The sequence below is a fragment of the Chionomys nivalis genome, chromosome 20 (assembly GCF_950005125.1).
Source record: "Chionomys nivalis chromosome 20, mChiNiv1.1, whole genome shotgun sequence".
Classification (NCBI taxonomy): Eukaryota; Metazoa; Chordata; class Mammalia; order Rodentia; family Cricetidae; genus Chionomys; species Chionomys nivalis.
In genome coordinates this window covers 6,610,192-6,670,454 of record NC_080105.1, presented here as the reverse complement: position 1 = coordinate 6,670,454, position 60,263 = coordinate 6,610,192, and the positions used below count along the sequence as shown (strand labels likewise).

The window sequence follows — 60,263 nt, the reverse complement described above, 5'->3', positions numbered from 1 at the left end:
AAGGCTCCAAGTACAGTTAAGTACTCCTGGAACAAAAATGGGCTCTGAGGAGCCACCGGTCACAGGGCTGCAAAGGAGCTGTGCGACAAAGCCAGTAATCTCTCCTCGGCAGTGTCAGCTTCTGTTGCCAAACCTGAGGACCTGAGTTCAAGTCTTGGGACCTACAGGGTGGAGGGAGAGAAGTGACTCCTGCGACTTGTCTTCCGACCTCCACCCACACGAGATAAGTAGATGTTAAATCATCGCTGGGGCTGGGAACTGCAGTACTGCTCTAGCAGCCCAGCCATGTCCACACCATTTGCTCCATCCCTCACCCACCCTCACCCACCCCTCATCCATCCCTCACCCACCCCTCACCCACCCCTCATCCTCCCCTCACCCACCCACCCCTCACCCACCCCTCACCCATCCCTCGCTCACCCATCCCCCACCCATTTCTCACACTCACTGCTCACTCACTCACTTGCACGTGCACACCAGGGCCATGTGTTTAGGACAGTCTTACTTTGGGCAGGAGTATATGTGCAGCCTGACTGGAACCCTTGATTTTAGGGGCTGGGGATATGGCTCAGTGGGTAGGTAGGATTCCTGCTTAGCATCTCATAAAGCAGCATGGTATGGTGTTGCACCCCTGTAATTCCAGCACTTAGGCAGAGGAGGCAGGAGGATCAGTTCAAGGTCATCCCCAGCTTCATAACAGATTGGAGATCGCTTTGGCTGCCTGAGACCCTAGCCTCAAAAATGAGTTGGGGCTTGGGGGAGGAGGAAGCTCCGGAGAGCTCAGTGGTGAAGTGGCTGCTTCAGCAGCGTGAGAGCCTGAGCCCAGGCCCCATGTGGAAGCCATGACAGTGGCATTCCTATACCCAGACACCGTGTCTGTCTGTCTGTCTGTCTTTGTTCCTTTCTTTTCTTTCTTTTTTCTTTTTTGTTTTTTGTTTTTTTTGGTTTTTTGGGGGGAGGCATTATTTGTTTGTTTGTTTGTTTGTTTGTTTGTTTGTTTGAGACAGGGTTTTTCTATGTGGCCCTGGTTGTCCTGAAACTTTCTCTGTAGGCCAGGCTGGGTTACAATGTTACCACCACATCAGTCTTGTTATTGTTTTGTCCTTGTTCATAAGATTTACTTCTGTCTGCGTGTGGGGTGTGTGTCTCTGTGTATGAATGCCCACAGAGGTCAGGAGTCAGAGCACCTGCAGCTGGCAGGATGGGCCATTTTGAATGGCTGTACAAGGACACTGGGAACCAGACTTGAGTCCTCTTTAAGAGCAGCAAGTGCTCTTAACTATCTTTATCTCAGAGCCTCCCACCTCCTTTAAAAAACAAAGCAGGGTCTCCTGCCTGGAACTTGCTATGTTCTGAGGCTGGCTTTTCACTTCTCTATATATTCAGGAATGACTTTGAACTCCTGGCCCTCCTGCTTTACCTTCCAAATGCTGGGGTTGCAGGTGCGCTCTCCACCATGCCTGGTATAGCTAGCTGGTGCTGGGGCTGGAACCTGGGGCTTTGTGTATGCTAGGCAAGCACTCTGTCCACAGAGCCGTGGTCTCAGCCCTCCAGCCTTGGTTTGGTTTGCTCTTGAGACAGGGTTGAGCAAACCCAACCCCCCTCCACCCTGACACACACACACATACACACACACAAAAGGTTTTCCCCAGCAAAAAGTTCTCTTACAATAATGACATAAAATTAAAAACATAGTGGTAAATTTTAGGCTAAGATGGTGACCCAGAAGGTAAAGGCGGCAAGCCTGATGACCTGAGTGTTACAGGTTGCCCTCTGACCTCCACATTCACTCACGACACGCATGCATCCCTCCAATAAATAGCAAAATTGCTTAACCAATGAGCATGGCCCTGGGTGCAGCGTGTGGTTTGCATGTACTGTGATGTGGTCAATCTCCACCCGACACTCCCACACACTGCACTAACTACTTTGTCTGATGGTTCTGATACAACACCTGACCAAACCTATGTAAAGACATCCAGAACGGATCTTCCCAGCCAATTAACTAATTTAGGTATTCCTGCATGTCCAGAAGTTTGTTTCCTTAGAGAAACATTTTCTTTCTTTTTTTTTAAATTTATTTATTAAAGATTTCTGCCTCCTCCCCGCCACCGCCTCCCATTTCCCTCCCCCTCCCCCAATCAAGTCCCCCTCCCTCATTAGCCCTAAGAGCAATCAGGGTTCCCTGCCCTGTGGGAAGTCCAAGGACCACTCACCTCCATCCAGGTCTAGTAAGGTGAGCATCCAAACTGCCTAGGGTCCCACAAAGCCAGTACGTGCAGTAGGATCAAAAACCCAGTGCCATTGTTCTTGAGTTCTCAGTAGTCCTCATTGTTCACTATGTTCAGTGAGTCCGGTTTTATCCCATGCTTTTTCAGACCCAGGCCAGCTGGCCTTGGTGAGTTCCTGATAGAACATCCCCATTGTCTCAGTGTGTGGGTGCCCCCCTCGCGGTCCTGAGTTCCTTGCTCGTGCTCTCTCCTCCTGCTCCTGATTTGGACCTTGAGATTTCAGTCCAGTGCTCCAATGTGGGTCTCTGTCTCTGTCTTCTTTCATCGCCTGATGAAGGTTAATATTCAGGAGGAGGGAAACATTTTCTTAGTGAGTCTAGATCCTATTAAGTTGACAATCAAATCAAGGCGAACCATCCCCTCTCTCCCCGTATCCCCCAACCTGCGCAATGCCACCCCCATCAGAGCAAATTACATATCTTCTGAATTTGTCACCATAGAGACTGGACATGATGGCTTGCAACTATCATACTTGAGCTGTAAAGGCTTCGGAAGGAGAATTGTCATTAGTTTTAGGATAGCCTGGGCTACACAGTAATTTCCAAGCTAGACTCAGTTAAAGTAAGATCCAGTCTTAAACAAACAAGAGCAAGAAGAAAGAGTTATGTCGGGTGGTAGTGGGGTCACACAACCCAGCACTCAGGAGAGACAGGTGGATCTCTGAGTTAGATGCCAGCCTGGTCTACAGAGAGAGTTCTAGGACAGCCATGGCTATACTGAGAAACCCTGTCTTGAAAATAAATTTTGAAAGGCTGGAGAGACCACTCAGCAATTGAGAGCACTGACTGCTCTTCCAGAGGAACCAAGTTCAATTCCCAGCACCCACATGACTGCTCACAACTGTCTGTAACTCCAGTTCCAAGGATCTGCATTCTCACACAGGCGTACATGCAGGTAAAACATCAATGCACAGCCGGGCGGTGGTGGCGCACGCCTTTAATCCCAGCACTTGGGAGGCAGAGGCAGGCGGATCTCTGTGAGTTCGAGACCAGCCTGGTCTACAAGAGTTAGTTCCAGGACAGGCTCCAAAACCACAGAGAAACCCTGTCTCGAAAAACCAAAAAAAAAAAAAAAAAAAAAAAAAAAAAAAAATCAATGCACATTAAAATAAATAAATATTTAAAAAATGGAAGAAAAAGGCAAAAGGTGAAGGTGTAGCTCAATCGGTGCTCTTAACTGGTGAACCATCTCTCCGGCCCCAAAGAACAAGTTCTTAAAAAAGATGTACTAGCTTCAACACAATGCCCATCAAAATCCCAGCAAAATTCTTCAAATACCTCAAAAGAACGGTACTCAACTTCTTGGAAAAGCAAAAAACCCAAGATAGCCAAAACAATCCTGGACAATAAAAGAACTTCTGGAGGCATCACAATCCCTGACTTCAAACTCTACTACAGAGCTACAGTACTGAAAACAGCCTGGTATTGGCATAAGAACAGACAGGAGGATCAATGAAACCGAATAGAAGACTCGAATATCAATCCACACATCTTCGAATACCTGATCTTTGATAAAGAAGCAAAAAATATCAAAAGAAAAAAAAAGAAAGCATATTTTTTTATTTTTTACTGATATTTATTGAGCTCTACATTTTTCTCTGCTTCCCTACCTGCCTCTCCCTTCGCCCCTTCAATCCTCCCCCCAAAGTCCCCATGTTCCCAATTTACTCAGGAGATCTTGTCTTTTTCTACTTTCTACTTCCCATGTAGATTAGATCTATGTATGTCTCTCTTAGTGTTCGCATTGTTGTCTAAGTTCTCTGGGATTGTGGTTTGTAGGCTGGTTTTCTTTGCTTTATGTTTAAAAACCACCTATGAGTGAGTACATGTGATAATTGTCTTTCTGTGTTTGGGTTACCTCACTCAAAATAATGTTTTCTAGCTCCATCCATTTTCCTGCAAAATTCAAGCTGTCGTTATTTTTTTCTGCTGTGTAGTACTCATTGTGTAAATGTACCACATTTTCCTTATCCATTCTTTGATTGAGGGGCATTTAGGTTGTTTCCAGGTTCTGGCTATGACAAACAATGCTGCTATGAACATAGTTGAGCACATGTCCTTATGGCACGATTGAGCATCCTTTGGATATATACCCAAAAGTGGTATTATTGGGTCTTGAGGAAGGTTGTTTCCTAATTTTCTGAGAAATCGCCACACTGATATCCAAAGGAGCTGTACCAGCTTGCATTCCCACCAGCAATGCAGAAGTGTTCCCTTTTCCCCACAACCTCTCCAGCATAAGTTGTCATCAGTGTTTTTGATCTTGGCCAAAGATGTGTAAGATGGAATCTCAGAATTGTTTTGATTTGCATTTCTCTGATGACTAAGGATGTTGAACATTTTCTTAAGTGTCTTTCGGGCATGTTAGATTCCACTGTTGAGAGTTCTCTGTTTAAGTCTGTATTCTATTTTTTTTTTATTGAATTATGTGATCTTTTGGTGTCCAATTTCTTGAGTTCTTTGTATATTTTGGAGGTCAGACCTCTATCTGATGTGGGCTTAGTGAAGATCTTTTCCCATTCTGTAGGCTGTCATTTTGTCTTGTTGACTGTGTCCTTTGCTTTACAGAAGCTTTTCAGTTTCAGGAGGTCCCATTTATTATTAATTGTTTCTCTCAGTGTCTGTGCTGGGCTTATATTTAGGAAGTGGTTCCCTGTGCCAATGTGTTCAAGTGTACTTCCCACTTTCTCTTCTATAAGGTTCAGTGTGGCTGGCTTTATGTTGAGGTCTTTGATCCATTTGGACTTGAGTTTTGTGCATGGAGATAGATATGGGTCTATTTTCATTTTTCTACATGTTGATATCCAGTTATGCCAGCACCACTTGTTAAATATGCTTTCTTTTTGATCCAGAGTCAACGATCTCCACCAGAACAGGTACAAGGGAGTAACTGCTGAGCGAGTGAGCTAGAGCCAGCATAAACAAATGTAATACATCTTTACCTAGTAAAAACAATATCCACAACAGATTCCTGCAAGTTATTCTGTGACCTCCACACATAGTATTTGAGTGAAAACCCCTGCCATGAAACCACAAATAAATATAGGCAATAAAAAGATATACTAAATGCACAACTCTGAAATGCTAGATTAGATTACAGTCTGGGGACAGGAATGGAAAGTAGGAATACATTCTTGACACAAAGTAACAGCTTTCTCAGTCCCTTTAGCTTATAACATTAGTAACAACAATGGGATGGTTGCACCAGAAGATGCTACTCACTGATTAAAAAAAAAAGATGTACTGGTTTGGTGTGGTGACACACTCCTTTAATACCAGCACTTGGGAGGCAGAGACAAGTGAATCTCTGAGTTTGAGGCCAGCCTGGTCTGCAGCATGAGTTCCAAGACAGCCAGGGCTACACAGAGAAACCCTGTTTCAGAAAACAAAGCAAACAAATGAGCAAACAGACAAAAACAGATGACGTACAGAATGAATGATTGGCGGGAAAGGATCTGCTGTCTTTACCACTTCTAACGCTGCAACTCTGAAGCGGCCATCTCAGCCCTCCTTCCCCTCAGTCCACTCATCTCAGAGGAGAGCACAAGTCCTCTCCGCGTATTGCTATGGGAATGAAATAGGAAGTGTACGTGCGTGTGCGCGCGCGTGTACGTGTATACTGTGTGTATGTGTTACTGTTTTGTATTTTTGCAGTCGTCAGCACAGGCTGACCTGCAGCTCATTACGCAGCTGAGGATGACTTTGGTCCCCTGCTTCTCCTGCCTCCAGCACCTGAGTGCCGGGATGAGGCATACTTCACCACACCCAGCAGGGCTGCCATCTTGTTGTTGCTCATTTTGGAGTTTGCTGGGGGAAACTGAGGCTCAGGGAGTTGGGATGCCCCGCCTGAAGTTACATGGATCTGGACTGTAGCCCCAGAGCCAAGCTGACCCTTTGGCTCCTCACCAACTCCATCCCTGGGTTGGTGCCAGGGCTGAAAAGAGAGGGACTGGCCCCGGGCCCAGACCTGCTGTTGCCGGGGCTTTGAGTGAAGGAGCCTAGCCTGGGAATCTGAAAGGCTCAAAGAGCTATTTATAGGCCCACTCTGGGGTCCAGAAAGTCCCCACCTCCAGCCTGGAAGGCTTTTTCTGTCTCAGGCACTCTGGGGCTGCCATCAGGGGATGAGGTGAAGGGCAGATAAGTGGCCCAGAGGCCACATGGGTGGCAAGAAGCTCCTGGACAGTCAGATCTTGGGGCAACATTCCGCTAATTGTCCAGGAATACAGCCAAGGTCCTATGTGCACAGTCACACACAATGCCACCAACACCTGAGACGGACTAGGAATTTAAGGCTATTCTTGATTGCATAATGAATTTGAGCCCAGCAACCAACCCTGACTTACACACACACACACACACACACACACACACACACACGAGGAAACCCAGGCATACTGGCGCATGTCATTAATCCAAACACTTGGGAGGCAGAGGCAAGCAGATCTCTGAGAGTTCTAAGCCAGCCTGGTCTACAGAGTAAGTTACAGGACAGGCAGAGTTACATAGTGAGACCCTGTCTCGAAACAAACAAACAGAAAAAAAAAATGGTGAGAGAGAGAATGCCTAGACAGATCCAGTCCTTATGGCACCCGCCCTGCCTCAGAGCCTGGAGAGCGGTGGGAAGGAGGCAGTGCTCAGGCTCCCTGACTTAGGTGGATGAATGGAGCTTGTTGGCTGCCTCGCTGGGAACTCAGAACTACTAATTCCCTGGTGAAACAGGAGGCTCTTTCATGCCCAGGCGCCAGTGGGGTGAGGAGGCAGGAAGAGGGTGGGGAGCTGGCCAAGTCCCAGGGGCCCAGGCAGCTTCATGCCAGGGCCAGGAGTGATCAAGGAAGGCTGGTGGCTGGGGCTGTATGTAGTCCCTTCAGGCACTGGGGACACGTTTTTGTATTCAGTGCCATAGAAGTGACACCAGGACTATGGAGGGTAATGATGAGTCTGTGCCTGAAGACAGACCTTGTCTGTGAGCTCCAGCGTCTCATGTTATTGTTGCTAGGCGTCAACCCAAACAGCCTGCTTTTCACAGACAGGAAGCTGAGCTCAGAGGTCAAATGTTTGTCTGAGATCACACAGCCAAGCTTCTAACTACACATGCTTCCTCCATAGGCCTTGGAGGGCTAAACTGAGTCTGAATAGCCAGGACCCATAACTGAAGTCCTGGCAAGGAAGTTCTGGCAGTTACAAGCTAGCATGGCAGCCCTCCTGACGGTGACCCAGTTCCTCTGCCAGCCTCGCTTCCTGGGGTGGACTTGGGAGACACTAGTGGATGCCCAGGAACCCTTCTGGCCCTAGCAGAAGGAGGAAAGATTAGAGACCATTCAACCCCAGGGACGGATCTGACTTGGGAGCACTCATTCAGAGAGGTGGGGGTTCCACTCTCTCCCCAGAGCTGCTCTACCCAGTGGGAAGTGACTCCACAGGTCTGTCAGCTGCTTCTATGCTTTTACTTTTCTAATCCTGGCCTGAAACTCTTTCCCACCCCCTGGTCCCTCCCAGAAAGCCCTTCGGTCAGGAAGGGTCCCTGCTTCCTCAGACTGTTTGTCCCTGTGGCTCATCCCTCAACCCATGAGGTTTGGGGTGTCTGTGTTTGGTTTGGTTCCCATTGAGACAAGCTCCTGTTCATCCTATAAAACCCACCTCATGCCGGACAGTGGTGGCGCATGCCTTTAATCCCAGCACTTGGGAGGCAGAGACAGGTGGATTTCTGTGAGTTTGAGGCCAGCCTGGTCTACAGAGCTAGTTCCCAGGACAGGCTTCAAAGATACAGAAAAACCCTGTGTCAAAAAACAAAACAAAAACAACAAACAAACAAACAAACAAAAAACCAAAACCCTACCTCATGCTGGCTCTTTGAACAAGCCTTCCATAAGGTGTTAGGACAGCATTTGCTAAGAGACTTAATTCCTTTGGCAAAGGGGCTGGCAAAGGGGCTCAGCTCCTTGCACTTCCTGGCCCTTCTGTCATTGAACTATCCCCTTAGTTGAGGGGATGACCGAGCCCAGCTACTCAAGCTTAGTCCCCAGGGCCCACATGGGTAAGGAGAAAGCAATTCCTAACATGTGGTGCTCTGTAAGAAAAAGTATAGGGGCTAGAGAGTGGTTGAGAGCACATACTGCTCCTGCTGAGGACCCACGTTCAGTTCCCAGAAGATCTGATCCTCTTCTGGATCTATGGTATACAAACATTCAAGAAAAAACTTAATATACATTAAATAAAATTTCTTTTTGTTTCTTGTTTTGTTTTTGGAGACAGTTTCTCTGTGTAGCCCTGGCTGTCCTGGAACTCACTCTGTAGACCAGGCTGATCTCAAACTCTCAAACTCTTAAGATCCACCTGCCTCTGCCTCCCAAGTGCTGGGAAGAAAGGTGTGCACTATCACCACCCAGTAATAGCAATAAAATGGTTTTGTTTTTTGTTTTTCTGTTTTGTTTTGTTTTTCGAGACAGGGTTTCTCTGTAGCTTTGGAGCCTTTCCTGGAACTAGCTCTTGTAGACCAGGCTGGTCTCGAACTCACAGAGATCCTCCTGCCTCTGCCTCCCAAGTGCTGGGATTAAAGGCGTGTGCCACCACCGCCCGGCCTAATAAAATGTTTTTAATTAAGAAATAAGTTTAAGCCGGGCAGTGGTGGCACACACATTTTATCCCAGCACTCGGCAGGCAGAGGCAGGTGGATCTGTGTGAGTTCGAGGCCAGCCTGGTCTACAAGAGCTAGTTCCAGGACACAGGTTCCAAAGCTACAGAGAAACCCAGTCTTGAAAAACAAAAACAAAACAACTAAATTTAAATCCCAGAGAGGGGGTGTGATGGTACACACCTTTAATCCCAGGGCTCAAGAGGCAGAGGCAGAAAGATTTCTGGGAGGGAGTTTTAGGAGACCATTATCTGAATAGCAAGTTCCAAGCAGGCAACTTTACACAAGAAGACCCTGTCTCAAAAAGCATATTTAAGGGCTTAGAAATTGATTCAGTTGTCTTCGAGTCTCAGCACTCACACGGAATCTCACTCAACCACCAGGCATACCTGTGGTACAGGGACATCCATGCAGACAGAACACCCATACACACAAAATAAAGGATATGCATTATATATATATTATCTTTCTCTCACACACACAGATGTGTGTTTGTTAAAAAATTTTTTTGAGACAGATCTTGCTAAAATTTCTGTGCTGGCGTGAAACATGCAATTCTGCCAAGCAGCCTCCGGAGGGACTGCACCTGCCCACTATGCCCTGTGCGGGAAGCTGAATTATTGCCTCTACGGCGAGAGAGGCCCTCCGCAGAAGACACAACAGGAAGGCTGTGAGAACGTTTGTTAACGCGAAGGACACGGTATCCATTTCCCTCCAGCTCCAAGGAATCAGAAACTTCAGGGTGCGGCTTCTTTAAGAGGCAAACCAAAAGCACTACAAATCCCGGCGGCCCCGAGGATGAGGCGGAGTCTGTACTGCACTGCGCACGCGCCGTTTGCACGCGGTTCCGGGTCTTGGTGTTCGGTTCGCAAAATCGCAGACCGTCTTGAGCGAGGCTGTAAAATTTAGGAAGCTGCTTCTGTCTCTCTCCGGTTCGCGGATCGCCCGCCGTGTCGCGTAGAGGTGATCGGGGAGGGCCGGCGGCTGAGTTCAAACTCGCGCTGAGCCGCGATGACCCAGTCTTTGGTTTGCCCCGAGACCGTGAGCCGGTGAGACTCGGGACTGTGGAACCGGGGAGGGGGCGGATGAACTGGGGGCTGAGTCGTGGTGGCAAGGCCAGGCGGAGATCGCTGGGGTCCCGACCTGGTGTAGGTTAGGGGCAGGCTGGGGGTGGAGCCAGGCGGCCGCGGCCCTGGCTGGCCTGGAGGGTGGCTCCGGTGAAAGCCTTGCTCCTGCCCTGCAGGGTGAGTTCTGTGCTTAATCGCAACAGCCGGCAATTTGGGAAGAAATATCTTTTTGACGAGGATGAGGAAACATGCTGGAATTCCGACCAGGTGAGACGCTTCCACGTCCTTCCATCACAACTGTGAAGCAGATTCAGCGGGCAAGGTGCCTTGAGAATTTTGGGGAGACCTAGGAAGGACTGCGTGCGCACACCCTCCTGGCCCGGCTGTAGCCGTGGAACTTGACCCTGCAGTTACCAAGTCCCTTAGTTGACCCATCTGCTTCCAGGGCCCCTCCCAGTGGGTGACACTCGAGTTTCCCCATCGTGTTCACGTCACACAGCTGCAGGTGCAGTTCCAGGGCGGCTTCTCCAGTCGCCACAGCTGCCTGGAAGGTACTGGAAGGTCGCAAGAGGTGGGGGTCAAGGGGTTCCCTGGATTCTCAGCCTCTTTCTGCACTGCAGGTTCACAAGGTGGGGACACCCTCAGTAAGATTGTGGACTTCTACCCTGAGGACACCAACGCTCTTCAAATATCCTGCTTGGGCAGGGGTATGAGGGACCTGGTCTTCTGAAGGCGTTGGTGTAGCATGTATGTGTGGTGTGGTGGTGCAAGCACTGGGGCCAGCCTGGCACATAACCACACTGTGCCTCCTACACGTGAGCAGGAGCCATCGCAAGGAACTTTAGTGCTCTGCAGGTAGAAGCAGGAGGGTCAGGAGTCAGTCATTCTCTGCTACAGTGAGTTTGAGGCCAGCCCAGGCTACCTAGGAACCAGTGTCCCACCCCCCAAAAAAAGAGGGTGCTAGGCAGTGGTGGCACACGCCTTTAATCCCAGCACTTGGAGGCAGAGACAGTGAGTTCAAGGCCAGTCTAGTCTACAGAGCTAGTTCCAGGACAGCTAGGGCTGTTAACAGAGAAACCCTGTGTGGTGGAGGCAGGGGGTAGTGCTGTTGAGAAGCACCTGGCCCATGAGGTGGTGTCTGAACTGGGAAGGTGAGGCCTGTTGGGTCAGAAAAAGTCACCATTTCCTTGACCACAAGAGGCCACACCTTCTCCATCCCTACTGTGGAGGTGGACCGGCTGAAGCTGACCTTTGAGGACACCACGGACTTTTTTGGTCGTGTGGTCGTCTACCACCTGCGGGTGCTGGGTGAGAAAGTACTGTGAAAGCTACTGGCGCCACCTCCAGGAAGACCCCTGGGAGGCACCCAGAAGCCCTTCAACTTCTGCACAGATTTATTGGTTCCTGTTGGGGAGGATCCCTTCCCACCACTGTCCGGGAGCTGCCTCAAGCCAGTTGTGGGGCAGCCTGGCTTGTTCCCTGAGTGCCTGGGTCCCCAGCAGGCCATCTTCACTCTGGGTCAGCAGGCCCCAGAGTTCTCTGGAACAGTTGGAGGATGTGGTTCTCCATCACCTGTTGCACTGTGGGAAGAGGTGGGGGGAGGTGTGAGCGGGAAATGCTGCTGGAGGCCTTGAGCAGAGTGTAGCCACCAGGAGGTGACTCAGCCCAGCCCAGAGCCTGGGACCCTCCATGGTCCAGCAAGGTGGGGTGGAGCTACCTTGGGGCTGTTTTAAGAAGAGGCCTGTCCTCCACTTGGTGCTTCCCGCCCACGCTGTCCACTAAGTCAGAGCAATACCAGACCCTCGGCCAGTGTGACCACACGACTATAGCTTTCCCAGCCTCCAGAACCATGAATCCAAATAAAACTTAAAAAACAAAACCAAAACCCTATCTCTTGTATTCTGTTATAGCAACAGAAATAGAAGTTTGGGGTGGCCTCAGCGAAGTGCCCTCCCCAGTACCATGAGGCAGGGTGTGTCTGTGGCAGGAGGAAACTAAGACCCACATGTAAGCTGGGGCTATTAGCGTCTGAGTGTCTTGTGTGTGCCACAGAGTGGCTTCCATCCTTATCAGGAGCTGATGTCCCTAGCACAGCCCCAAAATGCCAAGAGCCAGGATGAAGAGATACCTGGGCCTGCCTGGGTGCTAAGGGGCATCACCTGGCATCCTCGGGGAGCGTCCTGTTTACCCCTCTGTGGCCATCCCACACGGCCCCTCAGCCCACCCCAGTATTCAAGCCCACCTTTGCGGAATCCCAAGGCCACTGCGAGGTCCATTGGGGTGTAGCCAGAGTCGGCCTCTGTGGTGAGGTCAGCGCCACGGGCTGCAAAGCAGAACAGGCATTGGGCACAGGGCTTGGGGACTGCAGGACTGAGGTGCCCCCACAATGCTCTGCAGTATACTCTTTGTTCATGTGACCTTGGGCAGTGGCAAGACCGCATTGCTCCCCTACCCAAAGAACAGGACTTGGAGTCTCTGGGGCATGGGAGGGGGTGCTCAACTCTTGTCTACCCTAGGACTCCTAAGGGGTCTCCCTACTCACCCAGCAAGGCCTCTACACACTTGACATGGTTCCCACGCACCGCGTAGAGTAGTGGTGTCCCTCCATTCTGTGGGATAAGACTAGATGAAAACAAAGGCTGGGTCTGCCCCGCCCTCTGGCTGCCGATCCAACCCACTTCCTGTCTGTGTCTCTTAGACGCCCATTCTTCCGAACAACCCTCCCCGACTTTCTCAGCTGCTTTGGGGCTCTTGCAGCTGCTGGCCCAGCCTCCCATTAAGGCTCTACTATCCTCTCTGCATCTGTCTCCCAGAAGCTGGGAACTCTATCAGGTGTGGTGACAGTTGTCCTGTGATCCCAGAACCCAGGGCAGGCCTGGCATCTCAAAGGGGCTCATCCGTGAGCAGGAACGGAAGCCACGGGGCTCACCCAGGGGGCTCACCCAGTCGTAGATGTTGATGTCCACGTCACGATCAAGCAACAGCCTCACGATGTCCGTGTAGCCACCCATGCTTGCAAGCGACAGGGCACTCTCTCTCTCCTTGGCCAGGATGTGGGGGTCAGCACCCTAGGAAAGCAGAAAAGGTAGTGATGGAGTCCCTGAAATCTCAGGGTCCCCAAGGAGGGCAGCAGCTTCAGAAGCTGAAATCCCGGCCTGTCCTTGCACCCCCAGGACATACCCACTCTAGCAGAAAGCGAACCGTCTCAATTTCTCCAAAGGCTGAGGCCCAGATGAGGGGAGTGAAGCCACGTTCATCTGGTTTGTTGATCAGGTTGTCACCTGATATGGGAAGGGATATGGGATGGGGATGGTAAGAATGCCTGCTCTCCTGAGTAGAGTGGGCAGGGTTCGGGGGTCACGTGAAGGGGAACATATACAGAACATGCACGAACACACAAATCGCTCTCACACAGAAGTTCCCCTACCAGACAGGCGTGTGCACGCCAGCACACACAGGACACGCACCCTTCCGGAGATGGTCCTTCAGTTGGCTCAGCTCCCCCTGTGCTGCAAGCTGGTGGATGGACAGTGCTGGGGCCGGAGACAGGCACAGTGCTCACCCATTCTACCCTTCCCCAGGCCTCAGTTTACCCTGTGAGACAGGCACAGTGCTCACCCATTCTAGCACCTCCCCAGGCCTCAGTTTACCCTGTTCAAAATTGATCCCGTTTTTTGTTTGTTTTGAGAGAGGGTCTCATGTAGCCCCGGCTGGCCCGCAGCTTGCTGGGTATGTGCGCTGTTCTCAGTTTACGAGGCGCTTGAGATGAACTTAGTTTTGTACATGCTGGAGAGCTGTCTATCAACTGAGCCATATTTCTCAATCCCTTATGACTTGTCTTTGTCTACGTTGGCCTCCAACTCAGTAAGTAGCCAGGGAAGACCTTGAACTTCTGACTGCCTGCCTCTACCTCCAAAATGCTGGGCCATGGGGTGCCATACCAAATTTGTAAGGAATCCTTTAGCCCCGCCCCACCCCTCCTTGAGTTCTACTCACAATCCAGGGTGGCTGGCAGAGCTGAGACTTCATTCCCACGCTGCCGGTTTGTAAGGGTTGTTGAGTGCTTCAAGAAGCTGCCTGCAGGGAGAGGAGGTGTTTATCTCAGGGTGTCCAGTCATATGCTGCAGGCTCTAATCTGAAAGAGGCCACCCCTGTGGTTTCCATTTGGTGTCCACATCCACACAAATGCCAATGGTAAATACGATCACTTTTTTTTTTTTTTAAGATTTATTTATTTATTAAGCATCCAATGTACTGCTGGCAAGGAAGGCACCAGGTCTCATCTACAGATGGTTGTGAGCCACCATGTGGTTGCTGGGAATTGAACTCGGGACCTCTGGAAGAGCAGCCAGTGCTCTTACCCTCTGAGCCATCTCTCCAGCCCCAATACGATCACTTTTTTTTTTTTTTTTTTTTTTTTTTTTTGGTTTTTTCGAGACAGGGTTTCTCTGTGGCTTTGGAGCCTGTCCTGGAACTAGCTCTGTAGACCAGGCTGGTCTCGAACTCACAGAGATCCACCTGCCTCTGCCTCCCGAGTGCTGGGATTAAAGGCGTGCGCCACCATCGCCCGGCTATACGATCACTTTTTAAAGGAGCAGGGCCTAAGTGGTACAGGCCAGCATTCCCAGCTATTCAGGAGGCTGGGGCATGATCGCAAATCCCAGGTCAGCTCGGGCAACACAGTGAATTTCAGGTCAGTTGGGACTACAGACTGAAACCCTATGTTAAAGAAATGGAGACTGGGCAGTAGCGGCACACGCCTTTAATCCCAGTACTCCGAGGCAGATGCAGGTGCATTTCTGTGAGTTTGAGGCCAGTGTGGGCCTCTACAGAGTGAGTTCCAGGATAGCCAAGGCTACACATAGAAACCCTGTCTCAAAAAACAAAACAAAAAAACAAACAAACAAAAAAAGACAGAGAGAGGGGGAGAAGGAGGGAGAGATAAAGACCATAAAAAAAAAAAAAAGATTTGAGGGGTGCACACCCATAACCCCAATCCTGAGGAGGTAGAGGCAGGAGAGAAAGCACACATTTGAGGCCAGCCTGGGCTACACAGTGAGATCCTGCCACAGAAAGAAAGAAGGAAAGAGAAAAAGCAGGCAGAAGGTGGTAGGAAGATAGGACAGGCAGCGAGTCTGTTCTGACAAATGGTTAGAGCAGGCGGCTCTCAGGCAGCTTCCACGTGAATCCCCGTAAGCACTGGGAAGGACACAGGTCCTGGTATGGCATCAAGTTAGATGTGTTTAAGGACTACTAGGAAGCTGGGCTTGGGACATCCAATAAGGAAATAGAGGAAGAGGGAGAGAGGGACCAACTCTGGGGGGTGGGGAGTTAAGGGGAGAGATAGCCAGTCAACCTCAGGTGTACTCCTCAGAAGCTGTTCACCTTGCCTGTGAGCCAGGCTTGGGGCTCACCATTTGGGTTAGGCTTGCTGTCCATTGGGTCCTGGGACCTTCCTGTCTCTACCTCCTCAGTGATGGAACTGCAAGCGTGTTTCACTACACCGGCTTTCTCTCCGGCTGCTTGGAATTGAACTCAGGTCCCTGTGTTCGTAGGATTGTATTACCTGACCCATTCATCTCTGTGGGTGCCTTCCTGGCTTTTGAAACAAGGTCTTGTGTAGCCTAGGTTCTCTGTAGCTGAGGATAACCCTGAATTTCAAATTTTTCTGTTTCTACCTCCAAAGTACTCGGACAGCCAAGGTCAAAAGAAAACTCGGTGTTCAAAGCAATACAATTCCCAACAGCACAAAAGAAACTGGTGGGGCAGGGAACTGGCTCAGCAGCTGAGAGCACCAGTCCTTCTCGCAAAGGACTGGAGTTCAGTTCCCAGCACCCATACTGCAGCTCACAGCCACCTGTAACTCCAGTTCCAGTAATGTCTTCTTCTGGTTTCTGTCAGCACCAGTGCGCATATGCACACACACACACACAATTTAAAAAGAAAAAAGAAAACACCCAGAAGTTTGCCCATAGATAAACAAATCAACAAAATGTGGTTCACCCACCTACTGGGATTGTATGCTACCATAAACAGCAATGAAGACCTGACCCATACTGCAACTTGGGTCAATCATGAGTTCAAGATGTTGGCCCATCTCAGGGGCATTTAGCAAGCAGAACAATGTGAAAAGGCAATTACCAGAGACGAGACAAATCAGAGCTGCCCTGGCCTGGGGAGCAGGGGCATGCACCTCTACTGCAGTGACGGCAGTACCGGAACAGACAGAAGTGATGGTGGCACAGGCTGCTGAAGGAGCCAAACATAACTGAATCGTACTGCAATCGTGTCCAAATAGTAAATGTTGTATGTATTTTACCACACTAAAGAAATGTACAAGCCGGGCAGTGGTGGCGCACGCCTTTAATGCCAGCACTTGGAACACAGAGACAGGTGGATCGCTGTGAGTTTGAGGCCAGCCTGGTCTACAAGAGCTAATTCCAGGACAGGCTCCAAAGCTATAGAGAAACCCTGTCTCAGAAAAAAACAAAAAAACAAAAAAAATGTACAAAATGGCCAGGCATGGTGCGGCAGGCACTTGATCCCAGTACTCAGGAGGCAGAGGCAGGTGGATCTCTGTTTGAGGCCAGCCTGGTCTATATAAAAAGTTTCAGGACAGCCAGAAGTCTAAATAGAGAGACCCTGTCTCTTTCTTATATACATATGTGTGTGTGTATATGTGTGTATATATATTTACATATACACCTATACACTATATTATATAATTATGTATACTATATACTATATTATATATTCACATATACACACAAAATACACACAAAAAAAATTGAAACATTTACTATGTAACCATGGCTGGCCTACAACCTACAATTCACTATGTAGACCAGGCTGGCCTCAAATTCACAGAGATTTGCCTGCTTCTGCCTTTACAGTGCTGGGATCAAAGGCGTGCGCCATGGCTGTTTGGAAGCATTGGAGGGCAAAGCCCCAGAGCCCACTGACAGGCAGGTCTAGCTCAGTCAGTGAGCTTCAGGTTCAGGCGAAGACCTGTCTTGAACATAATGTGGAGGCCAGAAAGATGGCTCAGCTGATAAAGGCGCCTGTTGTTGGCTTGACCTGAGTTCCATCCCTAGGACCCACAAGGTAAAGAAGAGAGAATTATCCTGAAAAGGATCTTATGTCCTCCACATGTGTGCTATGGCATGTTCACACACATGCACATACAAACATGAAATAAATAAATGTAAAAATGCCGCAGAGATGGCTCTCTGGGGCAGGTTTGATCTGTACCATCTGCACTGGGAGGTCTACAACTCAGGGTCCAGAAACTCAGACGCCCTCTTCTGGCCCCCTCAGGTACTGCCTGTGCATGGTATATATGCACGTAGGCAAAATACTCATACACACAGAACAACACATTGAAAAATCCATTAAAGCTTTTTGTTAATGTGTATGTTTTGCCTGCATAAATGCATGTGTACCACGTGTGTGTCTTATGTTCTCCAAGGCCAGAGGAAGTCTGTGGAGTCGCCATGGCTGTATAACCATCTATGGATGCTGGGAACTGAACCAGAGCCTCTGAGAGATCAAGTGCTCTAAAGAACTCAGCTCTCTACCTACCCCACCACTTTCCGAAGACAAGGTCTCCCTCACCGAAACCCAGAGTGGTTCTCACCCTGTGATGAGGATGCACTGGCTGACTCAGGGTTCACAGCCTCTGGAGTGCAAGGGAACAGACTGAGGACCACAGTGTCTGAGCTGTCTGGGGATTCGTCTCTGCGGTCCTCAGGATCCTCAAGTTCAGGAGCAGGGGACTGCTGGTTTGGGATGAGGTCATCTGAAAGCTGAGTGGGCTCCATGGTAGGAGCTGGAGGAAGAGAGGACAATAGTTATCAAAAATTCTTGGGCCCCCCAAGGTGGCTGAGCTTGACAACAAGTCAGACAGACGCCCTAAGTTTGATTCCAGAAACCCACGTTCTCTGGCCTCCAAGTCGGCTCCATGGCAAATCCCCCACCCCCAATACAGGAATAAATCAGTTCTTCTTAGAGGCTAGGTCTTGGTTAGGCTGGACGTGGTAGCGCACACCTTTAATCCCAGCACTCAGGAGGCAGAAGAAGAGGGATCCCTTTGAGCTCGAGGCTAGCCTGATCTACATAGTAAATTCGACGACAGCCAGGGCTATGTTAGAGACCCTATCTCAAAAAAAAAATCTCTTTATATAGATAGATAGATAGATAGATAGATAGATAGATAGATAGATAGATAGATAGCTGTGTAGTGCGTGTATGTATATGTGCACACACTAGACATGGTCTGCACACTCAGCTTTGCATAGTGAGAATGGGACACTTAAGGTTTTGGACAATTGCTGTTGTCAAGAAATTAACACCAGAATCCCAGGCCCTTGCACCAGGCAATAAAATCTGAGTTCGGGTAGTAGTCTGGGTTCAAATCCCCTCACTTACAAGCCGTGAAAACCTGGGCTATGACTAAGCTGAGCTCAGTTTTCTCCTCAATAAGGTGAAGAAACGAGGTCCCAGAGAGGTCATGTCAGAAAGCAGCATAGTGAGATACTAACTCTAAACTTCTCAGTGTCCCTCTGTGGTTATTTGGGTCGGGGTCTTCCAAAATGACTTAGGGATCAATAAAAAAATGCGACTCAGGAGGTTCACTCACCTCCCTCCAGCCTCCTCCGTCCCCCTACGCTGCAAGCCTGGGTCTCCCAAAACTCGGGACTCCCTATTCACAAACTTTTCTGGTCCAGTGGATCTAGTAAGGCGCAAATTGGTGATCGGACGATCGGCACTCTAGCTTCCTCTGCTGGGACACAGAGCAGCAACTTAATACGCGACGACTGTTTCCGACTGAAGCACTACCCCACTGCGCCTGCGCACTCCTGCCCAGCAAGAACCGAAGCTGCTTCTAGCTCTTTAAGATTCGAGGGCGGGGCACGGCTTCCTTATTGGCTAATAAGGACTGTGGCGCATGCGCACGTTCTCCTTGTAAAGGGCTGAAGGCGCCTCAGCCCACCTGAGGATTTCACTGCGCATGTGCCGCTGTGCCGCTGCTCCTGCGTCTTCGCCCCCACGGTCTTCCCGTCCGAGCCACCTGCGGATGGGAGGACGGAGCAATCTCTAGATGAGGCGGAGACATGTGGGCGGGACTCATCGAATTTAAAGGGACCGAGTATCATTCCGTCCTCTTAACCTCCCCTTGCCCTGGTCCCAGGGGATTATTGTGTCAGGGTGGCAGCAGGGAGTCCTTGACTAGGTATCCTAGAGCCTCAGGAAATCTCTGTACTGCACACACGCACGGCCCGGATCGCCTTCTTTCCCTCTCTCTCCTGTCTGAATGAAGCTGGAGCGAAGAGGGATCAGCGAGGCCGACACCAGAACCGGAGGCTTGCCGTGACCAGTTTCAACCCGGAAAGTTTAGGTAGACCTCCCAGTCTCCCGACTTCCGCTTCCGTTTTAGGGCTCCGCCTGGCTGCCTTCACTATGGAAGAACCAGAGATGCTGCTGAAGGGAAAGAAAGGTGTTGCGGGGTCCCGGGCGGATTGGAGGGCTCCGGGAGTCGCCTAGTCTCAGCCTGGAGAAGGCAGTGCAGGGCTCGGCGGAAAAGGGAGGCCACTGTCTCCTGGCGGGAAGTGATGTGGCAGCCGTGTAGTAGAGACCGGGGGCAGAGGAAGGCTCTGTTGTTTGTTTCTAAGACAAGGTCTCAGTATGTAACCCCTGACTGTCTTGGAAAACTCCTGAGAGCTGAAATTAAAAGTGCACACCCCAAGCTCTTTTTTTTTTTATCCTGTGAACACGTGAACGAGTGTGCGGGTTTGGTGGCGCAATACTCTAATCTTTACTCAAGAGTCAAGAAGCGGGTTACTGATTGAAGGCCAGTTTAATCATAGAGCGACTCCGTCTCAAGGGCTCAGTCATTTTGGGTGGTGGGGTGAAGCCTTAACCCAAACACAGTCGTGAGCACTTTGCCCAGAATGTTCAAGGCTCTGGGTTTAATCCCCGACACAGCAAAATAAATAAAGACAGGATAAGTAGGTTATTTTCTTTGGCTAGTGTGAGCTCTGGGTCGAAATAAAGGCAGGGCCGACGTCATTTTTGCCTTGGGAGTTGGCGCCATCTGCTGCCTGTAGCTGGGACTTGTCAGAGCTGGTCTGGTACAGGCAGTGGGAGAGGGGACAGCATTTGGAAGCAACAAGATCCTTGATGGATAGGGCAGGAAGGTTGGAGACTTGGCAGATTGGAAAGTCCTTGGTCGAAGTCTATCCTGGGATGATGGTTTATGTGCAGTTGACGCGGGGAGACATGAGTTTTAGGGAAATGAAAGCAGGTGGACTTAGCAGGCTCTTGGATGTAGAGGGCAGCCTCAGGCATGCTGCTAAGGCAGGGCTTGTGATGGGGTAACCTCAGAGTTGTTCCAGCACAGCAAGAGATGTAGGCTTTCACAACATTCCTGTCTTGGTCAGAGTACAGGCCACACAGGGATGTGGACTTGAGGCACCTTTGGGTTCAGTGGTTATCCTCTGCTGGGCATGGTGGTGCGTGCATGCTTCTCTTCCCAGCACTTGGGAGGCAGAGGCAGGAGGATTGGTGCGAGTTTGAGGACAGCCTGGCCTACACAGTGAGTTACAGGGAATTCAGAGCTACTGGATTCTAGTATGATGTTCCATACTGGTCTCTAGTGTGATGTTATTTTGAGGGTTTTCATTGGCAATAGTACTGTTCCCTAGTGTCCCATGGAAGTGGATTTGCAGGGGCGGGGCTGTGGGCTCAGAATGTGCTCATGTCCCCTTGAGCCTCTAGCTGACCTGGGCCTTTGGATGACAGTTACAGGGGTGCACTTCGATTGGGGTCAGAGACTGAAGAACTGAGAGTCTGATGTGGGCTGGGGCTCAGTTGGCAGTGCTTGCCTAGCGCAACATAAACCAGGTGTGGTGTCACACAAACGCAGACCTAGCACTCAGGAGGTAGAGCCAGGAGGATTGGGAGTTAAGGTCATCCCTGGTTACAGAAAGCTAAAGTCTGACCTGGGCTATATGAGACCCTATTTAAAAGGAAAAAGAAGAAGAAGAAGCAGGTATCTCAGCAGTTAAGAGCACTTAGTGATCTTACAAATGGCTGGACTTTGGTCCCCAACATTCACAACTGCCTGTAGCTCCAGCTCCGAGGCCTCCATGGCACTGCACTTACATGTATATCTTCACGTAGATACATACATATAATTCAAAATAAAATAAATACAGGGGTCTAATACTTGTCCCTTATTCCCATCCCCCCCTTATCAAACCCAGTAACAGACAAGTTCACCGAAAGTGTCTATGTCCTGGCCAACGAGCCATCAGTGGCCCTGTACCGGCTACAGGAACATGTGCGCCGCTCACTGCCGGAGCTGGCCCAGCACAAGGTGAGTTCTGCCAGCCCCGCCAAGGATCTCTCCCCTGAGCAGAAGTGGGGTACACATGTGAAGGGACTGAAGTCAAAGCAGAGATGCTGGTGAGATAGCCTTTGGCAGCTGAATCAGGCTGGACAATGTGGGGGCAACCCTTGGGTGACTTTTGAAGGAGACAGCATGGTCTGGATTAGTGACTAGCAAGGTGAGGAAAGAGCCCAAGAAAGGGTCTGCCAGGTAGATGCAATAGCCAGTCCTAAGGGTTTGACTCGAGGCCTGCTAGTCACACAGAGCCCCTAGGGGAAAAGGATAGCAGAAGGCAAAGTCAAGACAGCTGGGGGAATGGAGCACTCAGACGGGGAGTGGAGGACTCAGGTGAGGAGTAGAGCACTCAGACGGGGAGTGGAGCACTCAGGGGTGGTAGAGAACTCAGGTGGGGTGGTGGAGCACTAGTGGGGAAGTGAAGCACTCAGGTGGGGTGGTAGAGCACGGGAGTAGAGGACTTGGTGGAGCTTGGAGAATGGGAAGCTCAGAGAGGATCTGACATCTAACACTGGTTCCCATAGAGCCTTCCCTCCTAACACTCCCCAATCCTGCAGGCTGACATGCAGAGATGGGAGGAGCAGAGCCAGGGTGCTATATACACCGTGGAGTATGCCTGCAGGTGAGACACCCTGCTCCATCTGTCAGAGGGAGAGTGACGTAGATTCCCAGTCCCATCCCCCCGTTGTGGTATAGCCCCGACACCTCTGTTGGGTTTCTCACAGTTGTTGGGGAGTTTGGGGACCTGTTTGCCTCTGACTTGGGGTAGGGTGGGTGGCTCGCGGGATAAAGTGCTTTTATCCACAAGTCGCATCTGAAGAGCCCTTGTTGACCGATTGTGAGCACCAGCAAGTCCAGCTCCAAGAAGGTAGAGGCAGGAGCATGCCTGGAGCTCCCCTAGGCAGACGGTTCTGTCAGCAAGTTCCTAGTTCCCTGAGAGACTGTTGTCTCAGATTAGTGACTCAGCTGATAGAAGGCTTGCCTGAAAAATAAGGTGGAGAACGATTGACAAACATGCCCAGTGTTGGCCTCTGTCCTCCACACACATGCAAACACCCACAAACACATACACACACATAACCATACCGGCACAAAAATCAGCTGGACCAGCCGGGCGGTGGTGGCGCACGCCTTTAATCCCAGCACTCGGGAGGCAGAGGCAGGCGAATCTCTGTGAGTTCGAGACCAGCCTGGTCTACAAGAGCTAGTTCCAGGACAGGCTCCAAAACCACAGAGAAACCCTGTCTCGAGAAAAAAAAAAAAAAAAAATCAGCTGGACCACAGCTAAGGGGGGTCAGGGCTGCCTTGTACCCTGTGCGTGTGTACCTTCCATGCAGACCCCGGGCAGCAGTGCTGAGTGAGCATGCCCTACCACTTCTGCCTGTCTTGTTGGTTTGTTTTTGTTTTTGTTTTTTGTTTTTTTGTCCTGTTGTTTTTAAGTTGGGTTTTAGTGTATCTCCAGGCTGATCTTGAATACTCAGGATTAAGCAGTCCTGCCTCCACTTTCCCAGGAGCTGAGGGCAGTTTGCACATGACTTTTGCTCACACCTGAGATTGTGTGTGTGTGTGTGTAGGCACACATGTGCCATGTCATTGTCAGGGCATAAATTTCATTCCCTCTCCAGGTTCGAGGACCCATATTTGGCTCTGTGAGTATGGCCTTGAGTCTTTGTGCCCATTGGGCTGTCTGAAAGCCCAAGTCATGCCGGGCGGTGGTGGCGCACGCCTTTAATCCCAGCACTTGGGAGGCAGAGGCAGGCGGATCTCTGTGAGTTTGAGGCCAGCCTGGTCTACAAGAGCTAGTTTTAGGGCAGGCTCCAAAACCACAGAGAAACCCTGTCTCGAAAAAAATCAAAACAAGGGGCTGGAGAGATGGCTCAGAGGTTAAGAGCATTGCCGCTCTTCCAAAGGTCCTGAGTTCAATTCCCGGCAACCACATGGTGGCTCACAACCATCTGTAGTGAGGTCTGGTGCCCTCTTCTGGCCTGCAGACATACACACAGACAGAATATTGTATGCATAATAAATACATAAATATAAAAAAAAATCAAAAAGAAAGGAAAGAAAAGCCTAAGTCTTCCTCTCGTAATGTCTCACTAGGTAGCCCTGACTGTGTTGGAATTCACTCTGTAGACCAGGCTGGCCTCAAACTCAGAAATCCTCCTGCCTCTGTGTCACAAGTGCTGGGATTAAAGGCGTGCGCCATGACACCTGGCTCTTCTCTGCATTCTTGGGCCTCCTCCTCGGCGGCAGGTCAGTTCTTTTGAGCCATCGTCCCTGTGTTCTGCCTACTGTGCGGCCTGGGCCACTCACCCACTCCAGTGTCTCACTGCTTCTGTTAAGTGCGGTCTCAGCTGGCTGCTTTTGCTACGCACACCTCGATTGCCTGGGATCGCATGGACTCCTAATGAGGACTTGATCCCCTCATCAAAAATTCTGTGGGATTTGCCGGACATGAGAGTGATAAAACCCTTCACACAGATCACTCTGCTGCTCCCAGGAAGGATGTGGGCTGGTGACAGGGCACCCGTGCCAAGCCTGACCACTTGTGAGTCAGGACTGACTCCTGCAGGGTGCCCTCTGACCTCCACCTGCTGCCGCTCGCAGATGCAGCCCCTCCTCACAGAAATACAGGGTCTTCCTCTACGATCCAGGCTGGCTCCAAACTTGGGATCTTTCTGCCTCAGCCTCCTCCAGTCCTGGAACACAGGCATGCCTCATCTATCCTAACTTCAAATCCTAAAAGCAGAGTTACACAGCCAGCCATCTTTTAAACACTAGATAAAGAGCAGTTCCAGTCCTGTAAAGCAGTACCTACGGCAGTCGCTGGGCTGAGAGGCCCCCACATCAGTCCCTGGGCTGAGAGGCGTCCACGGCGGTCCCTGGGCTGAGTTGTCTCGGATTTAGATCGTTTCCTTTACAGACATGAAACCCTTTTTAATTGTTAATAGTTAGCAGTGTTGAAGTCTGAGCCCACATTTTGCAGCTCCCGACTGAGAGACTGCTGCTCTGGACAGGATAGGGACATTCCTGGTGGCCTTGATGCTGATCCTCACTCCTTTCTGTTTCAGTGCTGTGAAGAGCCTGGTGGACAGCAGTGTGTACTTCCGTAGTGTCGAAGGCCTGCTCAAACAGGCCATCAGTATCCGGGACCACATGAACACCAGCGCCCAGGGCCACAGGTAGCCCAGCCACCCGCCCCTGTCAGCACCCTAACCAGTGAGCTGTGCAGGTGTTCTTTGTCATCTGTGGCACAAATCCCAGCTGTATGTGAGGAACTGTGACAGCCGTGCCTGGTTGACAGACTCACAAGGACAGTGACCTAGAAACAGGTCAGAAGAAGTGTGTGGGAAAGCAGCATCCCCAGGGAAGTGAACAGAGCAAGGCCCTGAGACTAGCACTCTTGCCCAGGGAGAGAGCATGGGGAATGATTTAGTGGGAAGCTGTGCTGGTGGGGGCTGGGCTCTCCATCCTGCCCTGCCGGGCTGTCTCCAGCTGAAGCCCAGGGAGATGACAAGCACCTACTGTCCTTAGATTTCTCCATGTTGATTATAACTCAATAAACTCGTAGCTGACCCGCACCAGCCTCAGCCAGTCTTCACCTGACTCCGCCGACTCTGGTCTGTTGCTGGAATGACAGGAGCAGCAACAGGAACGCTGCATCTGGGTTGCACCCTATCCTTCCAGTCAGCTTGGCCTGGCCTCTGAAGTAGGTGCTGATTCCACCCTTATAGAAGACCAAAGGCTCAGACCATGGTCTTGAGGTTCAGGGTGTGACTCCAACCCCTAGTCAGCTAGGCTGAGTTGTCTCCTGATCTGTGGCATCAGTCTCATGCATTCCAAATGTTTTTTTCCAGCCAGGAGAAACCATCCCCTCCTACTGTGGCCTGACCCTGACCATGCAAAACTCAGGGCCACCAGCTGCCCACCCAGGTCAGTGCAGAGGCTGCCACTCTACTGAGCTAACCCCTTTCTTTGTGTCCCTGCAGCCTGCTGTCTAACTGTTGGGCTTTCTGGCTGCTCTTCAGGGATGGTTTCTTGGCTGGGGGTAGGTGTGTCTCACTCTGATGAATCTCTGTTGCTCAGGCCTCATGTTGCTTCATCTTCCTCCCTTAGGCAGAGACCTGGCTCCTATGCCCCCAACCACTCAGCTGCTGTGTGACCTTGAGGCTGCATCCTCACTTCTCTGTAAACATGGCTTATCCAGCTGAGGCCATGTGGTCAGTGATGACATACATTGTGACATTGTGTCCATGCAAGAGAGAAGCGTCCACAGTCCTGACCCTTACAATACTATAAACTGACCAGCTCCTGATGCTGCTTCAGGCTGCAGGGAGTTGGGTGCTTCCTCTGGCCGTTGCCTGTTGCTGTGTTGGGGAGGGGGTCCAGGGTCCTCTCCACCTCAGACAGAGGGGCTCACCCACGGGTCCCACTTGTGCTGCGAAGGCAGAGTGTAAACACCGGCTCACAGCCCAGAGGCGCAGAGTGTAAGTCAGCACTTACTGGGTGATGAGGTCGTCAAGCATTAATTAAGCATCTCACTTGTACAGTAAAGCATTTCTCAGCTCTTTGGGTAGCAAGAACTACTGGGCACCAGTCAGTGGGCATTCAGTGGCAAGCCTCAGCTTGCCAGGTATCTGGACTCTTAGCAGCTGTTGTGCCCACCACAGGAGATGGGCAGATTTTCACTTGAGCATCTGGAAGGGCTCCCAGGTATGTGCACTGATCCTGTCGGCACTGGTGCACGCCTAGGCACCCGTGTCATGTGTCTCCTGCTCTGCTCACCTCGTGGCATCCTGGGCTCTGGATCCTAACTTCATCTCTTCAGACTTCTTCACCTCCCTGGGATCCGCAGCCGTCTGAGTTCCAAAGCCACTCTCCCGGGTTACCAGTGGCCTTCATGGGTTCAGATCCTCACAGCCTGTCCAGACCCAAGACCCTCCGCACAATCTCTTATACAAGAGGAAACTGGCTTGGTGGTGGGATAGCCCGCCCCAGGCACTGCCCCCACTCGAACCCTGATGGGTTCGAGTCCTGGCCTTCCCACCCTTAGCTCCCCCACCCCCTTTCCAGTCCTTGCAGAAGCAGACCCCTGGACATCACACTGAGAACTCAACAGGAACTCCTGGCTCCATAATTGCTCCCCTTGGCCATGAACCAGGCTCACTATTCCAGTTGCACCCCAGGGCAATCTTGGTGCGCATACATGAATATTCAGAAGTTGTTCTTCCATGCTGGGGCCACATAGCTGAAGACCAGACCCTGACCCTGCTTCTGACAAGTGATGCAGGGCTGGGTGCTGGCTTCTCTGAGATCGAGGTGAACACATCTCCCTGTCTGATCTCTTAGGAGCCACTGGATAACTGTCTCCCACCTCCATCCAGGGCAGGACCTGAGTCCCTGGCTTAGCCACTAGCTCCCATCTCCTGGGTTCTGATGGGGCAGGTTCCATATCTGTCCTACAACCAGGCCCTAGGTTCCCCCGAATCATATACACACACCAAACAAGCTAACAAAAAAAACCCCACAAACTCCAACCGAAAAAATTGCCAAAGTTGTAGCAGGTGGAACAGGAGCATGTTATCATAGCTCTGCTCATGCAAGACTTGGTAAACCGTACAGGAGGGCTGGGGAGAGGGCCCAAGACTTGGTAAGCCATGTACAGAAGAGCTGGGGAGAGGGCCCAAGACTTGGTAAGCCATGTACAGGAGGGCTGGGGAGAGGGCTTGGTCAGCTAAGTACTTGCCTCACAGCTGTGAGAACCTGAGTTCAGCCACCAGGACCCACATCAGAAAAGCCAGGCATGTCGCCAAAGCTAGTAACCCCAACACCCACACAATTGTGCTTTCATAGATACACGCATGTAAATAGGTAGTAAATATAAAAGGTACCCCAGGATTCGGCCACAGAAACACTGGGTGCTCTGAACTTTAGGAGGCAGGCCTCCAGGGCTCCTTACCACCCCAGCCCTTGGGTGCCCCTTCAGCTGGCAGCTGTTATCTTTCAGAGGTCCCAGCAGGACTCTGGTCTGCCCCCCACCTCAACACCTGTTGCCCAGGCCTCTCAGGACCACAGTTACTTTACATCTCATTTGCGTCTCCCCCAAGAGCAGACATTGGTCTGGGTGCACAGCCCTGCCCACACAAACCTGACAGAGGCTTCTGGTCCTTTGAGAGTGAACTGAGCTTCCAAGGGACCAGGGCACTCATCAAGCCGTACATCTGTCCCCACACTGCTCCAACCAAAATTCACTCAGTAACTTGGAGACAGACGGTGATCTTCCTGTGCCATGGGGCATCCAAGAAGCCTGTCAGCCACGTGACGAGGAATAGTCTGGCAGGGTCTGACCTTGAATGGGCTCCCCCAGATCCACCAGGGCTGGAAAGGAACTCACAGTGGCCTGTGCTTATGATTTGTAAAACTTTTACATTATTTTACTGGGGGGTGGGGGGTGGGGCACAGTATCATGGCACATGTGTAAATGTGGAGATCAGAGGACATGGGGATCAAACTCAGGTTACCTGGTCTGGCAGCTAGCACTTTACCCACTGAACATCTCACAGATCTTGAATTTATTTCCTTTTAGACAGGTTCTTGTCATGTAACATAGGTTAGCCATGAGTTTAAGTCCATGTGCCTTGCCCAGTGGTGGTGGCACACACCTTTAATCCCAGCATTCAGGAGGCGGAGACAGGCCAACCTGGTGTACAGAGTGAGTTCCAGGACAGGCTCCAAGCTACACAGAGAAACCCTGTCTTGAAAAACTGGGAGGAGGGGCTGGAGAGATGGCTCAGTGGTTAAGAGCACTGCCTGCTCTTCCAAAGGTCCTGAGTTCAATTCCCAGCAACCACATGGTGGCTCACAACCATCTGTAATGAGGTCTAGTGCCCTCTTCTGGCCTGCAGACATACACACAGACAGAATATTGTATACATAATAAATAAATATTAAAAAAAAAAAAAAAGAAAAACTGGGAGGAAAAAAAGCATTTATTACCAGTTCGGCTCAAGGGTTGTTATTATTTAAGTAGTTTGTAGAGAGAGACAGAAAGAGAGAAAACAAAAATCTAAGAAGCAAAGAGCCTTGGCTTTCAGACCTTCTCATCCCTTGCTCCAGCCACCCATGTGTCCCCTCACCTGAATAGTCAGAGGTAGTAACTTGTCTAGTCCCTCAAGTGATGGGACTGAAGGGGTCCAGGGCAGGGGGCAAGCGGCTGTGGTTTGGGGGCGTGGCTTTGTGGGGGCAGGTTGGCCCTGCTGCAGCTGCCACCCTCACGCCCTCATGTAACCAGAGCCTGTAGGTTGCATCAGAGCCAGGGGGAGGTGGCCCGGTAAACAGCGGGGCCCCGGGGGCCGGGGCTCCCCAGGCTCCTTCATCTACAGGAGCCTTGTTCTTCATCTTGGAACCCAGGCAGAAGCCCCCAGGCTGGGCTCAGACACCTGTGGGTGTGGAGTGAGAACTGGGCTAGGGCAGGGGACTCACCTATATATAGCACGGCACAAACTTTTCGGTTTTGAGTCTGAAGAGAAAGTTTGCAGCCATGCGAAGTGGTTCACTGCTGTCATCCAAACGCTTACAGTGTGAGGCAAGAAGACCCTGAGCCTGGGTTACAAGAGTGAAACACGGTTGGGAGTCTGGGAAGTTGTGCCGAAACAACAGGATTCAAATTACACAGGCGTGGAACGAGGCAGAGGCCACCCAGGCAGCCGCACTCCTGCCCACTCTCAGTCTCACTCGGGCAAACTCGTTGGAAAGCACTGCAAATGTCCCTCAACCTTCTGGTGTTGCCTTCCCTTTGTTCCCATTGGCCTGGCTCCACCTCCAAAGAGTTGGGAGGGGTCCCATGTGGGAATTCTACCCCCTTGTCCCCAGCCAGCTTTGTCCCTGACCTCTGACCCTGTAATCCTTTTCCTTCAATGCTCTGCAAACACAGAGATGAACTGAGACAGGAGCATGGTGGTGGAAGACGAGAAGAGGACAGGGTAAGGCCACAAGGTGAGCAGGGTCCAGTAGAAGTCCGTGAGGACACTGCAGGAGGTACCGCTGGGTAGGGCTACCTACTTAGTGGTTCAGGTCCCCCACGAAGTGGTTCTGATTTTAGAAGGCCATGAGCCTTAAAGGCTGGCTTGGTCCGTTGTCCAGTTTGCTAGCAGAATCAGGGCTCTAAGAAAAAAATTTTTTGAGACAGGGTTTCTCTGTGGTTTTGGAGCCTGTCCTGGAACTAGCTCTTGTAGACCAGGCTGGTCTCGAACTCACAGAGATCTGCCTGCCTCTGCCTCCCGAGTGCTGGGATTAAAGGTGTGTGCCATCAGCACCCAGCTAGGGATTCTTTTATTTATTTACTTATTGGACAGTCTCAATCAGTAGCCTAGGCTGTCCTGGAACTTGAAGCAATCGTCTTGTCTCTGCCTCTTTAATTCTAAGATTACGCTGACATTGGTTTTTCTTTCCTCTTTCAGAGATGGAAGGGAACTTTTTTTTTCTTTTTTCTTTTTTTTTTTTTTTTTTTGGTTTTTCGAGACAGGGTTTCTCTGTGGTTTTGGAGCCTGTCCTGGAACTAGCTCTTGTAGACCAGGCTGGTCTCGAACTCACAGAGATCTGCCTGCCTCTGCCTCCCGAGTGCTGGGATTAAAGGCGTGCGCCACCATTGCCCGGCGGAAGGGAACGTTCTGTAGGCTAGGCAAGCACTCTACCACGTTAGATGCTCCATTTGAGTCAGGATGTTACCAGGTCCCCACACTGGCCTTAGACTCACTCTCCTCCTGGCTTACAGACTTGAGCCACCAGGTCCAACTTTTGGAGGGGTTGGGGACAGGGTTTCTCTGTAGCTTTAGATCTTGTCCCGGAACTCGCTTTGTAGACTAGGCTGGCTTCAAGCTCACAGAGATCTATCTGCCTGTCTCTGCCTTATGAGTGCTGAGATTAAAGGCTTGTGCCTGGCTTTCTTTATTTGGAGGCAGAGTCTCAAAATTGCCCAGGACCTAGAAACTTAGCATAGTCCAGCTAGCGGGGTAACCTGGCGTAACCGGGAGGGCAGGCTACGTCACCAAACCTCAGTCCTGTTAAGGTGCATGGTCTCGGCTGACAGTGGCAGAGTTCTGATTAAGGTCAGGCTCACCGTGAGGTGTGTGCCACAGTGTGGGGAACACCAGATCCCACCATTCAAGTACTCGGGGTTGAATTCTGTCTGTGCACCATGCTTAGTGGTTTCAGCTGCTGTCCCAGCCCCGTTCTTCTCTTTCTTTTTTTAATAATTTATTTTTATTCTATATGCATTGATGTTTTGCCTGCATGTATGTCTGTGTGAGGGTGTCAGGCTTTGGAGTTGTGTTGTTAGCTGCCGTGTAGGTCTGAGAATTGAACTCCAGTCCTCTGGAAGAGCAGCCAGTGCTCTCAATTACCACCGAGTCGTTCCTCCAAACCCATCTTTATTTTATTTTTGTTGGTGGTGTTTTGTTTTAGTTTTTTCCAGACAAGGTTTTTCTGTAGCCCTGACTGTCCTGGACCTCTCTCTGTAGACTAGGCTGACCTCAAACTCACAGAGATCCACCTGCCTCTGCCTCCCGGCTACTGGGATGACAGGCATGCACCTCCAAGCCCTGCTTCTCTGTACCTGGTCACTTTGGATCTCAGCATCTTCTCTAAGTTCAAGGGCTTAGGAGGCAGGACTCTCCCAAGCATCTGCCCCTCGCAAATGAAGGCACCACCTCCATCCAATCACCTCTTAGGGGCGGGACTGCGCGGGAAGGCACCCGGGGCCGGTGGGAGCAGAGCTCAGTGCCTAAGCAGCAGTAGACGCCTGGACTTGCAGGTGCGCTGACGGACTCCCGGGACTGCAGAGGTGTGCACGGCTCCGGGGCACGCGTGAGTGCAAAAGGTGGTGTGTGTGTGTGTGCATACGGTGTCTGACGGGAGGCGGGGGGAGGGAGGCACTGGATTTCAGGGATGTTTGCTGAGTAGGATCTCGTTCTAGCCTAAGCTAGTCTGAAAGTTACTATATAGCATAGGCCAGCCTCAAACTCACAGCAGTCCTCCTGCCTCAGTCTCTAGAGTGCTCGGATCACAAGCGTGAGACCACACTCAACTGTTGGAGGTTTTTTTCCCTTTGAGAGGAGGGAGTTTGAAATAGGGTCTCACTCTATAGTTTAGACTACTCTGGAATTCAATATATAGCTCAGGCTAGCCTCAAACCCTCCTTCCCCCCGCCGTCTTAGTGCTGGGATCTCAAGTGTGACCACACTCCATTGTTTGAGGGCTCTTTTGGGAGTTTGAGAGAGGGTCTCACTCTATAGCCCAGGGTGGACTAGAAGTCTATGTATCCATGCTTGGTGGTGCATGCCTTTAGTCCCAGTAAGGCAGAAACAGAGCTTTCCGCTTTCCGGGCCAGCCTGGGCTACATAGTGAGCCCTAAGCCAGACAAAGCTATGTAGTGAGACCTTGACAAAAAAAAAAAAGATAGAAAGAAAAAGAAAAAAGACACCTTTGTAGCCCATGCTAACCTAGAACTCATGGCAATCTGGTTTTGTTCTCCCAAGTACCATGATCACAGATGTTTACCTAGTGGTGGCTGTGTTTGTGGTTTTCTTTGTGTGAGGTAGAAGGGGGTTTGAGAAGTTGAGATAAGGTCTCTGTATGTAGCCCAGGCTAGCCTCGAGCTTTCATCAATCCTCCTACCTCAGTTTCTAAACCGTGGGATCACAGGTGTGCCCCTACTTGAGGCTGTGTTTGGAAACTGGTGAGAGTTGCGGCTGTGAAGTCCTGTCACTGAGGCCTCTGAGGGTGCACACCACTTGACGTCCATTGCGTGTGTTTCCCTTCGGGCATGCACATGGGCACAGAAGACAAGATGAAGGGGTCACCCCTTGCCCCATGCCTGTGTCTTCCTTGGAAATAGCATTGGGAACAACTCACGATGTCTGAGACAGTGTCCCTTTTACGGTCCTGACCTACCCCCGCCTCTCAGTCTCCATCTAGAGAAGTAGATGCCAGTGGCCCTGGCCCCTGCCTGGTCCCTGCCTGGCCCTAGCCCTAGATGCCAACAGAGGTCAGACATAGTCTAGGCCTCCACCTGCTTGCCTTGAAGTCTTTACTGTGGTCCTGTGGAATTAAGGACAGGAAATCTGACTGTTGTTGTGAACAAACCCGGGTTCAAAAGAGTCCTCAGTGTGTCAGGATTGGAGAGAATGCTTGACTAGAACTCACCAGTGAGGATCTGGGGAGATCACCTAGGAAAGGGTGTAAGTTCCGTCCCAGGCACTGGAGGTGGGTGTGGGGGCACCTACTTCAATTTAGAAGGATTGGTGTTTCTGGTTTGCTCGCTAAGTTTGCAGGGACCTCTGCAAAGGCAGGCTTGCTCCTCCAAACTGGGTCTGTCACCCACCTAGCTAAAGAGAGGAACAAAACTGATCCTGAAGGGGCGGAAATTTGAGATACTTAAGGCCAGGGGCCGACTGAAAGCTGGATTGGATTTTTCTCTTTTTACTGATTTAAAGATTAATTTTTTATTATTTAACTATTATGTATAGGGCATGGAGAGGGTACTGATGAGCTGGAGTTGTGAGCCACTTGCTATAGGTGCTGGGAACCGGACTTGAGTCCTCTGCAAGAGCAGTGAGCACTCTGAGCCACTGAGCATCTTCCCAACACAAGAAATTTGTCTTTTGAGCCAGGGCGTCGTGTTGCCCAGGCCAGCCTTGAACTCCTGATCCTCCTGCTTCTACCTCCTCGGTGTTGGGGTGACAGCGGCCTGCCCAGCTTATGATCTCGAAGGAGAGGATCCTAAGACCAGGTGGGTACACCCAGCCCCACTTTGGAGAAAGAAAGGGCTCAAGGCCACTCCCAGGCCCTTGAGAGAACAGGAGCCATGGCTGGGGACTGAGTCTCTGCCACGCACCCTTCTCTGAACTCTGTCTGCCTTTGTGACCATGGCAAGGCAAGTTGAGCCCAAACTTGATTTCCTGGGTTTTATTTTATTGGTTTTTTGAGACAGGATTTCTCTCTGTAACTTTGACTTTCCTGGAACTCACTCTTGTAGACCAGGCTGGCCTCTAACTCACAGAGATCCGCCTGTCTCTGCCTCCCAAGTCTTCCTGGTTTGTTGTTGTTTGTTGAGACTGTCTCGCGTACCTCAGGCTAGCTCAGAGTTGCTGTGTAGCTAAGGATGACCTTGAGCTCTTGATCCTTCTGCATCTCAGAGCTGGGGTGACAGGCATGTACCATACCTGGCTTTGCCAGGAACATGTGTATATGCCCTAACTTACCCAGTCTGGGATCTGAATTTTGATCTGGATAACAATAGCAGGCCCGTTTCCCAGTTTGGACTGTGGAAGGCTCACTTCCTCTGATTAGGAGGACCTATCTCTCAGTAGCTGGGCTTTTTCTGTGAGGTGAGCCATGTGTGAATGGCTTGGGCAAACAGTAGGCACTCAATCATACTAGATACTGTGAGCCATTTCCCAGCAGAAGGGCTGGGGAGAAGCTGCTAATCCCTGACTCACACTCTTTGGGTCTTAGTTTGCTCCAGGTCAAGGTGAGGGGCAAGAAGGGAACAAAGGTGGTGGTTGAGACCTGGTGTCCCCACAGCTGTGGGCTCAGGCTTGTCTCATCTTTCCCAGGCTGCAGCCCTGGTGGTCCAGGCCACACCTTGTTCTGCTGGGTGCTACCCAGGCTTCCTGCCCCCCAAACCTCTCTCCCCACCACAACCACTAAATCTGAGTATCGTGGATCAACATAGCCCATCCCATAATGCTCTGCGCCCTGTTCTCCACTGTCTGCAGCCCTCACTCACCCTGTCCAACGTGAGGGTGTGGGCTTTCCCCCAGGGCAGACGCTTGGTTAGGAGCCTAGGCCTCGGCCTCCCTCTGCAGGCCTTTGCACTGGCTGTGCTACCCACCAGGCCAGCCCTGTCCCTACAGATGGCGTTCCTCCTAGCAGATGACTTTCCTGGACCCTCTGTCACAGCCACTCTCACAGTCACTTGCCTCAGTTTCCCCATTTTTCTCTTCTTTTTTAGATAGGCTTTTCTGCGAACTTACTATGCAGCGGGAGCTAGCCTCCTGGTCCTCCTGCCTCCACCTCCCAGTTGCTGGATAACAGGCACAAGCCCCCAGACCAAGCCGGTGTTCCTGTTCCTTCCACACAGACCTCCCAGGCACGGATATGTATCTGCTGTTGACAGCCGGAGGGGAACCCAATGTGTGTCCACCCCTAGCCTGGGTGTCCCTGTCATTTCTGGGCACCTCGTCTTAGGTTTCCGGCTAGTATATCTTGGGGTTTTTGAAGCTGTGGGCAGAATCCCTCCTGCCCACTGCTGACAGATGTGTTAATTTCCCAAGCAGGGAGACCTGGGCCTCTGGGGACCAATTCCCTGAGGGAAGACCTTTCTGTGGAATAAAGAGGGAAATATTGGGCTGTCCCTGCAGCCACTGTAGAGGCTCAAGGGACATGTTTGGGGGGCCCTGATATGGGGCAGTAGGATTTAGCTCAGAGCATGGTCTGTCCCTGTTCCTGGGGCAGTGCCCCTTACGAAGCGGGTGATCACACCTATGGACGCTCTCTTACTGTTGAGACAGTGTCTCACTAAACCTGGAACTTGCCATTTGGCAAGGCCGGTCAACCATCAAGTCCTCGGATCTGCCTGACTTCCGTGTGGACTCTGGGGGTCAAATTCAGGTCCATATGTTTAAATGCGTCACCTTCCGGTCTCCTCTGTCACCCCTCCTCTCCAACCCCCATCTCTCTCTGGTAAGATTGATTTTTATTTTATGTGTAAGGGTTTTTGTTTGGTTTTTCATTCTTGTTGCTGTGGTTTTTTTTTTTTTTTTTTTTTTTTTTGGTTTTTCGAGACAGGGTTTCTCTGTGGTTTTGGAGCCTGTCCTGGAACTAGCTCTTGTAGACCAGGCTGGTCTCGAACTCACAGAGATCCGCCTGCCTCTGCCTCCCAAGTGCTGGGATTAAAGGCGTGCGCCACCACCGCCCGGCTGTTGCTGTGGTTTTGAGACAGGGTCTCACTATGTAGCCTTGGCTGCCCTGGAATTCACCATGTAGACCAGACTGGCCTTGAACTCAGAGATCCTCCTGCACCTGACTCACAGTGCTAGGAAGAAGTGTGTGTGACCAAGTGTGACTTGTTTTGTTTTAATATAGGGTCGCACATAGCCCAGGCTGGCCTTGAACATCTCATTGCTGGGATTACAGGTGTGTACCACCATGCCTATTTCCGTGGGGTGGTGGGGGTGGCATGGAGGCTTCACATGTGCTGAGGAAACCCCCAACAGCATGAGGGTGTCCTACAGACAGGGCCGTCCGTGACTTCAGGCTTGCGCTGTGTTCTATGAGGTTCTTAAAAGGAGACTAAGGACAAGGAATGGAACCAGCACCACAGGGCTTCCCTAGCACACAGGCGTCAACATATCTTCAGCTCAAAAAGAAGAAAGCAACATGTTACCCTTGACCCAGCTCTGGGCAGCCGGCAGCCAGGATTGGTCCCACTGAACTCACCGTCTGTACCCCCCACCTTGAGCAGTTCAGAGGTTCCCAAGAGAGACACCAGAAGGATCCATGGACACAGGGACCTGGGGACCTTCCTAAAATTCTGGAAATGAGATTTACCCTCCCCCCCCCCCCAAATCTTTTAGCACCTCAGGCTGAGTGAGCACCCACAGCAGAAGGGAAGCTGGAACTGAGCTGGAGCCTCTAGGGATGCATGCATGTCACAGGGGCCAGCATGGATTTCGAGGTCTGCATATGTCAGGGGCGGGTGAAAGTTTAGGGGTCTCTCTGTGTGTCTGAGGGGACTGGCTGGATCTGTGGCAATCTGGATGGCGGGAGGCTGCATGCATCTGAGGATTGACACTTCTTGGAGATTCTGAAGCAGGTCTCATGTTGGGGTTAAGTTTGGAGAGCTGTGTGGATTTAGGGATATCTCTGTCTTTGTTTTATGAGATGGGATTGCACTGTATCCCAGGCTAGCCAGGAACTCATTGTTTAGCTAGGTTGGCTTCAGACTGAAAGCTGTCCTCCTGCCTCACCACCTGAGCTCCAGGGTAATAGTGTCACACTAGGTCAGATCCTTTGGAGGCTTTTGTAGGCAGGAATGCCTGAGTGTTTGGGGGAATCTATTGTTACATCCCCATGGTCTGAGGTATCTCAAAGTGAAGGTAGAGTCTTTCCCCATTCTGGCCATCTTATGAAAGTTTCTCCAGCTCTCCCAGCGGCCCAGGTGGCCTGGGACTACTTGGAATGCTTATACTGATCTGTCCCCTACCCAGAGGCTGAGGGGAGATGACCCCGAAGCCATCTGAAAGAACTAGGCAGCCAGGCACCCCGGGAAGTCCAGATTGATCCAGTTTTGGTGGTAAAGCTGCGGCTACTGAGGGGTTACTGATCACACACACACACACACACACACACACCCCTGCTCAACCTGGCAGATGCTCGTCCCGAAGCTGCTGTGATCTAGGCCCCGCCCCCAGCCCTTCAGGTCCCGCCCAGTGCGGAGGGGCGTGTCGTCGGCTGCAGCGGTCGGGAGATGGGCAGCTGGGGTCGCTCTGAGCGCCTCTGGGGGGCCCCCAAGAGAGGGCGGGGAGGGGTCCCGGTTTTCCAGGGGGCGCTTCCTGTCGTCGTAATGAGGAGTCCTGGGAGCAGGTGATGAAACCGCTGCCCGGGTTGCGTGAGGCCGCGTGTCCCGCGGGCCTGGCTCCCACCTGCCTCTCACTTCTGCTTTCTCGGCTCGCGCAGGGCTGTGGGTCCCTGTGCAGCCCGGTGGCCCATCGCGGGGGAACAAGTCGGAGGCTGGATGTGGCCTGGCACTCAACATCCCGAGGTCCACATTTGACTTCTGGGAAGGAAAGACAAATTGAAAGCCCTCGGGCTGGAAGGAGACGGTGTTTTTAACCTGTTTTCCTCTGCGGGTGCGGGTGAAACCGAGGCCTCATTTGGGTAAGAGCCTAGAGGTTACTGGAAGGTGGGATCCCTCCTAATCACCCTCATTTCCATCACTTAGGGACCCAGAGGCCACACTGAGCTAGGGAGGTGATAGTTTGTGGTTCGTAAGACCGTCAAGAGAGTTTGTTGATTGACTTTCTAACCACAAATCCCACCAGACAAAAGGTGTGTGTGTGTGTGTGTGTGTGTGTGTGTGTGTGTGAGAGAGAGAGAGAGAGAGAGAGAGAGAGAGAGTGTGTTTCATTTTAATAAAAAATTACTTCCATAACCAGGTGTGGTGGTGCACCCCTTTAATCTCAGCATGAAGGAGGCAGAGGCAGGCAGAGTTCAGGCCAGCCTGGTCTATGTAATGAGTTCTGAGAGAATCAGGGCTACATTGTGAGACCCTGCCTTTAAAACAAAAATTTAACAGTCATTAATTTGTGTGTGTGTGCATGCCACAACCAGTGTGTGGGGTTCAGACGACAGCCTCCAGGAGTGGATTCTCTCCTTCCACTGTGTGGGTCCTGTGCTCACACTCAGCTCCTCAGGTTCAGCACAGAGTGTTTTACCTGCTGAACCACGGCCTCCTCCGGAACACTGGAACAACAGCATCCCCATTGCTTTCCCTCCTCGGGGTCTTTGCACTGGCTTCACTGAACGCAATCCTCCTGTCTGTCATAGACTTTGTGATTTCGCCAGTAACCCACCCTCTCAGGGCCCAGACCTGAGAGTCTAGCTCTTGGCCCACCCAGGGCTTGTGTGTCACCCACATAGCAGCCCCCAGTGTCCTCATCAGTCCTACTCAGCACCACTGCAGACCCTCCTCTGACTGCACAGTGCTTCTTCCTCCAGGACCTGGCCCCACTCTGCCCTTCTGATCCTCTGCCCTCTCCCTTGCGGTGTTGAAGGCAGTTGAACACTCCCTTCCTGGCTGGACATCACAGGGAAGTACTTGGGTGTGGAAGCCACCTCCCCAGTCCTCAATGTCCTCCTTATGCCCAACATACTCATACTGGGCTGCTCCCTCCTCCCCACATTCCGATCACCCCAGCATCTGGAGCAGAGGCCCTGGGGTTGGCCTGTGGCTGGGTAATTTGCATGGAAGTACAAATAGATCTGCGCAGCCTCCGCCTCCGCATTCCTCTCGCCTGTCACACCTGGGCACGGGGGTCTGCAGCCCGTGCTGAGTGAGTGGAGATTTGCATTCTCTCGTGTATTTCTGGGTGTCCGATGGGGAAGCGTCTAAGAGGAAGTGAGCAGGGAAGCTGGGGGGGCGGTGTCTCATGTGTGAAGGTCAGAGGTCATTCTGCCTCACTGCGCATCCCTGGCCATCTAAACTCTCTGCCTCCCAAGGCTGCAATTAAAGGCCTGGCTCCACCTTATTTGAACTAACCCTGGAGTTCAGCAATTCAGCCTGACTGACTGGCCAGGAAGCCCCAACTCCCCAGGACAGATGACTTTTTATGTGGATGCTGGAATTTCAACTCATGCCCAGGCAGAGCCCTGGTCTCCCATCCACCCTCTAGCTGCTTACACCCTGACCCCAACCTGCTCCCTTGAGAGTTTGAGTGTCAGCCAGTGTTCTGGAGCCCGAGACAGGGGGATCAGGAGTTGAAGCCAACCTAGACCCTGTCTCAAAAGTTAAAAATGAATAAATAGCTAGGAGTGGTGGTTGTGCCTTAGCACCAGTGCTGGGGAGGCAGAGACACGGGGGTCTCTGTGAGTTCGAGGCTATTCTGATCTACATAGCAAATTCTAGGCCAGCCAGGGCTACATAATGAGACCCTGTCTTAAAACTAAACGAATTAGCTGGGCATGGTGACATACACCTTTAATCCCACCACTCAAAACGCGAGGCAAGTGGATCTCTGTGAGTTCGAGGCCAGCCTAGTCTACACAGTGAGTTGCAGGACAGCCTGGGCTATGAGATCCTGTCTCAAGAAATGTAAATAAAAAGCCTGTTTCTCCACAACTTTCTCTGTGACCTCAGTGACAGACCGAAGTCATCTCTGTGCTCGAGGCTCCAGCCCCTTCCAGCCTCGGGGCCCTTGCCTCTTCTGGTCTCTTCTGCCAGGAATTTACTTCTTCAAGTCTCTGCTCAAGGAGAGCCCCTGCATCCCTTCTCTGAGCACTCCACCCTTGTTCTCCCCTCACCAACGTCCCTTCCTCACAGTTCACGGACACAGAGAGCTGCCCTCAGGTCTTCTAGGACCCAGGGACTCAGGTCCAAGCTTGGCCTGGCCCTCATGGGACCCGGGACTGGGGCATTTCCGGAGCCATTTTGGCCAGGGGAACCTCTGGTCCAGTGCCCTCTTCAGCCTCCAGGGACCTGCCTGGGTTCTGACCACACAACCCAGCCCTGGGAAAGGCATGACTCCAGCAAGGGTAAAATTAGCGAGGGGTTAAATTTAGTAAGAGAATCTGGAGCAGGGCCTGCTCTTCCTGGATCTGTTCCTTGGACTTGACTTGGAGACCCAGCTCAGAGAGGGTGGAGGCTAGCCCACAGCATCTCACCTATGCCAGCTGAAGTATTCCACACCACTGGATACAGGACTCCCAGGAAGATGGGAGCCACAGCCAGACCAATGGGTTGGGGACAAGAGAGTAGCCCTAGCCAGCTCTCTGGATCCAGACTTCTTTTTCTTTCTAGGGGAGGGAAACAGGGTTTTATGTAGCCCAGGCTAACCTCAGATTCACTTAGCCTTAGATTCATTTAGCTAATACTCTTCCCCCACTTCCTCAGTGCCAAGATGACAGGTGTGTGCCACCACACCTGTTTTGTGTTGTTTGTTTGTTTTTTGTTTTAAGACAGAATCCCACTATGTAGGTCTTGTAGGTCTGACTGGGAACTCCAAAGCTCAAGAAGTCCCCTGCCTCTGTCTCTGGAGTGTTAGCAGCTCAGAAACACAGTATCTTATTTGTCTTTGAGGCAGCCCGGGCTGGCCTCAGCCTCCCAAGTGCTAGGATCACAGGTGTGAGCCACCATCTGAAGCCCCCAGCTCTCGTGTTCTGAGCTCATCACGAGGCTAGAGTAGCAGTGGGTGTGCCCTGTCTACCTGGACACCTGTCGCCCACCTCTCCAGACAGCAGGTGGAGGCTGTGGGGGACAGATGCAGGCCCGTGTGACCCTGAGGTGACCAGGGACTGGAGAGGTTGTATGGCCCCAGAGTCTGCCGAAAGGACTGTCTTCAAGGGAGTAAGGGTCCCTGTGTCTATCTTGTCCTCCCTGTGGACAACAGATACCTTTGTATCATGAAAGGACTCTAAAGCCACCTGATCCCCAACACAGTGGCCTTCTCTTGCCACAATGTGAGTTTGAGGCCAGCCTGGGCTACAGAGACCTTGTCTCTTAAAAATTTTTTTAAAAAGAGAGAGAGAAAAAAAGAAAACAAAACAAAAAACAAAAAGCTCAGATCATCTGAGAAGGATCAGCTACTTCTCTGTCTCAAAGGCATGTGTCCCAGGCCCAATCTTCGGCCTCCCTAGCCTGGGTCTCGGAGCCCAGGCTTGTATACAGGATGTAGTGCCCTTGGCCGGTGGGAACCCTAGCCCTCTTCTCTTTCCTCTTTGTCTATGTCCATTTGGAGATCAGAGGCTGATGTGGGATGCCATGATTTACTGCTTTCTATGTGTCTGTGTGTGTGCTTGCATATGTGTGTGTATTGTACATGTGTATGTATGCGCATGTGTGTGCGTATATGCATGTGCGTGCATATGTGTGTATGTGCATGTGTGTGGATATATGTGTATGCATATGTGTGTGCATGTGTGCATTGTGTATGTGTGCGTGCATGTGTGTGCATTTGTGCAAAGGACACTGCGTGTCCTGCTCTATCACTTCCCACATTATTCTTTTTTTTTTTTTTTAAATATTTATTTATTTATTATGTATACAATATTCTCTGTCTGTGTCTATGCCTGAAGGCCAGAAGAGGGCACCAGACCCCATTACAGATGGTTGTGAGCCATATGGTTGCTGGGAATTGAACTCAGGACCTTTGGTAGAGCAGGCGATGCTCTTAACCTCTGAGCCATCTCTCCAGCCCCCCCCACATTATTCTTTTCAGACAGGGTCTTTCACTGAACCCAGGTCTAGGCTCATGACCACTGAGCCCCAATGTTCCTCCTGTGCTCCCTATTCTCATCACTGGGGTTAGACATGAGCACCTAGATTTTACGTGGGTCCTGAGATTCAAACTCAGGTCATCATTCTCGTGAAGGCAGAGCTCTAACCCCTGGAATCTTCTCCCTAGATCACACTTAATGGTTTTGGGACGTGTCCTTCACTGGTTCCTTTGGCCAGCCTGGTTGATGGGCAGTTAGGCTCTCCTGTTGTGCTGGGTGTTGTAGTCAGGTCCTCACACTCACAAGCTCTTTATCAACCGAGCCACCTCCCTAGCTCACTGCTCCTGGGACAGTCCCACAATGAGGCCCAGACTAGTCTAGAGCTCCTCGACTCCAACAAGCCTCCTGCCTCAACCTCTGAGTGCTGGCATCCTCAGTGTACCGCCCTTGCCCAGCTCAGAAGCTTTATCTTGTTTTCTTTATTTGAAGTAAGTTCTCACCATAGCCCAGACTAGTCTGGAACTGCTGGAAGCCAGGAAGACCCAGGATCTCTACCATGAAGGCCAGGGACTTCCCAAGTCCCCATGTTGACCCTTTAGTGGAGTTCCCAGTCTGCCAGGGGTGATTTTTCCTCAAGCCCATGCAGTGAAAAACACAGCAGAGCATTTTCCTGAGGGGATGTGGTGACCAAACCTGTTCTACTGGCACCCTGGAGGCTGAGGCAGGGGGATTTTAGTTCTACTTAGCAAAACCATGTATCAGAACACTCTCTTTCCATGTCCCATAGTGAAAATGTGGGGAGCCCCCAGGCCCAGACGGTGTGTGACCCATGTATGGAGAGATCCAGAACAGAGGATCCCAGAGCCAGAAAGCAGAGGGAATGGGGGGGAAGGGCAGGGCAGCTGCAGCCTGATGACCATGGAATGTTCTGAAATTAGACTAAGGTGATGCTTAAACACTATGGAAAACACACTAAATGCCATTTACCCGTGCACATTAAACTAGTGAATTTTATGCAGAATTCACTAAATTAAGGAAAGAAAAGAGCTGGGTGTGGCACATGCCTTTAAGTCCAGTGCTCTGGAGGCAGAGACAGGTCGATCTCTGTGAGTTTGAGGCCAGCAACATTGCAAGAACAGCCAGGGCTACATGTAGAGATCCTGTCTCAACAAAACAAAACAAGCAAAAAAGAGGGTGGATGAGGTGGCTAAGCTGGCAAAGACATCTGCTGTCTACCCAAGTGCCTGAGTTCCATCTCCAATGTGGTGGACAGAGGGGGCCTGTCTCCACTTACGCCCTCCACCCCACATACGTGCAGTGGGCAAACAACCTCCATTTCTATGTCCACTGTCCAGAGGACATCCTAGTGATCCTCTCCATTTGAGTAAGTGATATACTCTGGACGGTCCTCTGGATGACCTCCATCTCCAGGAGGCCAGCTTCCTCCTGTTTCAGCTTCCTAGGTGGAGGGATGTGGAGATGCATTTACTGAAGCCCAGCAGGGGCTGTCTGGGTGACCTGGCCTTCCTTCCTTCTCCTTGTCATCACTGGGGTTCAGAGACTTGAAGTGGGCAGGGCAGAGGCTGCCACTGTTGGCCTCGTTCCAGTCATTCCCTCCTGTGCTTTCAGAAGAGTCACTCGGCTCAGCCAGGCACGATGGGAAGGAAAAAAATCCAGATCTCACGCATTCTAGACCAACGGAACAGGCAGGTGAGTCCCAGACTGCATCACCATTGGGGGAGGTGGCATTCGGGACAGGGGCACAGCCAGGCTAAACAAATGGTCTTGCAGAGAAGTCTGAGTCCTGAGGCGCTTTTAGGGAGACTGAGACAGAAACCGTGGGTTCTGCTTCCGGGGCCCAATCTTCTCAGAAGACAACTGGACACTTGGGGAGTTGTAAACACGCAGAGAAGTTTCCCAGGTTCAGATGAAAACTAAAGCAGAGAAGCTTGCTCTGCAGTTCCCTCCTTTAACGCCCCCACCCCGCCAAACCCCATCTCGCCTCTGTGGTGCAGGTGACATTCACCAAACGCAAGTTCGGACTGATGAAGAAGGCTTACGAGCTGAGCGTGCTGTGTGACTGCGACATCGCACTGATCATCTTCAACAGCGCGCAGCGCCTCTTCCAGTACGCGAGCAGCGACATGGACCGGGTGCTGCTCAAATACACCGAGTACAGCGAGCCGCATGAGAGCCGCACCAATGCGGATATCCTGCAGGTACCTGAAGCTACCTGAAAGGCCCCAGGAGCATCCCAGCTGTGCTACATGACCTCGGTAGCTTCTAAGCCTTTCCCCTAACGCCGTGGGGACTTGAACCTCGGGGGACTTACTGTGAATTTGGTTTCTGGGTCACCCAGGAGCAGGCCATGTCTATCGTGTATTCCTCCAGCAGACTAGCCTGAGAAGGTCTCCTCTCTCAGGTACCCTAGAACCAAGTCGGGTAAGATCGGAGGGCCCACCCCGCCATCTGCTGTTCCCACAGACCCTGAAGAGGAGGGGCGTGAGCCTGGATGGGCCTGAGCTGGAGGTGGAGGAGGGGCCAGACGGGCCTGGAGAGAAGCTGCTGAGGACGCTGGGAGGTGACAGAGGCTCGGCTTCGCCCCTGCCTCGGATCTATGTAAGAGAACTTTCCCTGTTCCTTCTAATCTCTCCGACCTCCAAACACTTCCAATACAGAGTGTGAGGCTGACACCCAGAAAGCTGATCTCGTCCTGGGTGGCTGAGCAATCGTCTCTGCGGGATTCGCATTATGACTCAGGCTTTGAAAGACAACAAAACGAGTTGAAAGAGTTCAACAAACAAGTCTTCGGGCCACCATTCCCCTAATGATCAGACACCCCATGATCGGTAGAGAGAGGCCTGGACTCCGAACCAGGCTGGTGGAGCCCACCCGGCAACCCCAGTCTTGTATCTAGGTCTAAATCTCCAGACAGACCCTCAGCCTCATTCTCCCACATCTCTGTCCGCAGCCGGTGGCCCCTGCGATGTCGGTCTCAGAGCTGTCCTACCGGGTCCCACTCGCCCCACCCGGCTGCGACCCCAGCGGGTTGGGGGAGGACCCGTCTGTCCACAGCCTCCCGCCCCTCTTTCGACCCCCGGGTGAGCATTAGAAGCAGCCAGAATGGGGAGAGTGGAAGGGCACGAGAATCCTGGCTCTGGTCTCGCTGGTGACACTACCGTCCCTCTCTCCCTGGGTCTTCCCCCCAGGCCTGGGACACCCCATCTTCTCTCCGAGCCACCTCGCCGGCAAGACGCCCCCACCCCTGTACCTGGCGACTGATGGGCGGAGGCCAGATCTGCCCGCGGGCCTGATGGGGGCCCGAGGGGGACTGGGCATCTCGGTGAGGAGGGGGGATGGGAGAAGACGGAGGAGGAAGAGAAGGATGGAAAGTAGAGGGAGAGAGGAAGGGAGGAGGCAGGTGGTCACTCCCCGGCCTCAGTTTTGTCTCCTTGCATTCCTGGCAGAGGAGCCTGTACAGCGGCCTGCAGAGCTCCGCCGCCGCCCCGGGCCCCGCTTTGGGTAGCTTTGCCTTCCTGCCAACAAGTTCCGCAGGTGCGCCCACCCCGTCCGACCTGCCTGCCCATTGGAGTCCCTCGCCCCAGCCCTGAGTCCCGGCGTGGGGAGGGCCGGGGTTCTGACAGGAGCCCCGCTCAGCCAGCCTCTCCCGGCAGATTGCAGCCCCGGAGACACCGCTTCGCTCCCCCTGCAGTCCTCGCCCTGGCCCCCGACGAGGGACGCGGTGGACCCGGCCCGGCCGGGGTGAGTTGGGTGCCCCTTGGCGGTCGGGAGACTTGCCTGGATTGGGTTGTGGGTGGACTGCGAGATTTAGAGGGGACTCACAGAGCTCCATGGCGGGTAAGCTTTCTCATCTACCTTGTAAGATCTCTCACCTTCCTGCCTCCCTTGTCTCCTCTCTCCATCAGCGCCCGCAGCATGTGTGAGGAGGGTCCCCCCAGCCGAGTGGCCTCCCCTCAAATGCCCACCATCAGCATTAAGTCCGAGCGTCTGTCCCCTGCCACTGGGGCCTCTAGCGACTTCCCCAGGCCCTACCCCTACCCCCTGCTCCTCACCAGGCCCCTAGCGGAGCCACTTCGGCCTGCGACCTCCCTGAGTCGCTTGACCCCTGACGGCTGGCCGCGGTAGCGCCCAGAAGGCTCCTCTCAGCCTCCACAGACATCCCGCAGTTTCCGGTTCCCTGCACAGCCAGGAGGGCGAAGGCACTTGATGCCCCTCACTCGTGAGGCCCCTGTTCCTTCCTGGGGCCGCTGCATCAATAAAGCCCACGGCTCCGGGAGGGCGCTGGGAAGCCCCCCTCCCCCAGCCTCCCGAGCCTGTGGTATCCACACCCAGTCTCTCCTTTATGTCCACAACGGATTCCAAGAGGAAAAAGGCCAGGTGGAGGGTGGGGATGTGACCGGAGAAGGAGCCATAAGGGACGCCACTAAGAGCAAGCCAGAAGGCCTGAGCTGCTCTGGGACGTGTGAGTCTGAAATGGGCTCACAGTCGTGTCGCCAGGGTTGCTGAGAGCGGGTTGACTCTGGTGACCAGGGGTTCTAGGCGAGCCTGGGACAAGAAAGACACTGCTTTAAAAAAAGTATACAGGAGACCACCATAAAATGGCTCAGGGGGTAAAGGCACTTGCCCCAATCTTGTCGACCTGAGTTTCTATTGGTGGAAGGAAAGAACTAACTGCCTGCAGGTTGTCCATTGACCACCACGTGCATACACAAGGACTCACAAGATGAACGAATAAATGTATAAATGGGGAGAGGGAGGGAGAAAGATTAAGCGGCCGGCAAGAGAGCCTGCTGTGCAAGCATTAGAATCTGAGTTCGAATCTCCAGTACCCCTATAAAAAAGCCGGATGTGGCCTGGGTGCCAGCGAGGTGGAGATAGGATCGCTAGGGCTTAGTGGCAGAAGATGGAGAGAGACGATTCCCCCGCCCCTTCTCTGGCCTTCTTGGCTGTGTTCGCCCCATCCCACAAGAAGACAGACATAAAACATGCAAAAACAAGTGGCGAAAGCAGTGGGAGTGGGAGGCGGGGCTCGGGCTCTGCACCCTTCCTCCTCCGTGTGTGTCCAGGCTGAAGAGATGGCCCAGAGGTCACGATGATGGTTGTGGGTCCTGCAACTGGAGTCCAGCCCCCAGCGCCCTGGCAAGCACAAGCTCGGCTTGTAGCTCGACCTGCACACGCCACTAATTCCAGCTCTGGTAGAGACTCACTGACTGCTTGTTAATCTAGCCTGGAGAACTCAGCCCCGGGTTCAGGCAGAGGCCCTGCCTCAAGGGGACATCTAACTTTCTCATGGCTTTTTCAAGGGGACAGGCAAGTATACCCTGGAGTCCACACGTACCCTTATGAGTATCACACACGACTTTCAGTTTCTAAAGGGGAGAGTCCCCCTAAGGCAGTGGAGATGGCTCAGTCCCTAGAGGAAACTCACAGGGTGGAAAAAGAAAACTGACCTCACAATTGTCCTCCATGTGCAACCCTGCCACGCCCCCTTCCCCAGAACATAAGTCAGTGTTCTCAACACTGGCGACTCCTTTGGGGGACAAAGGACCCTTTCAAAGGGGTCACCAGAGATCATCAATCAGAAAACAAGGATATTTACATTACAATTCATACAGTAGAAAAATTGCAGTTATGATGTAGCAACAAAAGCCATTTTATGGTGGGGTCACCATAACATGAGAAACTGTATTAAGGGCGCAGCATTAGGAAGGTCGAGAATGACTGACATAAGCCAATGTGGAAACAAGCTTTTAAAAATAAGCTCCTAGGCTCAGCTCTCCCCTACCACTGGAGCCCCATGGTCCACTAGTGACATCGTGTCCTGGTGCAGGAAGGAGGAGGAAGGGTTGCTCCAGCCTTGGGTAGGGTCTTCGGCACCCTCTGTGACTTTCTACTCTGCCCTTCCTGGCTCTGTCCTTCCCCAACTTAGGGCCTGGGATATCACTGGGGCCGGAGGCAGGAGGCTGGCTAACTGCCCTGCGTCACTCAGGTCCAGACACAGAACTGATGAGCGCTGGCCCCACATGAGCAGGGTTGGGAAGCCCAGAGGGACCCGGGCAGGCCACCGGGTTCTAGAAAGGTTCTTCCACAGTCTAGACCTTGAGTTTGTAGGGGATAGAGAGGTTTTAAGAAGTAAACAGGGGGCTGGAGAGATGGCTCAGTGGTTAACAGCATTGCCTGCTTTTCCAAAGGTCCTGAGTTCAATTCCCGGCAACCACATGGTGGCTCACAACCATCTGTAATGAGACCTGGTGCCTTCCTTGCCAACAGTACATTGTATGCTTAATAAATAAATCTTTAAAGAAGAAGAAGAAGAAGAAGAAGAAGAAGAAGAAGAAGAAGAAGAAGAAGAAGAAGAAGAAGAAGAAGAAGAAGAAGAAGAAGAAGAAGAAGAAGAAGAAAACAGGCCTCTCAGGCCTGAGTGAATTAGGGCAGTTAGCCAGCCCCCTGCCTAAGGCCCCAGTGATATCCCAGACATACACATAGATTCATAAATAATGACAGGCTCACACACTGAGACCATACAGGCATCTTGTCCATGGGTATGTACCCCCAGTCATGTCCAGGATTTCACACTCAAGAAGCCCTCTCTCCAAGCCACCAGAGAAATGCCATAGGGTCCCAAGGTCTGCACTGAATTCTGTATCAAGTTATGTCTGAAGCTGAGGTTGTTGTACATGATGGGTTTTGTTTGTGAAACAACCAGGGACCCCCCAGCTCTCACTGGTCTCAAATCACAACCCTCCGGCTTCAGCCACCCAAGTGCTGGGTTACAGGTATGCGATACCACACCACCTTGTGAATCCAGCTTATTCCAGCATTTCCTATTACATGAATCAAGATTTTCCCTTTGTTGTTTGAGTCTTTAGGAATTTTAAGGTTTATTTTATTTTAAGATTTATTTTGGCCGGGCGGTGGTGGCGCATGCCTTTAATCCCAGAACTCGGGAGGCAGAGCTAGGCAGATCTCTGTGAGTTCAAGGCCAGCCTGGTCTATAAGAGCTAGTTCCAGGACAGACACCAAAAACTACAGAAAAATTCTGTCCCGAAAATAAAAAAAAAAAAAAAGAAAAGATTTATTTGTGAGCCAGAGCCTCACAATGTTTCCCTTACTGGCCTGGATATCATTATGAAGACCATGCTCGCTCCAAACTCACAAAAATAGGCCTGGTCTGTCTTGCTAGTGCAGGAATTAGGGATGTGAGCCACAAACCCAGGCAGCACCTCCTATAAACAATTATTAACTGGTATTGTATCTGTGTGCAAGGACATAATGTATATGTGGGTGGTGTAGAGGTCAGAGGTCACCTTTGTGGCATGAATAATAAAAACCCAGAAACAGATATTGGGGTTCAAGCTGAAGATCAGAAAAGTAGAACAAGCCAGCCACTAGAAAAGTCTTAAAAAGCCAGGCGGTGCCGGGCGGTGGTGGCGCACGCCTTTAATCCCAGCACTCAGGAGGCAGAGGCAGGCAGATCTCTGGGAGTTCGAGGCCAGCCTCGTCTAGAAGAGCTAGTTCCAGGACAGGAACCAAAAAAAGCTACAGAGAAACCCTGTCTCGAAAATCAAAAAAAAAAAAAGTCTTAAAAATCTCCCGAGGCTGAGCGATGGCAGATTGAGCCCAGAGCCTTTGTCTCCTCTGGTTTTTTTTTTTTGTTTTGTTTTTCGAGATAGGGTTTCTCTGTGGCTTTGGAGCCTGTCCTGGAACTAGCTCTTGTAGACCAGGCTGGTCTCGAACTCACAGAGATCCGCCTACCTCTGCCTCCCAAGTGCTGGGATTAAAGGCGTGCGCCACCACCGCCCGGCTCTCCTCTGGTTTTATATTCCCTCTAGTGCTGGGATTAAAGGCATGTGACAAGCCATCACTACCTAGGTCTGTTTCTGCATTGATCTCACAAGCCCAGGGTGGCCTTGAACTCACAGGGACCCACCTGCATCTGTTTCCCAAATCCTGGGATTAAAGATGTGTGCCTGGCCTCTGGTGGCTTAGTTTTTCTGATCTTCAGGAAGTTTTATCTATTAAAAAAAATCACTATATTTCCCCATTTTGTCTAAAAATTTAAAAGGGCTATAACTAATATAGGAAAAACTATATACAATAAGTAAATAATTATATACAATATATACAGGCAATAAGTACATCAACAATCTACTTACATTGGACAAATTCAGAGAAAATACTCTGTATCTATCCTATCTTGGTGAGTCCAAAGTCTTGTACCTAATTTACTTTCTATCATAACTTGCATTTCCATCCAAAACTATCTTTTGTTATCTCTCAAACTTATATACTTTGCATTTCTTTAGTGAATTTCTTTTAAGAGTCTTGTAAACAAGGACCATATAGTCTTCCACTCCCTTGGAGACCTGAGAAGGAAACAATACAGCTGAATAAGCAGGAAGAGCAAACAATGGATTTTGAAAAATATGAGAAATAACATAAAGAGCTGGCTGCCTGGACAGCCACCCAAAGTTCCTCTGCAGCACTAGGGCATCCATCTTCAAGCTACAGGCCTAGAATATCTGACAGACTGTGAAGCAGGGTTTTCTAAGGACTGTCGTGCCTTGTCTGGCAAGGTTTGATGTCACTCTCTTTTGTGTCCTGCTTGTCCCATTAGGACAGCATACAGTCAGCAGTTGAGGCAAGGGCACTCTCTTACCCAGTGCCTTAGTTTTGCCACAAAGAAAGCAAAGTCCAGTCTCTGAAGTAGACTGGTGATGAACGGACCTGGTGTAGGAGGTCCTTCTGACTATGTGTTGCTTTCATTGGTTGAATAAAGAATCTGCCTTGGCCTTTTGATAGGGCAGAACTTAGATAGGTGGAGTAGACTGAACTGAATGCTGGGAAGGAGGCAGTGTGGCAGACGCCATTGTTCTCCTGCCCAAGATGGATGCTGGTTAGACTCATGTTGGTAAGTCACAGTCAAGTGGCAATACACATTAATGGAGATGGGTTAAACTAATGTGTGAGAGTTAGCCAATAAGAGGCTGTAAATAATGGTTCAGGCAGTGATTTAATTAATACAGTTTCTGTGTGATTATTTCGGGTGTAAGCTAGCTGGGTGGGAAGAACAAAAGGACCCACTCCTCCTGTTACAACGGACCAAGTGATGAACGGACACTTGAAAGAAACCCCACACTCGCTCAGAAATGAGAAACAAATAGTTATTTATTTAGGGGTAAATTCACTAATCAGAATTCTCTGCTTGAATGGTAGACATAGATCGAATCCAGCAATCCAACAATCAGAATGAGCAGCCAGCAAAAAGGAGTGAAAAAGGGCAGCTCACAGACTCTGCATCCAGGTATATAGTGTAAGAGGCCACTTGGCTGCAAGCCTTCCTACAGCACCTCCTACTTTTGTTTAAATAAGAGAGTTCTAAGCCTAATACAAAATTATATACAATAAGAACAAATATCCTGGGGCTGGAGAGATGGCTCAGAGGTTAAGAGCATTGCCTGCTCTTCCAAAAGTCCTGAGTTCAATTCCCAGCAACCACATGGTGGCTCACAACCATCTGTAATGAGGTCTGATGCCCTCTTCTGGCCTGCAGGCATACATACAGACAGAACATTGTATACATAATAAATAAATATATTAAAAAAAAAATCTTCTAAAAAAAAAAAAGAACAAATATCCTATCCTAACTAGCTTAAGTCTTTTATAATAAATAACTTGGCCAAGTCATGAGAAGAAAGTAACTACAATTATCTAGTCTTCAATGCCATCAAAGATCCGACAAGGGAAATAATATTACTTGAGTAAGCAGGAAGTGCAATCAAGCAACTTCCAAAATGTGCAACAAATGACAGAGACAACTGGCTACCTGGGCAATCACACAAAGTCTCACTTGAAATGTTAAAGCAACCAACTAAGGCCTAAAATAACTGACAGACTATTTTCTTTTCTTTCTTTTTTTCTTTTTTGGTTTTTCGAGACAGGGTTTCTCTGTGGCTTTGGAGCCTGTCCTGGAACTAGCTCTTGTAGACCAGGCTGGTCTCGAACTCACAGAGATCCGCCTGCCTCTGCCTCCCGAGTGCTGGGATTAAAGGCATGCACCACCACAGCCCTGCCTGACAGACTATTTTTTTTTTAATATTTATTTATTATATATACAATATTCTGTCTGTGTGTATGTATGCAGGCCAGAAGAGGGCACCAGACCTCATTACAGATGGTTGTGAGCCACCATGTGGTTGCCGGGAATTGAACTCAGGACCTTTAAGAGCAGGCAATGCTCTTAACCACTGAGCCATCTCTCCAGCCCCTGACAGACTATTTTTAAAGGCAAAAAATTTTTCAAAACCGTCTTACCCTGTTTTGCCAAGATTTGACAGTCCAGCTTATCCATTTCTGGATACTATGTATCTTGTCAGTGGTTGAGGCATGGGCATTTCTTTGCCTAAAGGCCAATTGTGAAAGAAGAAACAAGCTCCAAGTTCAGTGTCTTCAGTGCTCAACACTCTCTCAGGAATAGATCGGTGCTGACAGGAGCAATCATGTCTCACTTCAACAGAACCCTAAGTTATTTAAATACCATTTTCTATAGCTCTTTGAGGTGGTTGAAGATTACCTATCTATGCAGAATATAATCTCTATGCATCTAAAGAACCTGATTAGTCTAACTATAAGTATGACAAACATAGATGACTATTGATCTATAATTCTTAATACCTATCTAACTTAAAGACTAAGACAATAAACAACTGTGCAATAAATGAGAACAATGACCTCCAAATGTAAACAATGTATAAGTATCTTGATCAGAGGTAGAAATGTACATTGCAATATAATAAATTTATATCAATATATAAAAATGTTTTAAGCAGAGGTAGAAGCATGCATGCATACAATATTCAGTATAATGTAACCTTGTATCAATATACAAAAATCTATACCAATGTAATTGCCTATAAATAATAACTCACAAGTATTCACTCTATTACTCACTATTATTATTATTAGTGTGAGTAAGCTCATACCAATATAGTATCCTATCCAATTTCCCCCTTTTTTCCCAAAGAGATCCCTGAGCCTATAAAATCCCCCCAACCTCCAACTGTACACCAATTATAATCAACCCCTAAATGATGTCCCTAATCCTGAGGACAAACTTTGTTGGGGGAGGGGACACAGTCTTCTAGAATTAATTCCAGTTGTCATGGGGCGATGTTCTTTCTATGGGATCCCGTGAAAGTAAAATGATGGTTAAGTTCCAAGATTCATGTCTGGTATAACTGCAAATAGTCTCTGAGTATCTGGTAAAGGTCTGGCCAGAACATTGCAAAAATGTGCACCAATTCAGCTAACCAAGTTGGAACCATCTTGAGCAGCTGGTACCCAAAACAGGTCTTGTAGTAGTGCTATCAGCATCATGATGTCATGTCGACCAGGTGGAGCGTTGTTGTGGGGCCTCATCTTCTTCCTGGAAACTTCAAAGATTACTGCAGGAAAATTCATTGTTCATTGTGGAAAACTTAAGCATTATTTATATAGACATATCCAGACATATATATTCAATTAAAGGTATGATAAAGACAAAGTAGATATGAGGAAAAATAAATTTTTTTCTGAATTCTTTTTTCTTTCTGTTCCATATTATGGCTCCTGACATGAGATAGAAACTCTGGGTTCTTCTTTTAACAACATGTTTGGATTTAAAGAAGGACAAAGCTGTTGTCCAACTCCAAAACCAGCTCTATATATTCATAAATATATATACATATACATAAATGTACATTTTTTAAGATTCATGCTTACGAATCATATTTGATTTTCTTGATGATCCTTATTAGGTAGTTATTTTTCCATCTGTCAGTATTCAAACATCCAGGGTCTCTGGAATTTTTCAAAGATGAGTGTTTTCCTGGGGGATAAGAACAGAACCCTGCCCCCATTCTATATGTTTTTCTTACCACCTGTATGGTTGTCATCATTGTGGATGAGTTGTCATTTCTCCTTTCCAAGAGGTGTCTCCTCTTCAAATCGAACCTTTATTAATTTTGATGGTATCCACATTTTTTCTTCTCCTGTGGAAACAAGAGCAAAATGCCTTCCCCAACACAGTACATCTCCTAGCTTCCATTGTGAGGTCAGCACATCCTTAAAATAAACTGGTTGATTTAATTCAGCAGACTTTTCCATTACCCAATGTCTTTCTGCTGTTGTTGTCCATTTCTCATTAGCGTTAAGAAAATTCAAGGTTAATAAAGCATTATGTAATCTATTTCTGGGGGTGTTTTCCACCCCTTCCTGTTTATTTAACTCATCCTTTATAGTTCGATTTGATCTTTCTGTGACTGCTTGACCTGTAGGATTGTGTGGTATACCTGTAACATGTTTAATATTACAATAAGCAAAAAAGATTTCATTTTCCTAGAGGCATATGCTGGACCATTGTCTGTCTCTATTTGTGCAGGTATACCCATGATGGCCGTAACTTCTAATAAATGTGTGATTGCTGCATCAGCCTTTTCTGAGCTCAGGGCAGGTGCCCACTGAAAACCCGAATAAGTGTCAATGGTGTGGTGTACATATTTTAATTTTCTAAATTCTGCAAAGTGAAACACATCCATATGCCAGATTTTATTCGGTTTCTGTTTCCTCATTCATGCAGAGGACTGTGATCTGTGAGTCTATCCCTAAATAAATAACCCTTTAATATATGCAATTCTGAGATAGTGTGGGATTTCTTTTTAGTGTCCATCTTCAAAAACAACATGACTATTTAATCTAAACTAACCTATAAAACTAACAAGTACTTTTCATTTGATCAGATATAACTTGCTAAAAAAGAATCTTCCCAAAATTAAGGTTTGGGAAGGGTTTTGGTTTTGTCTTTTTGGGAGAATAAAGGTATCCAGCTAAGGAATCTGGAGAGCACTGGACAAATGGGACATCTGAAGAGAAGGGACAAATCATCCAGAGAAACGTCTCAAGAAAAAGAGTAAATTGACCTATTGATACATCACATTTCTAATAGGACTGAATTTCAGAAATCTTCCCAAATGTTTGTTTCTGCTGTTCTCTACAGACATGTAATGCAAATGGCTTTTTTGTGTCCCCATCCAATTAAAGACTAAAGCCGGCATTGGAGCTGTAGTGTGGCTCTTGCCTTCTCTAAACCCAAGCATGCTTAATAAAATGAAATACAAAATCTCTCTCATGTCAGAAGAGCCACTTGATATGGGACAGAAGAAAAACAAATCTTTAAGGACTATTTTATTGCTACTAATCTCATAATCCTTTGGTTTTATATTGACCCCTTAATAACTTTTCTTAAGCTATAAGATTTATAACATAGCTGGGCGGTGGTAGCACATGCCTTTAATCCCAGCACTGAGAGAAACAATTACTAAATGGGACCTGCTGAAACTGAAAAGCTTCTGTAAAGCAAAGGACACAGTCAACAAGACAAAACGACAGCCTACAGAATGGGAAAAGATCTTCACTAAGCCCACATCAGACAGAGGTCTGATCTCCAAAATATACAAAGAACTCAAGAAATTGGACACCAAAAGATCACATAATCCAATAAAAAAAAAAATGGAGTACAGACCTAAACAGAGAACTCTCAACAGAGGAATCTAAAATGGCCGAAAGACACTTGAGGAAATGTTCAACATCCTTAGTCATCAGAGAAATGCAAACCAAAACAACTCTGAGATTCCATCTTACACCTGTAAGAACGACTAAGATCAAAAACACAGATGACAACTTATGCTGCAGAGGTTGTGGGAAAAGGGAACACTTCTGCATTGCTGGTGGGAATGCAAGCTGGTACAGCCCCTTTAGATGTCAGTGTGGCAATTTCTCAGAAAATTAGGAAACAACCTTCCTCAAGATCCAGTAATACCACTTTTGGGTATATATCCAAAGGATGTTCAATCGTGCCACAAGGACATGTGCTCAACTATGTTCATAGTAGCATTGTTTGTCATAACCAGAACCTGGAAACAACCTAAATGCCCTCGATCGAAGAATAGATTTAAAAAAAAATGGTACATTTACACAATGGAGTACTATACAGCAGAAAAAATAACGACAGCTTGAATTTTGCAGGAAAATGGGTGGAACTAGAAAACATCATTTTAAGTGAGGTAACCAAGACCCAGAAAGACAATTATCACATGTACTCACTCATAGGTGGTTTTTAAACATAAAGCAAAGAAAGTCATCCTACAAACCACAATCCCAGAAAACTTAGACAACAATACGGACACAAAGAGAGACTTACATAGATCTACATGGGAAGTAGAAAGTAGAAAAAGAGAAGATCTCCTGATTAAATTGGGAACATGGGGACCTTGTGAGAGGGTTGAAGGTGGGAGGGGAGAGGCAGGGAGGGGAGCAGAGAAAAATATAGCACTCAATAAATATCAATTTAAAAAAAGAGCTGTCTCGGGGCTGGAGAGATGGCTCAGTGGTTAAGAGCATTGCCTGTTCTTCCAAAGGTCCTGAGTTCAATTCCCAGCAACCACATGGTGGCTCACAACCATCTGTAATGAGGTCTGGTGCCCTCTTCTGGCCTTCGGCATACACACAGATAGAATATTGTATACATAATAAATAATAAATAAATATTTTTAAAAAAAAGCTGTCTCATCTTCAAATTGAATCTTTATCAATTTTGGTGGTATCCATAGCTTTTCTTTTCCTTTGGAAACAAAATCAAAACCCCTTCCCCAATGTAATACATGTCCTGGTTTCCATTCTGAGGTCAGTTCATCTTTAAAGTATATCAGATTTAATTCTGTAGTTTTTTCTACTATCCAATGTCTCTCCACAGCTGTTGTTCTTTTTTCATTAGCGTTTAGAAAATTCAAACTTAATAAAGCACTAAACAATCTATTTATGGGGGTATTTATCACCCCTCTCTGCTTATTTATCATATCCTTTAGAGCTCAATTTCATCTTTCTATAACTCCCTGCCCTGTAGGATTGTGTGGGATATCTGTAATATGCTTTATATCATAATAAGCAAAAACCTGTTTTATTTTCTTAGAGACATATGCTGGAGCATTGTCTGACTTTATTTGTACAGGTATACCCTGGATGTCTTTTTTTGTTTTGTTTTGTTTTGTTTTTTTGTTTTGTTTTTCGATACAGGGTTTCTCTGTGGTTTTGGAGCCTGTCCTGGAACTAGCTCTTGTAGACCAGGCTGGTATCGAACTCACAGAGATCCACCTGCCTCTGCCTCCTGAGTGCTGGGATTAAAGGCGTGCGCCACCACCGCCCAGTTTACTCCGGATGTCTTAACATCTAGTAAATGTGTGATTACTGAATCAGCCTTTTCCAAGTTCAAAGCAGTTGCTCATTGAAAATCTGAATATAGGGCTGAAGAGATGACTCAGAGGTTAAGAGCACTGACTGCTCTTCCAGAGGTCCTGAGTTCAATTCCCAGCAACCACATGGTGGCTCACAACCATCTGTACTGAGATCTGGTGCCCTCTTCTGGCCTGCAACATATATGTAGGGAAAATGTTGTATACATAATTAATAAATAAATCTTTTAAAAAAATCTGAATATATATCAATGACATGATGTATATAGTTTAGTTTTCCAAATTCTGCAAAATAGAACACATCCATCTCAATCTGCTAGATTTCATTCTTTTGGGTACTCTTTGGGTTATTTCCTGTAGGTAGTGGTGTTTGGTTGTATAATGTATGAGTAGAACAATTAATTATTTTTTCCTTGACTTATAGTTACACGATGGAAAAGCCTCTCTTTTTTTTAAACCTTTGCTATTTTTTTCAAGACAGAGTTTCTCTGTGTAACAGCTCTGGCTGTGCTAGAACTCAGTTTGTAGGCCAGAATGGCCTCAAACTCACAGAGATCCACCTGCCTTTGCCTCTTGATTGCTGGGATTAAAGGTGTGCACCACTACTGCCCACCAAACCTTTGCTATTGAAATGATTTTTTATGAAACTCCGAGGCCTTCAGCACATTTCCGATCAATAACTGATTGATTTCTGCATTACCTTGTGTTAGAGGACCTGGGATCAGATATGTGTTATATATGGAATGAAGCCTATTCCTGATTATATCGTGTAGCTGAATGAATCACAAAGTCAATTCTGAACCATCTGGCATAAATTCAGTGGATTTACTTTGTAAAATGACTCTTCCTACATATTGTAAATTGCTATGTTGAGAGGTTCTTTAAAATCCTTTAGTAGCACAAGAATAACATATAATACTGACTTTTGTACAAAATCATAAGGGCTTTGATTCACTTTATTTAATTTTTCTGATTTGTAACCTGCCTTTACTGAGTTATTTGCATAAGTAGAGAATGTAGGGGCTCCAGTTATCAGTGTGTCCTATACAATGTGAGGAAGGATCCAGCTAGTTCTCTTTATAAATTGAATTATCTTGCTTTTGGGATAGCTGTTGCTATCCCCCAAAATTACTATCTCTCCCCCAAAGTTACTAAAAGCTCTTTGCTAGGGTTCACTTTCTTCCCATTTCTTCACTCTGTCAATTTTACCATTATTAAAGTGTATTATAATTTCTGCTGGGTCTGTTTCTGCTAACTGGAAAAGTCTCAGTTTTTCCTTTTATAATTAACTCAGAGACTTTTTCCACATAAGTTTTTTTTTTCTTTTTTTTATTCAGTTTATGTGTGCTGTGGGAGTTCCTTCTGCTCCTTCAGCCAATGGCCTTTAAGATACCAGCCCACTTGGGCGTGGTCTCTTTTGCTCAGTCTCTTGCTTTTGGCTGCTGGATGCTGTTCCTATTTACTCAGAAAGCTGTTGTCTAGGACAGTGATCTGTAAGTTTTCCTCTTAAATAAATAACCCTTTTATTATTCATAGTTGTGAACTGGTGTGGGATTGTTTTGTGACTTATGCCTTTCTCTGGCACCCAACAATGTTTGGTTTTATAACCCCTCCTCTACTACCCACCACCAGCTCAGATTGAGCCTGGCTAGGCGTGAGCCCTTCCTCAGCCAGCCGCAACCTGTGCATGGAGCCAGGAGTTCATTTGGATATAGAATTCTCATGAAGCGGTGGCTTTTCTTGCTGCAGATTGGCCATGGTTCTTTATATTATCACATTACTCACCTCAGAGCAGCTTCCAGTCCTCCTGCCAGTGCACACTGCATGCAAATTCAGACAGGATGCGGCTTTCCTGGGTTCCTGCTGTTATCTTGTCATCCCTGTGCTCCTGCGGCTGCTGAACAATCAGGGTCCACCACGGTACACACAGTTTGTGATTTCTATTAATGAATATTTTTTTTTATCTAAGCATATCTTTCAACATTTCACACTGAGTTCGAGGCCAGCCTGGTCTACAAGAGCTAGTTCCAGGACAGGAACCAAAAGGTACAGAGAAACCCTGTCTCAAAAAATCCAAAAAAAAAAAAAAAATTTCACACTAAAGTCAGATTCATGCCAGTCACATGACTCCAACTGCAGCGCCAGGCCAAGCAGGGTTAGTTTTGTAGGTATCCTGTGACATCTACCTGCAGGATATGGTTATTGCACCTAATCCAGCTAAGTAAACCATAGGTAAGATTTATTATCTTAAATAAAGATAATAAATTGCTAATTTAAAAGGGCAATATGTTAGACAACCTAACTGTCCAAGGTTTCAATAACCTCTTTACTTACACCCTGTGTGAGGTTTCTCAAGACTTATATGATGTCCTTTCTACATCATTGATTTTAATTCTGGGGATTAGCGTTTTGTTGTTGTTGTTGTTGTTGTTGTTGTTTGTTTGTTTTTTTGGTTTTTTTGAGACAGGGTTTCTCTGTGGTTTTGGAGCCTGTCCTGGAACTAGCTCTTGTAGACCAGGCTGGTCTTGAACTCACAGAGATCTGCCTGCCTCTGCCTCCCGAGTGCTGGGATTAAAAGGGTGCGCCACCACCGTCTGGTCTGGGGATTAGTTTTGTTCTCAATATTTTTCCTTAAAAAATGGTTTTGCAATCTGGCTAAGAATGAGGTGTTTTTAGAAATGGTGCAGTCTTTACAGACAGAAACCACGTTTCTCAAGAAAGAGGTTGGAAATCTGAAGAAGGATACGACCGCCTTAACTAACAAAACTCAGTCAACTGAGTTGCTTATGGAAATGGTACAGACTTCATCTAATGGAAGATTCAGCACTCTAGAGAAGGAAGCAGCTGACTTGGCACATAAAACCCAATCAATGACAGTGGGTACTGAAACATTATTTGAGAGAATTCTCTCTGTTGAATGTATTAATCAGACTCTGTCAAAGGGGTATGACAAACTGACAGAATGTATATCCATGAAGGTAATATGCATGCCATGAAGATTATGTCCAAGGAGGAGACATTATCTCTACTGGACAGACTTCATACCTTGGAATCCTCGATAGGGCATTAGAGTAGAACACCGGACAGGAGATCCAGACGTTACAAAAGGCAGTGGTAAATAGATTTGAAAAGATTGAGGAAATTATCAAATTTGATGACCAGGAACAAAATGTACAAAGGCAAAATTTAACCTCGTCGGTACATAAAAATACCCAAGATAGCTTCCCCAGAGTTCTGCCTGCCTTTCCTGTAATAACAACAGAAAAAGTATCTGGCCCCAATGGGAGCCCATATATATGTATGACTGACCTAAAGGAAATTAAACAAGCAATTGCAGATTACAGCCTACATCTGTCCTTGTTTGGGAAATGATCAAAACCTGGGCTTTCAGTAGCAAAGCCACGCCTCAAGTTTGGGCTCAGTTAATCTCAGATGTCCTAGAAAGTGGACAACAATTACTTTGGAGGTGCTTTTATAAATAGGAGGCAAGAATTTTAGAGCAACAAGAAAAAGCAAAAGGACTTGAGGTTTCCCTAGATCAAATTTTTACTCTGATCCTCAGGATCAAGCTCTT

At 49.3% G+C, this 60,263-nt stretch overlaps 4 protein-coding genes across 7 annotated transcripts; 3 read left to right on the top strand and 1 right to left on the bottom strand.

The window, feature by feature from the left end:
- Positions 1-9,747: 9,747 nt before the first annotated feature.
- Nr2c2ap (nuclear receptor 2C2 associated protein) lies at positions 9,748-11,336 on the top strand. Of its 2 annotated transcripts, XM_057752466.1 has the most exons (5): positions 9,748-9,970; positions 10,165-10,255; positions 10,434-10,539; positions 10,609-10,677; positions 11,195-11,313. In XM_057752466.1, exons 1-5 carry the CDS (start codon positions 9,933-9,935, stop codon positions 11,311-11,313), a joined length of 423 nt encoding a protein of 140 aa, XP_057608449.1. In that variant the 5' UTR covers positions 9,748-9,932. The 2 variants fall into 2 exon arrangements, with proteins under 2 accessions (XP_057608449.1, XP_057608450.1); XM_057752467.1 differs by having other exon boundaries at positions 10,434-10,676; positions 11,196-11,336.
- A 96-nt stretch (positions 11,337-11,432) lies between these two features.
- Positions 11,433-19,040, bottom strand: Rfxank (regulatory factor X associated ankyrin containing protein). 3 transcript variants are annotated; one of them, XM_057752464.1, is made up of 9 exons: positions 18,981-19,040; positions 17,625-17,816; positions 13,985-14,065; positions 13,456-13,521; positions 13,169-13,269; positions 12,931-13,056; positions 12,531-12,597; positions 12,231-12,311; positions 11,433-11,568 (listed from the first exon to the last, which is right to left on the bottom strand). In XM_057752464.1, the coding sequence occupies exons 2-9, from the start codon at positions 17,806-17,808 to the stop codon at positions 11,498-11,500; spliced, it is 777 nt and encodes a 258-aa protein (XP_057608447.1). In that variant the 5' UTR covers positions 17,809-17,816; positions 18,981-19,040; the 3' UTR covers positions 11,433-11,497. The 3 variants fall into 3 exon arrangements, with proteins under 3 accessions (XP_057608447.1, XP_057608445.1, XP_057608448.1); XM_057752462.1 differs by lacking the exon at positions 18,981-19,040 and adding an exon at positions 18,627-18,816; XM_057752465.1 differs by lacking the exons at positions 13,456-13,521; positions 18,981-19,040 and adding an exon at positions 18,627-18,816.
- A 345-nt stretch (positions 19,041-19,385) lies between these two features.
- On the top strand, positions 19,386-25,885 carry Borcs8 (BLOC-1 related complex subunit 8). Its single transcript, XM_057752468.1, has 6 exons — positions 19,386-19,484; positions 21,253-21,365; positions 21,950-22,014; positions 24,464-24,574; positions 25,250-25,325; positions 25,509-25,885. Exons 1-5 carry the CDS (start codon positions 19,448-19,450, stop codon positions 25,281-25,283), a joined length of 360 nt encoding a protein of 119 aa, XP_057608451.1. The 5' UTR covers positions 19,386-19,447; the 3' UTR covers positions 25,284-25,325; positions 25,509-25,885.
- Positions 25,886-37,287: 11,402 nt separating this feature from the next.
- Mef2b (myocyte enhancer factor 2B) lies at positions 37,288-45,694 on the top strand. The gene is made up of 9 exons (XM_057752791.1): positions 37,288-37,331; positions 43,014-43,094; positions 43,400-43,603; positions 43,869-44,003; positions 44,356-44,485; positions 44,594-44,727; positions 44,852-44,939; positions 45,059-45,146; positions 45,311-45,694. Exons 2-9 carry the CDS (start codon positions 43,041-43,043, stop codon positions 45,528-45,530), a joined length of 1,053 nt encoding a protein of 350 aa, XP_057608774.1. The 5' UTR covers positions 37,288-37,331; positions 43,014-43,040; the 3' UTR covers positions 45,531-45,694.
- The last annotated feature ends 14,569 nt before the right edge of the window (positions 45,695-60,263 follow it).

What these genes read in the sequence shown, in the direction of transcription:
- Nr2c2ap (XM_057752466.1), top strand. Translation starts at nt 9,933, where the DNA reads ATGACCCAGTCTTTGGTTTGCCCCGAGACCGTGAGCCG. An exon ending in TCGCCACAGCTGCCTGGAAG is followed by an intron (nt 10,540 to 10,608) that starts GTACTGGAAGGT and finishes TCTGCACTGCAG; the next exon opens with GTTCACAAGGTGGGGACACC. An exon ending in GGACACCAACGCTCTTCAAA is followed by an intron (nt 10,678 to 11,194) that starts TATCCTGCTTGG and finishes CAAGAGGCCACA; the next exon opens with CCTTCTCCATCCCTACTGTG.
- Rfxank (XM_057752464.1), bottom strand. Translation starts at nt 17,808, where the DNA reads ATGGAGCCCACTCAGCTTTCAGATGACCTCATCCCAAACCAGCAGTCC. An exon ending in GAAGGACCATCTCCGGAAGG is followed by an intron (nt 13,270 to 13,455) that starts GTGCGTGTCCTG and finishes TTCCCATATCAG; the next exon opens with GTGACAACCTGATCAACAAA. An exon ending in GTGTGTAGAGGCCTTGCTGG is followed by an intron (nt 12,312 to 12,530) that starts GTGAGTAGGGAG and finishes TCTGCTTTGCAG; the next exon opens with CCCGTGGCGCTGACCTCACC.
- Borcs8 (XM_057752468.1), top strand. Translation starts at nt 19,448, where the DNA reads ATGGAAGAACCAGAGATGCTGCTGAAGGGAAAGAAAG. An exon ending in CGGAGCTGGCCCAGCACAAG is followed by an intron (nt 21,366 to 21,949) that starts GTGAGTTCTGCC and finishes CCAATCCTGCAG; the next exon opens with GCTGACATGCAGAGATGGGA. An exon ending in ACCAGCGCCCAGGGCCACAG is followed by an intron (nt 24,575 to 25,249) that starts GTAGCCCAGCCA and finishes GTTTTTTTCCAG; the next exon opens with CCAGGAGAAACCATCCCCTC.
- Mef2b (XM_057752791.1), top strand. Translation starts at nt 43,041, where the DNA reads ATGGGAAGGAAAAAAATCCAGATCTCACGCATTCTAGACCAACGGAAC. An exon ending in TAGACCAACGGAACAGGCAG is followed by an intron (nt 43,095 to 43,399) that starts GTGAGTCCCAGA and finishes TCTGTGGTGCAG; the next exon opens with GTGACATTCACCAAACGCAA. An exon ending in CCTGCCAACAAGTTCCGCAG is followed by an intron (nt 44,940 to 45,058) that starts GTGCGCCCACCC and finishes CTCTCCCGGCAG; the next exon opens with ATTGCAGCCCCGGAGACACC.